Source organism: Oncorhynchus mykiss, chromosome 8 (genome assembly GCF_057628025.1).
Source record: "Oncorhynchus mykiss isolate SJ-2025 chromosome 8, ASM5762802v1, whole genome shotgun sequence".
Taxonomy (NCBI): domain Eukaryota; kingdom Metazoa; phylum Chordata; class Actinopteri; order Salmoniformes; family Salmonidae; genus Oncorhynchus; species Oncorhynchus mykiss.
The window spans coordinates 9749716-9821804 of record NC_143029.1 but is presented as its reverse complement, the minus strand read 5'-3'; the positions used below and the strand labels follow the sequence as shown (position 1 = coordinate 9821804).

The 72089-nt window shown below is 43.8% G+C and overlaps 1 protein-coding gene across 2 annotated transcripts; it reads right to left on the bottom strand.

The window, feature by feature from the left end:
- Positions 1-12625: 12625 nt before the first annotated feature.
- Positions 12626-39166, bottom strand: LOC110529330 (tumor necrosis factor alpha-induced protein 2). 2 transcript variants are annotated; one of them, XM_021611462.3, is made up of 12 exons: positions 38906-39166; positions 37700-37882; positions 29142-29829; positions 28285-28399; positions 27864-27986; positions 27371-27465; positions 24344-24436; positions 23616-23742; positions 17089-17214; positions 16821-16976; positions 15954-16075; positions 12626-13282 (listed from the first exon to the last, which is right to left on the bottom strand). In XM_021611462.3, exons 1-12 carry the CDS (start codon positions 38955-38957, stop codon positions 13111-13113), a joined length of 2052 nt encoding a protein of 683 aa, XP_021467137.3. In that variant the 5' UTR covers positions 38958-39166; the 3' UTR covers positions 12626-13110. The 2 variants fall into 2 exon arrangements, with proteins under 2 accessions (XP_021467137.3, XP_036840587.2); XM_036984692.2 differs by lacking the exon at positions 38906-39166 and adding an exon at positions 38313-38691.
- Between the last annotated feature and the right edge of the window lie 32923 nt (positions 39167-72089).

Sequence of the window (72089 nt, the reverse complement as noted above, 5' to 3'; positions counted from 1 at the left end):
CACAGGCCTCCTCTATTCAGTCCTTATCACCACAGTCCTGTTTTACACACCGCAGGCAGTGTAATGTGCTGCCTGTTTCCGCTCTAACAGGCCACGTCTAGGCTTGACAGTTCATGCAGCTTTAGGATTCTGATCATGGTATTCCGAACGCATCATGCATCTACACCGACATTTAGATGCGTCTACCGGGTCCACAGTGTGTCTGAATTCTCTTTTCCAGTGCTATATTCAAATGTCAGTATGCATTCTACAAATGGTGGAATAGGCCAAATATGATAGTAACACAACAACAACTGATGCCAGTAGCTAACTAGCTAACCTCTGTAACTAGCCAGCAAGCTAGCAAGCAATGCTAAATGAATTGCAAATGGGTTAGCATAACTCTAGCCAAACCAAAAAATAGTTTTTCTAAATACTAGCTAGCTTGCTAGCATTTATGAAGCCAGCAAACACGTTTATCACATGCTAGGAACATATTTCCTTCAACATTATAATGAAAATGTGCCTCCAGGTCTCAAAACACAGGTTTTCTGGAGACATGTGGGATTAGTGCTGATGATGTTGCCCACTGTATGCACTTTCGGTAGCCTGATTGCGTCCAGACTGAGGAGAAATGCGCACACAATGCATCCCTGATTGCCTTCTGAGGTGGTCAGGCATCTCCTGTCTTTTCAATGCCATCTTCGTAGGCTGATAGCAGAAGTCGCATGTAACATAGTCAGAATTTCCTCAAAACTGGACAAAATAAACGTTCAGGAAAATGCTATTTTAGCCAATACAAGGAATATTCTGGAAACCTAGGCTTGGTTATAGCTGGAGCCTTTCATAGTACTACCCTGTCACAGCAGATAAATCATTGCCATTTCCTGGTCCAGCTTTCTATTCAGACTCGAGAAGAAGGAATCCAGCTAGCACATAATGTTCCTTAGAACCATGGGTCATGTCCGAATACCCATACTAGCGTACTACAACTGCATACTATATACTCATCGTCACATACTATTAAGCACGTAACGGTTAGTAAAAAGTATGTAGTATGCCACGACTACAAAACAGTAGCAGCTTCTGTCAGGATGAGTAGGTGGGGCGGGGCTGAGCGTGGGTGGATTTTCCCAAATTCAACATCCCAAATACACATTAACCAGCCTGATAACAGCTCATTTAACATCCCAAATACACATTAACCAGCCTGATACCAGCCTGATACCAGCTCATTTTTCAATTAGATTAGTTTCTCTAAACTCTGAATAGAATAGGAATGGAGTGATAGGCCTACTCAGGCTGGTTATAGTCAGACTATCACATTCAACATATTGGAGTTATAGGCCTACTCAGGCTGGTTATAGTCAGACTATCACATTCAACCTAATGGAGTGATAGGCACATCCTCTGAGAGCAACTTCTCCCAACCATCCAGGAACAGTTTGATGACGATCAATGCCTTTTCCAGAATGATGGAGCACCTTGCCATAAGGCAAATGTGATAACTAAGTGGCTCCGGGAACAAAACATCAATATTTTGGGTCCATGGCCAGGAAACTCCCCAGACCTTAATCCTATTGAGAACTCCTCAAGAGGCGGGTGAACAAACAAAAACCCACAAATTCTGACTCCAAGCATTGATTATGCAAGAATAGGCTGCCATCAGTCAGGATGTGGCCCAGAAGTTAATTGACAGCATGCCAGGGCGGATTGCAGAGGTCTTGAAAAAGAAGGGTCAACACTGCAAATATTGACTCTTTGCATCAACTTCATGCAATTGTCAATAAAAGCCTTTGACACTTATGAAATGCTTGTAATTATACTTCAGTATTCCATAGTAACATCTGACAACATTATCTAAAGACACTGAGGCAGCAAACTTTGTGGAAATTAATATTTGTGTCATTCTCAAAACTTTTGGCCACGACTGTAGACGACTCTGAAGTAAAAGAAAAGAGCCATCGTGGCGCAAACTGATTGAGATTTACTCTGAGAATAAACATGTAATGGAATCAGAGGACGAGGGATGGCTGCTTCAACTGAAATCAAAGGAATATCGGAGGTTGCTGTGAAAAGTCTACCTACGTGTCCCAGCCACTCTGCGCCATTGTCGCAAGTGGACAGGGAACCCATAGGAGAGGCAGGAGCGGCGGCAGGACACAAAAAGAGGAGAGAGGGTCTCCTCAACCCAGCCGAGAGGTGGGCCCAGCTCCAGAAAGGCACGCACCACAGAGAGAGAGAGTGGAGTGAGTATGCCCAGCATGGACAGATCAAAATTAGAAAGATAAGCTTAGCTTCAGAATACCAAATTGAAAAAGGATACAGTGAATTAGACATCATAGAAGCAGTAAGCAGAGCTGTGAGCCCAGTAGTCCTGTGAAGTCAAATAGTTACTGCATGAGTGGTACAGGTTCCATGTCTCACCAGAGGGATTACCACAAAGGAAACATAAAAAAAGGACACAAGTTGTGGTACCAGGTCAGTACAGAACACTGATTTACAAGTACTGTCCTTACACACTGAAGTGGCCCGTCTACTGTAGGTACAGAATGAGTGATAAACTTGGCACGAGAAATATTTTATTGACAGCTTATGAATCATTACATTGAACACTTTTTGTAAGTGTGTCAAACAAAATAAACCTAGTGTGGTGACTACTGCACCTCCTTTCCAGATGATCTCAAATGACTGTGCATTTAAAGAAAAGCAGAGGGGGGCTATGAGTACATTCGAGTTATTTTAGGTCACTTTACAACATTTGCGCAAGCCTACCCCACCAGAGAAAAGTCAGGGGAAACTACAACAAAAAAAAGATTTGAGGACTTTTTCCCCAAAGTTTGGCTTTGTGTAAAAAATCCATCAACACGACCAGAACTTATGTCCTCGTTATGACACTAGTGAAACATTTGGGACAATATTTATTTATTGTGGGAAGGGTGTGAGGGGCTTAATACAGTGGTATTCCAGCTACTCAGGTGAAGCCCATTGGAAATAACAAAAATAAGTGTGTTTTAAGGATGAAAACTAACAAAAATGCTGTAAACCGCTGTTACATCGTTCTGACATGATTAAAAAGTAAAGCAAACAGCATCTTTCGTGTTGGAGTTTACATTATAAGCTCATAGGAAGGATAACATGGGGAACAATAAACTTGTGAGAAACAATACTTTTTATCTAGCATATAGTCAGTGGAGCAACGCACAATTGGCGACAGGCACAGTGCGCGCTAACCAAGCGCTAACCAGGTGCACAGTGTTTCCTCCGACACATTGTTGCGGCTGGCTTCCGGGTTGGATGGGCTTGGGTTGTGTCTCGGAGGACGCATGACTTTCCCGAGCCCGTACGGGAATTATAGCGATGAGACAAGATAGTAGCTACTAAAACAATTGGATACCACGAAATTGGGGAGAAAAAAATGGGTTACATTTAAAAAAAATAAATAAAAAAAAAACAGTCTTTTGGGTTTTAAAGGAATGATTGTTTTGGCAACTTATTCCATTGGGCTGCAATACGCTGGATCTTCAAGTCTTCAGGGACACCCCAAACCCTGGTCCTCTGAAGGAGACAGACCCTATGAAGCTGTGGTAGTAGAATACAGAGAGGGGACGTAATCAAAGGAAGTGTGCTGTTCCAATCCGTGTTAAGTTCTGGGTGTGAAAGCAGAGCCTTCACTGTGGTGAGCCACAGAGGACTGTATACAGTCCAGCTCTGTGACACCAGGAGTGTGAGCGTTTATTTTTGTAGCTATTTCGTACTGTAGGTCTGAACAAAAATGTAGTGAACTTCACACATTTGCTGATAACTACTTTATTGAGGCAAAATGCACTTGATATGTGGTTGTCTCACCCAACTATCTTAATAAGATGAATGCACTGTAAGTCACTGGATAAGACTGTCTGCTAAAATGACTGAAAGCTAAACAACATGTTGACAACATACAGTGGCTTAGCTGCAGAGTGGAACACAAAGACCGATGCAACACTGTCTATATCGATTCATAAAAGCCCCTCAAAACAATTTGATGACATTCGGATGTTATATCATTACAATAGATAGACATTTTTATCATAGTTCCAATAAATGCCAAAAGAACAACAGAAAATACATGACATGTTCACAATAGAATTGAAGGCTATTTGTAGTATAATTCTACAAGAAATGGGAAATTATTACATTAAAAATATATAATCTTACTCCTTTTCAAGTAATATCCATTAGGGGGCAGCATAGTTTCAAATATTACATTTATGAATGTATCTAGAAATGGTCTGCTCACCAAGGACACACTGGAACCAGGCAATGTAAATGAAACATAATTTGACATTTATTTTTCATGTAGTCATTTTTTACACATTTGTGTTTATAAGTGTCACAATCCATCGTCTGCTGTTGCTAAATCCATCTATCAAGAGAAAGCCTTTAACGAACATTTAGAGAAATACTAACTTGACATGTTGTTATTCATTAGGGTTAGTCTGGAAATGCTTGAGCTGAGGTAATGGAAATGTCAGCATTGTTCTACAAAATCAGGAAAATAATTCTGCCAGTCGTTTCTCCTCTATAAGCAATCATCACAGTCATAAGAACAGATTTCCCTCAACATCATCAACAACAAGAACACATTTCCTTTTTCACAATATGTTCATTTCCCCCCCCCCTCCCCCCTCCCCCCTCCTCCCCCCTCCCCCCAGAGTCTCATCTGAGAAACCATTCTGTTGAGTGAGTTCTCTTTATAGGGCTATTGTCATTTCTATTTCCTAGTTTTGATTAAATCAAATAAGTAGACGAATACTTTTTATCCCCAGAATTGACCAACAACTTCACAGAGGAAGGAGATTTCTTCTATTGGTCTGTACTGTGTTTCCCCTTATTCTAATGGTATGTATTGTATTGAAATATTGTGATACAAAGCCACTATGGCATTTTGACTTGACCACAAAACACCACCACCCTCTTCCTGAGGTGTGGCACAGTGAGAACAGATCATTGGCACCTATGTTTAGAGACCTATGGTCTCAATCTAATGTTAGTGTCACACCCTTATCAGTTTCCCCTGTCCTTGTTATTGTCTCTCCCCCCCCCCCCCCCCCCCCTCCAGGTGTCGCTTGTTATCCCTGGTGTATTTATCCCTGTGTTTCATGTCTCTCTGTGCCAGTTCGTCTTGTATGTTTCCAAGTCAACCAGCTGGGTTTTCCCATGCGCCTGCGTTTTCGATGATCTTTTACTAGTCCTCCCGGTTTGGACCCTGTTTTCTGGACTCTGTACCTGCCTGCCTGACCATTCTGCCTGCCCTGACCTTGACCCTGCCTGACCATTCTGCCTGCCCTGACCTTGACCCTGCCTGACCATTCTGCCTGCCCTGACCTTGACCCTGCCTGACCATTCTGCCTGCCCTGACCTTGACCCTGCCTGCCCTGACCTTGACCCTGCCTGACCATTCTGCCTGCCCTGACCTTGACCCTGCCTGACCACTCTGCCTGCCCTGACCTTGACCCTGCCTGACCATTCTGCCTGCCCTGACCTTGACCCTGCCTGACCATTCTGCCTGCCCTGACCTTGACCCTGCCTGACCATTCTGCCTGCCCTGACCTTGACCCTGCCTGACCATTCTGCCTGCCCTGACCTTGACCCTGCCTGACCATTCTGCCTGCCCTGACCTTGACCCTGCCTGACCACTCTGCCTGCCCTGACCTCGAGCCTGTCTGCCACACTCTATCTCCTGGACTCTGACTGGTTTTGACATTTGCCTGTCCACAACCATTCTCTTGCCTGCCCTGACCTCGAGCCTGTCTGCCACACTGTACCTCCTGGACTCTGATCTGGTTTTGACCTTTTGCCTGTCCACAACCATTCTCTTGCCTACCCCTTTTTGGATGTAATAAATATCAAAGACTGAAACCATCTGCCTCCCGTAACTGCATCTGGGTCTCGCCTTGTGCCGTCATAGTTAGATTATTATATAATGGTAATCACTCACGCTGGAGGGTAATGTAAGTATGATGAGTGCGAAAGGTTTATGGAATGTACTTTCAACACACTTTTTTTCAATTTCATCATAGCCTTGTCCGCTTGAAAACCTCTTTTGGCCATTTCTGGAAAGACTACAAATGTGTTAAGTAAGAATACAGACATAAATATTTTGGGCTGGTTTCACACACAGATTAATTCTAGTCCTGAACTAAAAATCATTCTAAAAGGACATTCTCCATTAAACATGTTTTTTAGTGCACGACTACATTGCCCTCCAACTAATATTCACACCTTTGGTAAATACGAGCAAAACGGGCTGTGAATTTTTTATTTGCTGTTTATCCTCTTGGTCCTTCATTCAAAAATATTCACATAAATCGAGCCTTTTAATAAAAAAAATTATGAAATATTTTTCTCCGAAACTTGTGTGCCACAATTATTGGCACCCCTAGAAATTCTTATGAGTAAAATCTAGCTGAAGTATGTTCCCATTCATATTTAATGTTTTAAGTTCACCCAAGTGATTAGCAACACTTAAGTGGTAAGCCATGGCTTCCTGTTTCACTGGGGTCTAAATGTGAGGAGACACACAGGCCAAGTTTCCTTAGTCATCCATCACTATGGGAAAGACCCGAGAATACAGTAATGATGTACAACAGAAGGTTGCTGAGCTTCACAAATCAGGAAATGTCTACAAGAAAATATCTCAACGGTTGAAAATTCCCATTTCCACGATCAGGGCAATAATTAAGAAGTTTAAAACAACTGGAGATGTTAACAATCAACATGGAAGAGGACGTGTGTCCTATTTTGAACCCCCCACGCACAGTATGGAGGATTGTGGTCAAAAAATCTCCAAGGATCACAGCTGGAGCATTGCAGATGTTAGTTGTGTCTTGATGTCAAAAAGTCTCCAGCACTATCAGATTGCCTTTGTCTGATACTACAGGCTAGTTATCTCAAAGCAACATTTGTCTCAGCACTCCTGTACCATAGAACGCTACTGTCATCGTATTTCCTGTGATACAAAATATCCCAGGAGACAGCAGTGGCTGTTACCCCCTACACCAGCATGGTTGGGTTGTTTGTGGCAGGTAGGACTGATGCTCCCATAGTCACTGTAATATCAAAACTGTTGTTGTGAGAGCACGTGCTTCTCTTGTTCTTTGGATCCAGACAGGGACAGGGTTCAAATCCACAGTTGAGCAGTTAAAGCCTGTACAATGGAATGTGGGTGATGACACATTTTCCACTCCGCACAATGGCTAGTAGTGACAATAAGGTGCATTTTCACTGAATTTGCACATAAACCAATACATCAAATAGGCATGAGTTTAGCAGGCAGACATGACCAGGCTCAAAACCAAATGACACAGTAATTTATGCGGAACAAAATTGCCTCGTTGGATTTGCAACATTAAAATGTGACTCAGAGAGACCAGCTGCTATTGCTCATAACAGATTACATTCATATGCAAATATTTTAGTCAGAGACAACATTCAGGAGAATAGACAACAATTCTACGATAGAAACTAGAATAAAAAAATGTTGCGGGATTAATCTGTTAATCAATTTTATGAATTCCAGTGGAACCATTTTTCCTGTTGCTCAATTGGTAGAGCATGGCGTTTGTGGGGTTATGGGTTTGATTCCCACTGGGGACTAGTATGAAAATGCACTCGATCTGGATAAGAGTGTCGAAATGCATGACGTAAACAGACATGTTCTCACTTCAGTTTGATGTAAATCAGTTTCATGCTTCTCTGAATTTTCTCGTTTCAGCAAAATGTTTATCTGGATCTCAATGTTTTCAGGGTGTAGTTTTGTTTGACAATCTTCTTCAGCAACAAAATAGCTCACTTGTACAATATATCCTGCAAACACACACACACACGTACGTACACACACACACACACACACACACACACACACACACACACACACACACACACACACACACACACACACACACACACACACACACACACACACACACACACACACACACACACACACACACACTTCAAACATCTGCAAGATACCAGTCCAGGAATCCACTCATTTCTGTAGCAGAACATTCCAAGCAACCTACTCGGATTCCTTTGCTACTCTTCCAGATTGAGTAACTTATAAAAATCTATCATATCATTGGTATGTGGATGACACCCAACCGCTCGATGTTGGCTGGACTCCCCACTTCTGCCATCAAACCACTGCAACGTATCCAGAACACCGCAGCCGCTCAACCTTCCCTTGTTCTCTCATGTTACCCCTCTCCTCCGCACACTCCACTGGCTTCCAGTCGAAGCTCGCATCCACTACAAGACCATGGTACTTGCCTACAGGGCAGCAACAGGAACAGTCCCTCCCAATCTTCAGGCTATGCTCAAACCCTACACACCAAGTACTCTGTTATGCCAACTCAGGTCTCTTGGCTCTCCCACCCCTACGGGAGGACAGTTCCTCTCAGCCCAGTCAAAACTCTTCTCTGTCCTGGCACCCCAATGGAGGAACCAGCTTCCCCCTGAAGCTAGGACAGTAGAGTCCCCGTCCATCTTCTGAAAACATCTGAAACCCCCTAACCTCTTCAAAATCCCACAGCCACCACCCCCTCTCCTTGTACCCCTCCCCCATCCAACATGTGTTTTGCCCTTTCATGAATTCACACTTGAGGGATATTCACCACGTCACTTACAGAACTGAGGGGAGGACAGAGAGTGGTTGTGTAACATGGGAGTCCATTAACAAAGTGCCTTTTGTAAGGGAGTATGGGAGGAAATCATATGGGTTGCATCTCAAATGGCCCACTATTATCTATTTAGTGCACTACATTTGACCAGGGCTCAAAGGGTCACAAGTAGTGCACTATGTAGGGAATAGGGTGCCATTTTGGGATGCAGATTTAGAGTAATAAAGAAGCATGGGGGAGTAGCTATTGTCAGTGCCCTGGTGACATATTCGCTGTTGATTGGCTGAGGCATCGATTAATGTGAGGGTTGTGTGAGGAGATACTTGTTGCTTCAGACAACAATAAGGTCATTTTGAGAAAGTGTCGTGGACAGGGTGCAACACATTCACACATACGTACTATGACAATGGCCCCTCTCATTTTACATGTCCAGGGGCTGACACTCTAAATTAAGAATATGTCATCAGGGTTTTTGTTGTTTCGTTTTACTAGAAAACATGTGAGTTATGAGTCAAACTGAGACAGACTGAGTCATCCATTGAAACAATTTAATTTATTCCACATTTGATATACAGTACCAGTCAATAGTTTGCAAACACCTACTCATTCCAGGGCTTGTATTTACAGTGGCTTGCGAAAGTATTCACCCCCTCTTGGCATTTTTCCTATTTTGTTGCCTTACTACCTGGAATTAAAATAGATTTTTTTGGGGGGGTTTGTATCATTTGATTTACACAATATGCCTACCACTCTGAAAATGCTAAATATGTTTTATTGTGAAACAAACAAGAAATAAGACAAAAAAACAGAAAAATTGAGCGTGCATAACTGTTCACCCCCCCCCCCCCCACCCCAAAGTCAATACTTTGGTAGAGCCACCAGTCTCTTGGGGTATGTCTCTATAAGCTTGGCACATCTAGCCACTGGGATTTTTGCCCATTCTTCAAGGCAAAACTGCTCCAGCTCCTTCAAGTTGGATGGGTTCCGCTGGTGTACAGCAATCTTTAAGTCATACCACAGATTTTCATTTGGATTAAGGTCTGGGCTTTGACTAAGCCATTCCAAGATATTTAAATGTTTCCCCTTAAACCACTCAAGTGTTGCTTTAGCAGTATGCTTAGGGTCATTGTCCTGCTGTTAGGTGAACCTCTGTCCCAGTCTAAAATCTATGGAAGACTGAAACAGCTTTCCCTCAAGAATTTCCTCATATTTAGAGCCATCCATCATTCCTTCCATTCTGACCAGTTTCCCAGTCCCTGCCGATGAAAAACATCCCCACAGCAAGATGCTGCCACCACCATGCATCACTGTGGGGATGGTGTTCTCAGGGTGATGAGAGGTGGTGGGTTCGCGCCAGACATCGGGTTTTCCTTGATGGCCAAAAATATCAATTTTAGTCTCATCTGACCAGAGTATCTTCTTCAATGTTTGGGGAGTCTCCCAGCTGCCTTTCGGTGAACACCAAATGTGTTTGCTAATTTTTTCTTTAAGAAATAGCTTTTTTCTGGCCACTCTTCCTTAAAGCCCAGCTCTGTGGAAAGTAAGGCTTAAAGTGGTCCTATGGACAGACACTCCAATTTCAGCTGTGGAGCTTTGCAGCTCCTTCAGGGTTATCTTGGGTCTCTTTTTTGCCTCTGATTTATGCCTACCTTGCCTGGTCCGTGAGTTTTGGTGGGCGGCCCTCTCTTGGCAGGTTTGTTGTGGTGCCATATTCTTTCAATTATTTTATGATGGATTTATTGGTGCCCCATGGGATGTTCAAAGTTTCTGATATTTCTTTATAACCCAACCCTAATCTGTACTTCTCTGACCTGTTTGGAGAGCTCCTTGGTCTTCATGGTGCCGCTTGCTTGGTGGTGCCCCTTGCTTAGTGGTGTTGCAGACCCTGGGGCCTTTCAGAACAGGCGAAAATATACTGAGATCATGTGATAGATCATGTGACACTTAGATTGCACACAGGTGGACTTTATTTAACTAATTATGTGACTTCTGAAGGTAAAGTGCCTTGCGAAAGTATTCGGACCCCCTTGAACTTTGCGACCTTTTGCCACATTTCAGGCTTCAAACATAAAGATATAAAACTGTATTTTTTTGAGAAGAATCAACAACAAGTGGGACACAATCATGAAGTGGAACGACATTTATTGGATATTTCAAACTTTTTTAACAAATCAAAAACTGAAAAATTGGGCGTGCAAAATTATTCAGCCCCCTTAAGTTAATACTTTGTAGCGCCATCTTTTGCTGCGATTACAGCTGTAAGTCGCTTGGGGTATGTCTCTATCAGTTTTGCACATCGAGAGACTGAAATGTTTTCCCATTCCTCCTTGCAAAACAGCTCGAGCTCAGTGAGGTTGGATGGAGAGCATTTGTGAACAGCAGTTTTCAGTTCTTTCCACAGATTCTCGATTGGATTCAGGTCTGGACTTTGACTTGGCCATTCTAACACCTGGATATGTTAATTATTGAACCATTCCATTGTAGATTTTGCTTTATGTTTTGGATCATTGTCTTGTTGGAAGACAAATCTCCGTCCCAGTCTCAGGTCTTTTGCAGACTCCATCAGGTTTTCTTCCAGAATGGTTCTGTATTTGGCTCCATCCATCTTCCCATCAATTTTAACCATCTTCCCTGTCCCTGCTGAAGAAAAGCAGGCCCAAACCATGATGCTGCCACCACCACAGTGGGGATGGTGTGTTCAGGGTGATGAGCTGTGTTGCTTTTACGCCAAACATAACGTTTTGCAATGTTGCCAAAAAGTTCAATTTTGGTTTCATCTGACCAGAGCACCTTCTTCCACATGTTTGGTGTGTCTCCCAGGTGGCTTGTGGCAAACTTTAAACAACACTTTTTAAGGATATCTTTAAGAAATGTCTTTCTTCTTGCCACTCTTCCATAAAGGCCAGATTTGTGCAACATACAACTGATTGTTGTCCTATGGACAGAGTCTCTTGGGAAATCTTTTTGTATCCAAATCCGGCTTTAAACTTCTTCACAACAGTATCTCGGACCTGCCTGGTGTGTTCCTTGTTCTTCATGATGCTCTCTGCGCTTTTGACGGACCTCTGAGACTATCACAGTGCAGGTGCATTTTTATGGAGACTTGATTACACACAGGTGGATTGTAGTTATCATCATTAGTCATTTAGGTCAACATTGGATCATTCAGAGATCCTCACTGAACTTCTGGAGAGAGTTTGCTGCACTGAAAGTAAAGGGGCTGAATAATTTTGCACGCCCAATTTTTCAGTTTTTGATTTGTTAAAAACGTTTGAAATATCCAATAAATGTCGTTCCACTTCATGATTGTGTCCCACTTGTTGTTGATTCTTCACAAAAAAATACAGTTTTATATCTTTATGTTTGAAGCCTGAAATGTGGCAAAAGGTTGCAAAGTTCAAGGGGGCCGAATACTTTTGCAAGGCACTGTAGTTGGTTGCACCAGCTCTTATTTAGGGGCTTCATATCAAAGGGGGTCAATACACATGCACGCACCACTTTTCTGTTGTTGTTTTTTTTTAAATATTTTGTTGTTGTTGAAACAAGTAATTTTTTTCATTCCACTTCACCAATTTGGACTATGTTGTGTATGTCCATTACATGAAATCCAAATAAAAATCCATTTAAATTACAGGTTGGAATGCAAAAAATATCAAGGGGGGTGAATACTTTTGCAAGGCACTGTATTTGTACTATTTTCTACATTATCGAATAATAGTGAAGACATCAAACCTATGAAATAACACATATGGAATCATGTAGTAACCAAAAATATGTTAAACAAATCAACATATTTTACATTTTAAATTCTTCAAAGTAGTGCCTTGATGACAGCTTTGCACACTCTTGGCATTCCATCAACCAGATTCACGAGGAATGCTTTTCTAACAGTCTTGAAGGAGTTCCCACATTTGCTGAGCACATCAATTTATGAAGCATTGGAAAGCAGCATAATCACAAATAAAACAAGTATTGGACCAATGTATTTCAAATCAAACTTTATTTGTTACATGCTTTATAAATGTCATGACCCATTCCCTTTAAGGTGAATCACCATTTTCTTAAACAATGTTAAATATGACATCTTTTATGAAAAGCAAAGGACATCTTTATAATCTGGTTAGATGATAAGATAACAACCAACATAACCAAAAAAGGACATCAGACTGTTAAATAGCCATCACTAGCCGGCTACCTTCTGGCTACTTAACCATGGACTGAAGAGGCTACTGCCCTACAGACTGCGAATCATTAGTCCCTTTAATAATGTTTACATGCTTTACTCATCTCATATATATATATATACTGTATTCTATTCTACTGTATTTTAGTCTTTGCTACACCTGCAATAACATCTGCTAAATATGTGTGTGACCAATACATTTGATTTGATAACAGAGACCAGTGAGTTGTAATCTGGATAGTCTTCTCAACCAGAAAAACAGTTTACAACAAGAAAATAACACAATTAAGATGGCATGTGCCAAAATTTGCCTGCTGGAACCTTGGAAAAGAATGGTGGGTTGGTATTGGAGGAGGTGACTGAAGGACGGTTCACTTCCAGGCTCTCTTTGATGCCGCGGACATCAGCAGTGGATAGGTTGGCTTTGAGGGAAAGTAGAGCCGAAATATGTCTCCAACTGAGAAAGGTGGAAGAGCAAAAAATAAAAGTTCATCAACAAAGTTCAAAACGGTCATTTTTTGTCCATTATATTAATCAACTGGGCTCCAAAGTGGCGCAGCGGTCTAAGGCACTGGATCTCAGTGCTAGAGACGTGACTACAGACCCTGGTTTGTTTCCAGGCTGTATCATAACCGGCCGTGATTGGGAGTCCCATAGGGCGGTGCACAATTAGCCCAGCATCGTCTGGGTTTGGTCTGGGGTAGGCCTTCATTGTAAATAAGAATGTGTTCTTAACTGATTTGCCTAGTTAAATAAAGGTTAAATATAATAAAACATGTATAATGTTGCATCAACATGTTTTGACCATGCCAGTTTTACAGTCCAAATAAAAATAAACAGTTCCAAATGTCTACATTAAGTCATGCTAAGCTAAGCTAAGGAGAGGCGGACCAAAACGCAGCGTGGTTATTGTGATACATCTTTAATAAAGATGAAAATAGAACAATATACAAAAACGTGAAAAACCGAAAACAGCCCTATCTGGTGTAACAAACACAAAGACAGGACGAATCACCCACAAAACCCAACACAAAACAGGCTACCTAAATATGGCTCTCAATCAGAGACAATGACTAACACCTGCCTCTGATTGAGAACCATATCAGGCCCAAACACAGAAACAGACAAACAAGACATCCAATGCCCATTCAGATCACACCCTGACCAAACAAAACATAGAACATACAAAGCAAACTATGGTCAGGGTGTGACAGCCAGTATAAACAGAATGTGCCAAATTTACAGTATAAACAGAAGGACATTTTCGTTTAAAAAAAAAAAGGAGCAGAATAGTGGTAGAAAAAGTAGCAAGACTACTGGACCTGCCCACTAGCAGAGGTAACATTACTGTTGACTGTAGTAGGACAGTACTACAGCAGTAGTAGTAACGGTAGCAATAGTAACGGTACCATCAGTGGCAGTAGTTGTGTTAGTTCAGTAATAGTGATAGAGGAAGAAGTACTACAAATAGTAAAGCAACATTTAGTAATAGTACTGCTTGGGTGTGTCTGGCATCTCTGCCTCAAAACACTATTAGAAAAGAAGGTGCTATCTAGAGCCTAAAAGGGTTCTTCAGCTGTCCCCATAGGATAACCCTTTTTGGTTCCAGGTAGAACCCTTTTTGGTTCCATGTAGAAACGTTTTGGTTCCATGTGGAACCATTTTGGTTCTACCTGGAACCAAAAAGGGGTAGACTAGTCTCAAACGGCACCCTATTCTCTACATCGTGCACTAATGTTGCACTATAATGGGAATAGGATGCCATTTGGGATGCTCTAGCCCTGGCCTGTATTTTTCCACTGCACAGTGCTGGGGATAGCAGGGATCGCTGGCCGGTTCTAGACATCAGACAGGAGTCATATTACACCCCTTCTCTGTGTATCTCCCTCCCTCCCTCCCTCCATCTCTGTACTAGTACATGACAGAAGAGATGCCTCATATTGTGTAGTCAGCCAGACACCTGAGATCTGCAGTGAAGGCCCTTGTTACCTAGGTTACCGCCTGGTGATACCTGACTTGCCCAGAGTTACCTCACTGCAACAACCCCCCCCCCCCAATAGGGTTTCATTTTAAGATATTGTGAGAGGATTAGAGAGAAGATAAAGAGATAATTGGATTCAAGGGACTCAAAATAACTAAGGATCAGCTATGGCTTGTATTTATAAATCAGCAAGGCATTCATTGTCAAATAGAAATCAAAAAGCCTTTGTTTCAATTTGGCTTATATTCACAAATATAAAGGTGTGGCTCAGCTACCAGGGAGTCATTATCTGTATTCTATTTCCATTCTCTGTATTCTATTTCCATTCTCTGTATTCTATTTCCATTCTCTGTGTTCTACTTCCATTCTGTCTTCTATTTCCATTCTGTCTTCTATTTCTATTTTCTGTCTTCTATTTCCATTCTCTGTCTTCTAGTTCCATTCTCTGTCTTCTACTTCCATTCTGTCTTCTATTTCCATTCTCTGTCTTCTACTTTCATTCTCTGTCTTCTACTTTCATTCTCTGTCTTCTAGTTTCATTATCTGTATTCTATTTCCATTCTCTGTATTCTATTTCCATTCTCTGTATTCTATTTCCATTCTCTGTGTTCTACTTCCATTCTGTCTTCTATTTCCATTCTGTCTTCTATTTCTATTTTCTGTCTTCTATTTCCATTCTCTGTCTTCTATTTCCATTCTCTGTCTTCTATTTCCATTCTCTGTCTTCTACTCCCATTCCCTGTCTTCTATTTCCATTCTCTGTCTTCTACTTCCATTCTCTGTCTTCTATTTCCATTCTCTGTCTTCTACTTTTATTCTCTGTCTTCTACTTTCATTCTCTGTGTTCTAGTTTCATTCTCTGTGTTCTAGTTTCATTCTATGTGTTCTATTTAAATCCTATGTGTTCTTTTGAGTGGGAACAACATCATGCAAGAACAAGTTTAGACAAAGAAAGTGCAAGCAGAGATGTTGAGATCAAATTTGGCCCAAACAGCTGTTCAGCAGGATTAAGGCCAAGTTCATCTTTGACCACACAACTTTTATAATGGCGTTGCTGCTTATGTGAAATATGAAAGATATACAGGCAGACATGCCTTTTCCATCTATGTCGTTAGCCTTGTGTGGAGGATCTGTCTGTCTGTCTCACCTAAGGTCTGGGAAGTCCCTAGCCAGGGTGACGATCTCCAGCTGGATGCTTCCTGGGTCCTGCAGTCTGACCACCTCCGCCATTTTAGGGAGGACCTCACTCAGCCAGCATATTTTGGACCCCTGTGGACAGTGGATAGGTCAAATCATGCATACTTTCATGTACAGTATTTAATGTCTTCCATGTACTGTGTTATGGCTACTTTACTCTATCGAGATGTTTACATTCACTTTAAATAAAGTTGGATTTGATTTGATACTAATATCTATTGAGTGTCTAAATAAATAGAAGTTTAGGGGAATCAGACCACAGCTGTTGTTTATGATACATGGGCGATTTTATTTAGAGACTCGGCCTGGAGTCTGCCAAGTCATAACATGACCCAGGTGGTGGTGGTTTTCAACATCTTTCCATGATGGGCTACAGAAAAGGCTCTCATGCATTCCAGTGGGCTTAGTCTAACTTGGGAGAACAACTTAACAACCAAAAGAACGCTATGTATAAAGTACCAGACAAAGGTTTGGACACACCTACTTATTCAAAGGTTGAAAAACCCTGGAATGAGTAGGTGTATCCAAACTCTTGACTGGTACTGTACATCTCTAGCTTAAATTGACATTTTGATGGGGATTTTTTTAAATTATGTTACTCTAGGGGGTTAATTTGTTGTTTAAATTCTTTATTTCTTTGTTATTCTTCATGCATCATAAACATTTAAAATAAAACAATTCTTAGGATAAATGTTTTGAAGTGTGTGTTTGAGTTGGTTTTGTGTGTATCATGCTATTACTTTCATGTGTTTGTGTACACACACGCTCAAGCTATATTAACTGCAATATGAGGTGTGTGTGCGTCTTCGGTGCGTACCGCTTCAGTAAAGTAGGTGCTCAGTTTGCTGCTGTCTTCAGCCAGTAATTTGGCTGCTGTCTCCTGCTGCTCCTTGTCCTTCAGCCTCATCTTCCTCTTCATCATCCTCTTCACATACTCCACCATCATCTCCATGTGGAGCCGGCCCAGCAGCTCCTACACACACACAGACACACAAATATCACTGTGTGTTTGTGTGTGTGTGTTTGTGTGTACACGTGTCTTTGTTTTCACACATCTGTTGGCGTGTGTGTGAGTGTAAACTTACCTCCACACAGATGGGTTTGAGGTCTGTGAATTGCTGCATGTGTCTGTCCAGTGTCCCCAGAACTTCATCCAGTACCATCTGACCCCCAGTAAACCAGGCCTGCGTCCACAGCCTATGGTACTGCACCTGAGGATACAGGAAGTCATGCAGAGGTCAATATCTGACCTTGAAGCAGTGGACACCAGTGGGTCAGAACATGATCGGTGACCCGGATGAGAAAACGTTGCAGTTGTACTGCCATAACAACTTCATAGTTCAAGTTAAAATCAATTCCCTCTCTATTCCACTAATTTGTAAATAATTATAATACAACAAATGTGTTTTATTACTAATATGCATCAACTGTTTCATCACATCTGAAGTGCAAAAGTAAAAACATTATGGAGAATAACATGGACAATCTGTAACCCACAAAGATGTGATGTGATTTGAGTGGTCACTTGGATGACCACATTGTACCATTGTAACCTACAGTCACACTTTGCACTTCAAACATTGTGGCCTTGATAATGTTGGTCGGAAACCAGTTAGGAGGGAATTCTCCTGAAGGCTTATATTCATTCAGAGAATTGTCCCGAAGCCACTCCTGCATTGTCTTGGCTGTGTGCTTAGGGTTGTTGTCCTGTTGGCTCCTGAATCGTCACCCCAGTTGGAGGTCCTGAGCACTCTGGAGCAGGTTTTCATCAAGGAGCTCATAGTACTTTGCACCGTTAATCTTTCCCTCGATTCTGACTAGTCTCCCAGTCCCTGCCACTGGAAAAACATCCCTACAACATGTTGCTGCCACCACCATGCTTCAGCGTAGGGATGGTGCCAGGTTTCCTCCAGACTTGACGCTTGGCATTCAGGCCAAAGAGCTCAACCTTGGTTTCATCAGACCAGAGAATCGTGTTTAGTCTTTAGGTGCCTTTTGGCAACTCCAAGAGGGCTGTCATATGCCTTTTACTGAGGAGTGGCTACCGTCTGGCCACTACCATAAAGGCCTGATTGGTGGAGTGCTGCAGAGATGGTTATCCTTCTGGAAGATTCTCCCATATCCACAGAGGAACTCTGGAGCTCTGTCAGAGTGACCATTCTGACATCTCTCTGACCAAGGCCCTTCTCCCCCGATTGCTCAGTTTGGCCGGGCGGCCAGCTCTAGGAAGATTCTTTGTGGTTCTAAACTTCTTCCATTTAAGAATTATGGAGGCCAATGTGTTCTCGGGGACCTTCAATGCTGCAGAAATGTTTTGGTACCCTTCCCCAGATCTGTGCCTCGACACAATCCTGTCTCGGAGCTCTACAGATCATTCCTTTGACCTCGTGGCTTGGTTTTTCGATTGTCAACTCTGGGACCTCATGTAGACATTTGTGTGCCTTTCCAAATCATGTCCAATCAATTGAATTTACCACAGGTGGACTCCAATCAAGTTGTTGAAACATCTCAAGGATGATCAATGAAAACAGGATGCACCTGAGCTCAATCTTGAGTCTCATAGCAAAGGTTCTGAAAATGTATGTCAATAAGGTATTTCTGTTTTTATAAGTTTGCACACATTTCTAAAAACCTCTTTTCACTTTTTCACAAAGGGGAATTGTGTGTAGATTGATGAGGGAAAAATGTAATTGAATCAATTTTAGAATAAGGCTGTAACGTAACAAAATGTGGAAAATGACTAGAGCTCTGGATACTTTCACATTTCACTGTACGTGTAACTGATAGATACATTCAAAAACATGAACATGTAGTGTGTGTATGTAAATTGTAAAGTATTTAGTCTACAATGTATTTTTCATTATATGTCGGACCCCAGTAAGACTAGCTGTCGCCGTTGGCGTCGGCTAATAGGGACCCTGATGAGTCAAAATCAAACCAATCAAAGGTAGTGGAAACATTCCAGTGATCAGACTAGAAATACCTGTTTTGTTGTTTTCCTCTTCGTAAACAGATGTTATAAAGGCAAATTCTATTTTCTTCCATTTTGTTTCAATGTTGTTGTATTTTTGGCAAGCTGTTGGTATTATAATATGTCCTTTAAAAATATATATATATAAAGTAAAACTGTGGTACAATTCTGCACATTCAATAACACCTCATTTAAACGCAACTTTATGATAAGGGAATATGACATACTTCTTCTTATTCTAAAATAAATTCATAAAGAAAAATCCTAATCAATCTACACACAATACCCCACAATGACAAAATGAAAATAGGTTTTAAACATTTTTGCAAATGTATTAAAAATGTAAAACTGAAATACCTTATTTACATAAGTATTGAGACCTTTTGCTAGGAGATTCGAAATTGAGCTCAGGTGCATCTTGTTCCCATTGATCATGCTTGAGCTGTATCTACAATTTGATTGGATGGCGCCGACAGATATGGCAACTCTGCTTCTAGCTCCTAAGCAACTTTGCAGTATTTCGTTTTTTTGTGTGATATTTATTACATTATTAACCCTGAATTGTTTTTGTGTTGCAGCCGTACCCTCCAGGGCAATTTAACTTATTCCAGAGGCAGCTCCGAAACACCACCGGCAGAGAAAAGGTAGTCAGTCAGACTCAGGAAGTGTGCACACCATCCACCGCTTCCGAGTATATTACTCGCTAATGTTCAGTTTCTGGCTAATATAGTAGATGAGCTCAGGGCGAGGATCTCCTTCCAGAGAGACATCAGGGATTGTAACATACTCTGTTTCACGTAGACATGGCTCTCACGGTATTCTATCTCAAGTCCTTTTATTCACCTGACCTAGAATACATCACAATCAAATGCCTACCGTATCAACTCCCAAGAGAATTATCTTTGGTTATAGTCACAGCCGTGTATATTCCCCCCTCAAGCCGATACCACAACGGCCCTCAAAGAAAAACACTGGACTTTATGCAAACTGGAAACCACACCCTGAGGCCACATTTATTGTCGCTGGGAATGATAACAAAGCAAATTTGAGGAAAACGCTACTGAAGTGCTAACAACACATTGACTGTAGTACTCGCTCTGGAAAAACATTGGACCACTGCTATTCAACTTTTTGAAATGCCTACAAGGCCTACAAATCTGATCACGACTATTTGGCTCCTCCCGTCCTATAAGCAGAAACTCAAACAGGAAGTACCCGTGCTAAGGTCAATTCAACGCTGGTCTGACCAATTGAAATCCATGCTTCAAAATTGTTTTGATCACACGGACTGGGATATGTTCCGGGTAGCCTCTGAGAATAACATCGATGAATACACATATACAGTGAGTGAGTTCATCAGGAAGTGTATAGGAGCTGTTGTACCCACTGTGACTATTAAAACCTGCCCAAACCAGAAACCCTGGATAGATAGCAGCATTCGTGCAAAACTGAAAGTGCAAACCACCAAATTTAACCATGGCAGGGTGACTGGGAATATGGCCGAAAACAAACAGTGTTATTCCCTCCGTAAGGCAAACAAACAGGCAAAACACCAGAACAGAGACAAAGTGCAGTCGCAATTCAACGGCTCAGACTACAGACAATCACGGACTACAAAGGGAAAACCAATCACATCGCGGACACTGATGTCTTGCTTCGGGACAAGCAAAACACCTTTCTCGCCTGCTTTGGGGACAACATAGTGCCACCGACACGACCCGCTACCAAGGACTGTGGGCTCTCCTTCTCCGTGGCCGACGTGAATAAGACATTTAAGCATGTTAACCCTCGCAAGGCTGCCAGCCCAGACGGCATCCCAAGCCGCATCCTCAGAGCATGCGCAGACCACCTGGCTGGAGTGTTTACAGTGTTTATTCAATCTCTTCCTATCCCAGTCTGCTGTCCCCACTTGTACCCAAGAAAGTCAAGGTAACTGAACTAAATGACTATTGTCCTGTAGCACTCACTTCTGTCATCATGAAGTGCTTTGAGAGGCTAGTTAATTAACCTCTCTGGGATAGGTGGGACGCAATCGTCCCACCCGGCCAATAGCCAGGGAAAATGCAGAGCACCAAAATAAAATAAATTACTATAAAAATCAATCTTTCATTAAATCACACATGTAAGATACCAAATTAAAGCTACACTCCTTGTGAATCCAGCCAACATGCCAGATTTTAAAAAATCTTATGCTTTCAGCGAAAGCATAAGATGCTATTATCTGATGATAGCACAACAGTAAACAAAGAGAGTAGCATATTTCAACCCTGCAGGCACGACACAAAATGCAGAAATAAAAATATAATTCATGCCTTACCTTTGACGAGCTTCTTCTGTTGGCACTCCAATATGTCCCATAAACATCACAAATGGTCCTTTTGTTCGATTAATTCCGTCAATATATATCCAAAATGTCCATTTATTTGGCGCGTTTGATCCAGAAAAACACAGCTTCCAACTTGCGCAACGTCACTACAAAATATCTAAAAAATTACCTGTAAACTTTGCCAAAACTTTTCAAACTACTTTCGTAATACAACTTTAGGTATTTTTTAAACGTTAATAATCGATCAAATTGAAGACGCGATGATCTGTGTTCAATACAGGAGGAAAACAAACTGACGCTACTTTTCTGGTTATGCCGTACTTCTTCATTACACAAAGGAACAACCTCAACCAATTTCTAAAGACTGGTGACATCCAGTGGAAGCGGTACTGCAAACAAGTCCCTTAGAAATCTGGTTTCCCAATGAAAACCCATTGAAAAGACAGTGACCTCAAAAATGCAAAAGTCTGAATGGTTTGTCCTCAGGGTTTTGCCTGCTACATAAGTTATGTTATACTCACAGACATGATTCAAACAGTTTTAGAAACGTCAGAGTGTTTTCTATCCAAATCTACTAATAATATGCATATCTTATATTCTGCAGATGAGTAGCAGGCAGTTGAATTTGGGCACGCTATTTATCCAAAAGTGAAAATGCTGCCCCTTATCCTGAAGAAGATTTAAGGATCATATCACCTCTACCTCTTGCTTATTGCCCCAATAGATCCACAGACAATGCAATCGCCATCGCACTGCACACTGCTCTATCCCATCTGGACAATAGGAATGCCTATGTAAGAATGATGTTCATTGACTATAGCTCCGTATTCAACACTATTGTACCCTTCAAGCACATCATTAAGCTCGGGGCCCTGGCTTTGAACCCAACCCCTTGCAACTGGGTCCTGACGGGCAACCCCCAGCTGGTGAAGGTAGGAAACAACATCTCTCCTTCGCTGATCCTCAACACAGTGCGTGATCAGCCCCCTCCTGTACTCCCTGTTCATTAATGACTGCATGGCCACGCGCGCCTCCAACTCAATCATCAAGTTTGCAGACGACAGAACAGTAGTAGGCCTGATTATCAACAATGATGAGACAGCCTACAGAGAGGAGGTAAGCGCCCTGGGAGAGTGGTGCCAGGAAAATAACCTCTCACTCAACAAAGCAAAGGAGCTGATCATGGACTTCAGGAAACAGCAGAGTTTGTTTTTTTGGGGTTTTATGCAAAGGTCAAAAGGAGCGCAGTTCAACGAACCACCTCTGCAACACACACACACCTCTGCAACACACACACACCTCTGCAACACACACACACCTCTGCAACACACACATGCTCTCTTATTGATTGTAGGATATGCTATCAGTTTGCCCACAGTGGAATCGGCCTTGATGTCAAAACAGAGTTTGTTTACGGTCAAAAGAGGATAGCGGATAAATAACCTGGCTTGATTGACGAGTCTAAAACCAAAAGGAAACTACATTGGAACTATTACACGTGCGGAAATAAGTCCGTGGAGCTTCGAGACAGAATTGTGTTGAGGCACAGATCTGGGGAAGGGTACCAAAACATTTCTGCAGCATTGAAGGCCCCCAGGAAAACACAATGACCTCCTTCATCTTAAATGGAGCAAGTTTGGAACCACCAAGAATCTTCCTAGAGCTGGCCGCCCGGCGAAACTGAGCAATCGGGGGAGAAGGGCCATGGTCAGAGAGCTGACCAGAACACGATAGTTACTCTGACAGAGCGCCAGAGTTGCTATGTGGAGTTTGGAGAATCTTCCAGAAGGATAACCGTCTCTGCAGCACTCCCACCGATCAGGCCTTCATGGTGGAGTGACCAGACGGAAGACAATTCTCAGTTAAAGGCACATGGCAGCCCTCTTGGAGTTTGCCAAAATGCACCTAAGGACTCAGACCATGAGAAGCAAGATTATCTGGTCTGATGAAACCAAGATTGAACTCTTTGGCCTGAATGCCAAGCATCACATCTGGAGGAAACCTGGCACCATCCCTACAGTGACGCATGATGGTGGCAGCAGCATCATGCCGTGGGGATGTTTTTCAGCGGCAGGGACTGGGAGACTAGTCAGGATCGAGGGAAAGATGAACAGAGCAAAGTACTTTGGTGGCTTCGGGACAAGTCTCTCAAGTAACTCCTGGGTAAGGAAAAATCATCTAATTTGAGAAAGGTTGTCTGGGATTTTGAACTAGATGCCAAAAGTCAACCAAATTAACAGTGCAGATGTAACGTTGTACATTGGAGTATTGCTAGAGTATTATGCTTGGTGTCTCTGCTGTCACATGTAGCCTACCCTGAGCTCCTCATGTATGGGGCCGGTGAAGTATCCGTAGCCACAGTCTCTCAGGTCTGCCAATGTGGACATACAGCTTGTCCTGATCTCTTCTGGGATTGACTCCTCTCTTCTCACTATGAAGTCTCTGTAAAGGAGGAACCAATGTCATGACATCAATGTTGGATTTATGAAGTCAAATAAGAGGTTGGGAGGATTGGAGGGATAGAATGACAATGGACAGTTCAAAGGTACTTTCAATCATCGAGCTGACAAGGTCAAAATCTGTCGTTCTGCCCCTGAGCAAGGCAGTTAACCCACTGTTCCCCCGGGTGCCAATGACGTGGATTTTGATTAAGGCAGCCCCTCGCAGCTCTCTGATTCAGAGGGGTTGGGTTAAATGAGGAAGACACATTTTCAATTGAATGCATTCAGTTCTACAACTGACCTTTCCCTTTCCTGGAGTGTCTACAAGTAGCTAGATAAGTAGAACAAATGATACAACTTCAGATTAAGAGACGACATGCATATAGATCAAAACTGTTTCATGAGATCGGGGATTAGTAGAAACAAAAAGCATTTATAAAATGCTTATTTAGTGCTTATGAATGCTTTATGTAGGGATTATACATGTGTTATGAAGCTCGTGTGTAGCTAGCTACCCTTCAAATACCAAGGAAATGAACACAGAAAATGTGATTTTTATGAAACAAATGACTTGGTGAAATGAACAACAGTTTTTGGCCTACCTGAATTGTTCAACGTTAACCAAGTTAGCTTTCACGACTGCCTGAGTGTTCTCCCGTCTTGCCTTCACAAATTCTTCAAGAGATCTCTTATAGCTGCAAATATACATTGTACAAAATGTCATCATGTTTCTCCAGGTTCTTTTTCATTATGTCAGTAAAATGTTGAATAGTAACACTGCAGTTCATATTCCTCATTTATGCAACGGCTGGGTCTAATCCTGAATGCTGATTGGTTAAAACTGCATTCAAGCCGGTGTCTATTCCACAAGTTAACACCGGCGAAATCTATGACGTTAAAATGCCTATTTACTCTGTTCCATCTGACTGCGCAATCCACTGTCTCATCAGCCCAGCCAAGCAACTATAAAAAGCAAACATTATGTCACATTTCTTTTAGACTAACATTTAGTTTTCAACAGCGGAGATTTGTATAAACCTTGCTGTCTGTCTCGCCGACATTTGCAATATTGTTTCGATATTCAAATTTGATCTTCAGCTGTCCCATAGTAATGAACGAGTCAGAACGAGACAGACAGGCAGGCAACGTTTCTTAGCCAGTCGAAAAATCATGTCAATTGAAAAAAAGGTAAAACGAAACGAAGTGCAGCTAGTTTGCAGTCTTTCCAGCTTCAGTTTGAAGTGATTGTGTTAGCTGTGTTGTTGGCTAGCTCCTCTGAACAACAGTGTCCTGACAAGTGAACACATTTTTTTATGCCAGCCGAAATCGCGCCTCATTAGCTAATTGTTATGGACGTATCCAAATAAATGTCACTAGAAAACAGCTTAAACAAATGCAAATATAGATACTTTGCTGTTATTCTGGCTTTTTGATGTGACTGTAAGTGAGCCGTAGTTGACTAGCTAGCAAGCAAGGGATAAGAACGTTGCCAGCAGGTATGGCAGTGGAACATTTAGAATGAGCAACTGGGTCGCGTCCATAGATACAGAACAAAAAGACTGAGCAACTGGGCCGCGTCCATAGATACAGAACAAAAAGACTGAACAACTGGGTCTCTGGCAACCAAACCGATTGAATGAACAACCAGCCGGCTTGGGTAGCAACCCTAGATTTGTTTTGGGACTATATCTTGTGGAAGGATGAAATGGTATGAATAGATTAATAAAAATAAAGTTATTTGAATATGTTGGTAACCCGTTGTATAAAAGTGATAATGCCTTCGAAAGCCGACATCTCAGGTCTAACAACACCCTTGTCAATATACCCTCCAAACACTGGCTTCTCATATGGAACGCCGTTTGGGTCTTTGCGTGTCAAAAACAAAACACGTCAAATAACACAATTCTATTATAGAATGTTGTGTGTGCTGAACTGTCACGTGCAAGCCAAGCTCCACCACTACGATCAGTAGCACTGTCAAAGCTGTACAAAAAAATAAGTCTGCAAACAAGGACACAGAGTGACATACCTGCCAAGAACGATGAGTTTACAATACCGTGTTGGTAATAAGGCATTCTTTTTTCAACCGAATGGGGAAAACGTCTGTGTGAGCATTTGAAATACGATCAGGATCAAATTGATCAGGATCAAACTGATTTTGCTAATATCTTTGACAACTTCTGTGGTAGCTAGCTTGACTGGTACAATGAATGTGGCTCAATTCAGTGGTTTCAGAGTCCCGCAATAAGAGCTACGATGCTAATGTTCTCTGGGTGTCACTGAGTAGTCTGATACCCCATGTCATTGATCCACAATGCACCGGTAAGGCTGTACAGTGAAATAAGTATGCCCCCGATGCAATTCTAAAGTATAATACATCCAGTGTGATTTCAACAGATTTGTCAAATTAACTAATTATTGTATTTTTTTGAATTTATATAACAACATTTAAACCTTGTTTAGCATGGTTTATTCAATTATGGAATAATTCTACTATCTGTATTCATTTGCATCACTGTCAATGACAGACTAGCGAACTGCTAATTCCACTATTGTGGCTAATCCTTATTGTGGCTAGCTTCATATAGGTGGGTCCGACCACCATTGATCAAATAAGACCTATATTTTGCAACAGCTAATGGGGATCATAATAAAATACCAAAATTATAAATGAGGGGTATTTTAGATGATGAAACCTAGCTAGACAGTTAGTCGGCTAACTATAGCTACTGAAACAGATTATGTAGTTTGCTATGTTTTTGGGGAAGAACTTTGTTGGCATCCATCAGCTAGCTAGCTCTTTTTATGACCAGCACTGTCCAGAGTTTGGGGAAGTGTGTCTGCGCTCGTGCAGCATTGGCGGGTGTGCGAGACAAAACTATACCAGCATCATAGCATACGTGTCGGTGAATCGTTATGACATATGAAATACGAGTGATAGTGTAATCAATGTGTAATAACTAGGTAAAAAATGTATGAACGTGTTAAATTATTATGTGATGTGCAGTCATATTCAGGTCCTGATTGGTCAACAAACTTATTTGACAAATACTGTTATTTGCAGTGTATCTTTTTGGACATGCAAAGACCCAAAACGGCGTTCCATATTCTCTGACATTATCACTTAATTGTAGCATACTAAACAAGGTCAAAGACCGTCTGCAACAAGACAGTGTAGATAGAACACCAAGGTTGAATTACCAACTTTCCCCAGGAAAAAAGGCCAAGTAGAATTACGCAATTTGTCTGTGTGGCTGTGAAACCAGAACATAGTAAGCTAATTGAAGGGCTTTGAGCATGATGCTGGATATCAACGTGCATGTTCATCAGTAAAATATTAGATTGGACAGCCCTAAGCCAAAGCATTCAAACTTAATGGAAAAATGTATTTGTTTTTCAAAAGAAACTTGTGATTAAGTTCAGATGAGCAATGGAAAAGTAAATGTTCAAATATGACAGGATGTGTTCATTAAGGCACATAACCAAAATGTTTTGCAATGGAAAAGGAAAATCAGTGTTACTTATTGGACAAGTCCAGGTAGTCTCTCTCTGTTTCAGTCTGTTTTATTCCATTTGGTGTGTAAGGAACACAACCCAGTGGCCGGAGCAATAAGAAATGGGTATACTACCTTATCAAGAATCTGTCCAGCTGACAAAGGATTCTTTGGGCTTTAGCCTCACTGCCCAGAATAGTCCTGGCCTCTCTCATGGCCCCATCAACAGCCTAGTAAACAGAACAACATACAGTATTAGCACATAAAACCTGACCCTGTACAGTCAAAATAGCTTAGAGCAGGGATGGGATTAATTCCATGTCAACTCAATTCAGTGTAGAAACGTATGAAATTCAGTGCATTTATTAAATATTTCTGATTTATGGTGCTCATTGTTTTGAAGTCTGAAAATATCAGACAAATTTGGGTTTTGAAGGGTAATGTCAGTTTAAATAGAATTATGTCAAGGTTGACATGTTAATATGAAGCTTATATAAAACCATGCGGGAGATAAAAGCTACATATATGTAGTATGAAAACGAAGAAGAACATGTTCAGGTCAAAGAAAGAGTAGGGCTGAACACAGACAAGTACTAGAAGAAGTAGTAGTAATCTAATAGGTTTCAACCTGTATGACGTCAATGGCCAGAGGACAGAAGCAGTACCCATCAATGAGTTCTGGACTCTTTCCACTGAGCCAACCCTCCTCCTCCTTACTGAGAGCCTTGGAGAACCAGGTCCTGACTCTACTCTGAAATCGACATAGCACAGGTCATCACAATTCTGTAAGCTTGACACTATAGTTCTGAAAGACATTGTATACAACATTATAAAATAATACATTATTTCCAATTCTAAAGCACTCTGAAAGTAGCCTGGTCCCAGATATGTTTGTACTATCTTGCCAAGCCCTATGGTCATTAACACACCATAGCAGTTGGCAAGACAGCACAAATAGATCTGGGACCAGGCTACTCTGAAAGGATGAGACGTATACACATGGATTTAGCCTGTTCATTAGATTTAGCTGTTTCTGGCATCCTGTTTACCTCTTTTTGTAGTAGATACTGCTCCTCCAATGTTGTGAGATCCTTCTCAGATAAAAGAGTTCCCAAAGACTCCATGTTGATGTGCCCCTCAAGGTCTTTGTGTTTTAAGATGTCACTGAAACAGATATAAACATGTTGTAAATGACATCATGTCATTGATAGAAACCATACGAGACATCTCAGAAACACTCAAAGACTGTACAAGGCAGGACGATTATGTAGGCAACCTTGAGCAATCAGCTATGCCAAATATGCAGAATTTTAGTTTGCAGACATTTAAAAAAAAGGGGGGAACTAGCCTTTTTTTCAGGATGTTCAGGATTTTAATTGAAATGTTCCCTCACCCTGAAAATAGTGAGCATCTTAGCATCTGCCACAAACAGTAGTGGCTTCCCACTGGACACAGACGTTAGTTAACATCTGGTTTTGATTTACATTCGGTTCAGTTGTCAACTACCGTCAATTCAATGTGAAATCAACCAAAAATGTCACTCTGTCATTGGATTTTGTATACATTTGGGTGAAAACAAAATTCCTTTAAGTTGAAGACTTTTTGGAAATCCAAATAGTTTTCCACGTTGATTCAACCAGTGTTTGCCCAGTGGGATGGTTCCAGCCACTACAAACTTCAGCTAACTTTAGCCACTGCTAGCTAACAATCAATGGAAATGATAGGCGAAAGCGTTCAATTTTCTAAATGTAATGGCCCAATCAACTCAAATCAACTACATATGCAGTTTGACATCACTTAAATGTGATTTGGACATTTTAAAAAGCAAATTGCCCATTTCACTTTCACTGATTGTTAACAAGCCCTTCAAGAATCCAGGGCAACTACCCTCCCATTTCCCACTTACTTTGGATAGTAATTGTTCACCCAGCAGAGGAGGTAGTTACAGTCATCCACATCGAGCCCAGAGCGGGCCAGTTCTGTTAACCTTGCTGAGAACTTCTGATGGTAAAGTCTCACATACAAGTTGCACACGTCAAAGTCTGGGGGGTAGCAGTCCCTTATGTCCCTGGCCACCCTGAGAACGTCCTCCTTCAGACGCTTGCCCATCCTACATACCTCCCTTTTCATGGACGTTGACAGGTTGTCCACACTGCTAACGCTAATATTGTCCTCCTCCACTGTTGCATTCCTAATTTGAGAATCCACCATTTTTTCAAGCAGGTTGTCGTGGGTGTGCCGGCACTGGTGTGGCCGCCACACGGGGGCCTCGCTGCTGCCCTCGGGCCGCCCTTCCCATTGCTGGTCCTTCTCTTCCAGCAGCGTTATGGTTTCCACCGCACTCCGAAGTATCTCTAGGTGTTCTCCCGAGGGTGTGGAACTAAAGGTGGTGTGAACTGCCATCCATAAGTGGAGCAGCAGGGTTTCATAATCTTTTTGGAGCGTGTCTTTATCATCCTCGTTGCAAACCTGAACCAACCCCTCTACCGTCATGGTTTCTTGGCCAAAGAGCTGATCCTCTCGCAAAAGCAACTGCTGGCAAGCCTCCACCAAGCGATTTTCCTTCAGGTTCTCCATAAAGTCCATAACCACCTCTGAAAAGAAACAAGTAGAATTCAGGTGAATGGTTACTACAAATCACACACCACAAAGTATTTGAATAGTTATTTTAGTGCAGTCTGTACGTGACAATGAACGGTGACATAAATATATTGTGGCAATCATTTCTCATGGTGAAGGAAAATATAATATGACTGATTTCTTTCATTTAGAGTTCCTCTTTAAGGATGATAAATCTGACAAATCAATATATTGAGGTAGTAGGCTAGTACTTCATACAGGCTACATCATAGCGCATGTATCGTATCCGGCTAAAGTTTGAACACACCTACTCATTCAAGGGTTTTTCTTTATTTTTTATTATTTTCAACATTGTAGAATAGTGAAGACATCAAAACTATGAAATAACACATATGTAATCATGTAGTTACCAAAAATGTTACAATTGTTCAACAAATCAAAATATATTTTAGATTTTTCAAAGTAGCCACCCTTTGCCTTGATGACAGCTTTGCACACTCTTGGCATTCTCTCAACCAGCTTCACCTGGAATGCTTTTCCAACAGTCTTGAAGGAGTTCTCACATATGCTGAGCACGTGTTGACTGCCTTTCCTTCACTCTGCGTTCCAACTCATCCCAACACCATCTCAGTTGGGTTGAGGTCAGGTGATTGTGTAGGCCAGGTCATCTGATGCAGCACTCCATCACTCTCCTTCTTGGTCAAATAGCCCTTACACAGCCTGAAGGTGTGTTAGGTCATTATCCTGTTGAAAAAGAAATGATAGTCCCACTAAGCGCAAACCAGATGGGATGGCATATTGCTGCAGAATGCTTTTGTAGTGTGCCTTGAATTCTAAATAAATCACTGACAGCAAAGCACCCCCACACGTCACACTTCCTCCTCCCTGCTTCACGGTGGGAACCACACATACAGAGGTCATCTGTTCACCTACACTGCGTCTCACAAAGACGTGCTGGTTGGAACCAAAAATCTAAAATTTGGACTCATCAGACCAAAGGAAACATTTCCACCAGTCTAATGTCCATTGCTCTTGTTTCTTGGCCCAGTTTCGTCTTATTATTGATGTCCTTTAGTAGTGGTTTCTTTGCAGTAATTTGACCATGAAAGCTTGATTCACGCAGTCTCCTCAGAACAGATGATGTTGAGATGTGTCTGTTACTTGAATTCTGTGAAGCATTTATTTGGGCTGCAATTTCTGAGGCTGGTAACTCTAATGAACTTATCCTCTGCAGTAGGTAACTCTGGGTCTTCCATTCCTATGGAGGTCCTCATGAGAGCCAGTTTCATCATAGCGCTTGATGGTTTTTGTGACTGCATTTGAAGAATCTTTCAAAGTTCTTGACATTTTCCGGATTGACTGACCTTCATGTCTTAAAGTAATGATTGTTGTTTCTCTTTGCTTATTTAAGCTGTTCTTGGCATAATATAGACTTTTACCAAATAGGGCTATCTTCTGTATACCATCCATATCTTGTCACAACACAACTGACTGTCTCAAATGCATTAAGATGATTGTGGACTTCAGGAAACAGCAGAGGGAGCACCCCCCTATCCACATCGACATCGACGGGACAGTAGTGGAGAGGGTAGTAAGTTTTAAGTTCCTCGGCGTACACATCACGGACAAACTGAATTGGTCCACCCACACAGACAGCGTTGTGAAGAAGGCGCAGCAGCGCCTCTTCAACCTCAGGAGGCTGAAGGAATTTGGCTTGTCACCAAACGCACTCACAAACTTCTACAGATGCACAATCGAGAGCATCCTGTCGGGCTGTATCACCGCCTGGTACGGCAACTGCTCCGCCCACAACCGTAAGGCTCTCCAGAGGGTAGTGAGGTGGCAAACTACCTGCCCTCCAGGACACCTACACCACCCGATGTCACAGGAAGGCCATAAAGATCATCAAGGACAACAACCTGTCATGTATTGTCATGTTGTGTCTTTCTGTCCTTTCCTTTCACCCTGTCTCCCTCTGCTGGTCGTATTAGGTTACCTTTTCTCCCCCGCTTTCCCCCAGCTGTTCCTTGTCTCCTCTTGACTACCTCGTCACCCCTTCTCCCACCTGTTCCCCTTTTCCCTCTGATTAGTCCCCTATATCTCTCTCTGTTTTTGTTCCTGTCCTTGTCGGATTCTTGTTTGTTGTGTTTCATGCCTGAGCCAGACTATCGTCATGTTTGCTGTAACCTTGTCCTGTCCTGTCGGAATCTGCCGGTCTATCTGAGCCTACCTTTGTTTGGTTATTAAAGAAGCTCTGTTTAAGTTAGTTCGCTTTTGGGTCCTCATTCACTCACCGTAACAGAAAAATCCGACCAAGAATGGACCCAGCGACTTCGGATCCTCTCCACTCAGCCGTCGAGATCCAGGGAGCGATGCTAGGCAGACACGAGCAGGAATTGTCTGCTGCTCGACATGCCGTTGAGACCCTGGCCACCCAAGTCTCCAACCTCACAGAACAGGTTCACCATCTCCGCCTCGATCCACCGGCCACTTCCAGGGCTCTCGAATCTCCGGAGCCCAGAATCAATAACCCGCCGTGTTACTCTGGGGAGCCCACTGAATGCCGCTCGTTCCTCACCCAGTGTGATATTGTGTTTTCTCTCCAGCCCAACACTTACTCCAGGAGCACTGCTCGTGTCGCCTACGTCATATCTCTCCTTATTGGACGGGCTCGTGAGTGGGGCACGGCAATCTGGGAGGCAAGGGCTGAGTGTACTAACCAGTATCAGGACTTTAAGGAGGAGATGATACGGGTTTTTGATCGATCTGTTTTTGGGGAGGAGGCTTCCAGGGCCCTGTCTTCCCTATGTCAAGGTAATCGATCCATAACAGACTACTCTATTGAGTTTCGCACTCTTGCTGCCTCCAGTGGCTGGAACGAGCCGGCTTTGCTCGCTCGTTTTCTGGAGGGTCTCCGAGCAGAGGTAAAGGATGAGATTCTCTCCCGGGAGGTCCCTTCCAGCGTGGATTCCCTGATTGAACTCGCTATTCGCATTGAGCGACGGGTTGATCTTCGTCACCGAGCTCGTGGAAAGGAGCTCGCGTTCTCCGTTGCCCCCCTCTCCGCATCACTACCATCTTCCTCTGCCGGCTCGGGAGCTGAACCTATGCAGCTGGGAGGTATCCGCATCTCGACTAAGGAGAGGGAACGGAGAATCACCAACCGCCTCTGTCTCTTTTGCGGTTCTGCTGGTCATTTTGTCACTTCATGTCCAGTAAAAGCCAGAGCTCATCAGTAAGCGGAGGGCTACTGGTGAGCGCTACTACTCTTGTCTCTCCTTCAAGATCCTGCACTACCTTGTCGGTCCATCTACGCTGGACCGGTTCGTCAGCTTCCTGCAGTGCCTTAATAGACTCTGGGGCGGAGGGCTGTTTTATGGACGAGACCTGGGCTCGGGAACATGACATTCCTCTCAGACAGTTAAGGGAGTCCACGGCCTTGTTCGTCCTGGATGGTAGTCCTCTCCCCAGGATTCAGCGTGAGACGCTACCTTTAACCCTCACTGTTTCTGGTAATCATAGCGAAACCATTTCTTTTTTGATTTTTCGTTCACCTTTTACACCTGTTGTTTTGGGCCATCCCTGGCTAGTTTGTCATAATCCTTCCATTAATTGGTCTAGTAATTCTATCCTCTCCTGGAACGTCTCTTGTCATGTGAAATGTTTAATGTCTGCTATCCCTCCTGTTTCCTCTGTCTCTTCTTCACAGGAGGAGCCTGGTGATTTGACAGGGGTGCCGGAGGAATATCACGATCTGCGCACGGTGTTCAGTCGGTCCAGGGCCACCTCTCTTCCTCCACACCGGTCGTATGATTGTAGTATTGATCTCCTTCCGGGAACCACTCCCCCCCGGGGTAGACTATACTCTCTGTCGGCTCCCGAACGTAAGGCTCTCGAGGATTATTTGTCTGTAGCTCTTGACGCCGGTACCATAGTCCCCTCCTCCTCTCCCGCCGGAGCGGGGGTTTTTTTTGTCAAGAAGAAGGACGGGTCTCTGCGCCCCTGCATAGATTATCGAGGGCTGAATGACATAACAGTTAAGAATCGTTATCCGCTTCCTCTTATGTCTTCAGCCTTCGAGATCCTGCAGGGAGCCAGGTTTTTCACTAAGTTGGACCTTCGTAACGCTTACCATCTCGTGCGCATCAGGGAGGGGGACGAGTGGAAGACGGCGTTTAACACTCCGTTAGGGCACTTTGAATACCGGGTTCTTCCTTTCGGCCTCGCTAACGCTCCAGCTGTCTTTCAGGCATTAGTCAATGATGTCCTGAGAGACATGCTGAACATCTTTGTTTTCGTTTACCTTGACGATATCCTGATTTTTTCACCGTCACTCCAGATTCATCTTCAGCACGTTCGACGTGTCCTCCAGCGCCTTTTAGAGAATTGTCTTTTTGTGAAGGCTGAGAAGTGCACTTTTCATGCCTCCTCCGTCACATTTCTCGGTTCTGTTATTTCCGCTGAAGGCATTAAGATGGATCCCGCTAAGGTCCAAGCTGTCATTGATTGGCCCGCCCCTAAGTCACGCGTCGAGCTGCAGCGCTTTCTCGGCTTCGCGAACTTCTATCGTCGTTTCATCCGTAATTTCGGTCAGGTGGCAGCTCCTCTCACAGCCCTTACTTCTGTCAAGACGTGCTTTAAGTGGTCCGTTTCCGCCCAGGGAGCTTTTGATCTCCTCAAGAATCGTTTTACATCCGCTCCTATCCTTGTTACACCTGACGTCTCTAGACAGTTCGTTGTCGAGGTTGACGCGTCAGAGGTGGGCGTGGGAGCCATTCTTTCTCAGCGCTCCCTCTCTGACGACAAGGTCCACCCATGCGCGTATTTTTCTCATCGCCTGTCGCCGTCGGAACGTAACTATGATGTGGGAAACCGCGAACTGCTCGCCATCCGGTTAGCCCTAGGCGAATGGCGACAGTGGTTGGAGGGGGCGACCGTTCCTTTTGTCGTTTGGACTGACCATAGGAACCTTGAGTACATCCGTTCTGCCAAACGACTTAATGCGCGTCAGGCGCGTTGGGCGCTGTTTTTCGCTCGTTTCGAGTTCGTGATTTCTTATCGTCCGGGCGCTAAGAACACCAAGCCTGATGCTTTATCTCGTCTCTTCAGTTCTTCAGTAGCCTCCACTGACCCCGAGGGGATTCTCCCTGAGGGGCGTGTTGTCGGGTTGACTGTCTGGGGAATTGAGAGGCAGGTAAAGCAAGCGCTCACTCACACTCCGTCGCCGCGCGCTTGTCCTAGGAACCTTCTTTTTGTTCCCGTTCCTACTCGTCTGGCCGTTCTTCAGTGGGCTCACTCTGCCAAGTTAGCCGGCCACCCTGGCGTTCGGGGTACGCTTGCTTCCATTCGCCAGCGTTTTTGGTGGCCCACCCGGGAGCATGACACGCGTCGTTTCGTGGCTGCTTGTTCGGTCTGCGCGCAGACTAAGTCCGGTAACTCCCCTCCTGCCGGCCGTCTCAGGCCGCTTCCCATTCCCTCTCGACCGTGGTCTCACATCGCCTTAGATTTTGTCACCGGACTGCCTTCGTCAGCGGGGAAGACTGTTATTCTTACGGTTGTCGATAGGTTCTCTAAGGCGGCTCATTTCATTCCCCTTGCTAAGCTTCCTTCTGCTAAAGAGACGGCACAAATCATCATCGAGAATGTTTTCAGAATTCATGGCCTTCCGTCAGACGTCGTTTCGGACAGAGGTCCGCAATTCACGTCTCAATTTTGGAGGGAGTTTTGCCGTTTGATTGGGGCTTCCGTCAGTCTCTCTTCCGGCTTTCACCCCCAGTCTAACGGTCAAGCAGAACGGGCCAATCAGACTATTGGTCGCATCTTACGCAGTTTTTCTTTTCGCAACCCTGCGTCTTGGTCAGAACAGCTCCCCTGGGCAGAATACGCCCACAACTCGCTTCCTTCGTCTGCGACCGGGCTATCTCCTTTTCAGAGTAGCCTCGGGTACCAGCCTCCGCTGTTCTCTTCTCAGTTCGCCGAGTCCAGCGTCCCCTCCGCTCAGGCTTTTGTCCAACGTTGCGAGCGCACCTGGAAGAGGGTCAGGTCTGCACTTTGCCGTTATAGGACGCAGACTGTGAGGGCTGCTAATAAGCGTAGAACTAAGAGTCCTAGATATTGTCGCGGTCAGAGAGTTTGGCTCTCTACTCATCTACTCAGAACCTTCCCCTTAAGACGGCTTCTCGCAAGTTGACCCCGCGGTTCATTGGTCCGTTCCGTATTTCTCGGGTCATTAATCCTGTCGCAGTTCGACTTCTTCTTCCGCGTTACCTTCGTCGCGTCCACCCGGTCTTCCATGTCTCCTGTATTAAGCCCGTTCTTCGCGCCCCCGCTCGTCTTCCCCCCCCCCCCCCCCCCCCATCCTTGTCGAGGGCGCACCCATCTACAGGGTCCGCAGGATTTTGGACATGCGTCCTCGGGGCCGTGGTCACCAGTACCTCGTTGATTGGGAGGGGTACGGTCCTGAGGAGAGGAGTTGGGTTCCCTCTCGGGACGTGCTGGACCGTGCGCTGATCGAGGATTTCCTCCGTTGCCGCCAGGTTTCCTCCTCGAGTGCGCCAGGAGGCGCTCGGTGAGTGGGGGGGTACTGTCATGTATTGTCATGTTGTGTCTTTCTGTCCTTTCCTTTCACCCTGTCTCCCTCTGCTGGTCGTATTAGGTTACCTTTTCTCCCCCGCTTTCCCCCAGCTGTTCCTTGTCTCCTCTTGACTACCTCGTCACCCCTTCTCCCACCTGTTCCCCTTTTCCCTCTGATTAGTCCCCTATATCTCTCTCTGTTTTTGTTCCTGTCCTTGTCGGATTCTTGTTTGTTGTGTTTCATGCCTGAGCCAGACTATCGTCATGTTTGCTGTAACCTTGTCCTGTCCTGTCGGAATCTGCCGGTCTATCTGAGCCTACCTTTGTTTGGTTATTAAAGAAGCTCTGTTTAAGTTAGTTCGCTTTTGGGTCCTCATTCACTCACCGTAACACAACCACCCGAGCCACTGCCTGTTCACCCCGCTATCATCCAGATGGCGAGGTCAGTACAGGTGCATCAAAGCAGGGACCGAGAGACTGAAAAACAGCTTCTATCTCAAGGCCATCAGACTGTTAAACAGCCACCACTAACATTGAGTGGCTGCTGCCAACATACTGACTCAACTCCAGCCACTTTCATAATGGAAATTGATGTAAAAAAATGTATCATTAGCCACTTTAAACTATGTCACTTAATATAATGTTTACATACCCTACATTACCCATCTCATATGTATATGTATATACTGTACTCTATATCATCTACTGCATCTTTATGTAATACATGTATCACTAGCCACTTTAAACTATGCCACTTTGTTTACATAACATACATTACTCATCTCATATGTATATACTGTACTCGATACCATCTAATGCATCTTGCCTATGCCGTTCTGTACCATCACTCATTCATATATCTTTATGTACATATTCTTTATCCCTTTACACTTGTATGTATAAGGCAGTAGTTGTGGAATTGTTAGGTTAGTTTACTCGTTGGTTATTACCGCATTGTCGGAACTAGAAGCACAAGCATTTCGCTACACTCGCATTAACATCTGCTAACCATGTGTATGTGACAAATACATTTTGATTTTATTTATATTTTGATTTGTTTAACCCTTTTTTGTTTACTACATGATTCCATATGTGTTATTTCATAGTTTTGATGTCTTCACTATTATTCCACAATGTAGAAAATAATAAAACATGAAGAAAAACCCTTGAATAAGTAGGTGTGTCCAAAACATCCAAAACATTGATTAACCTTAAAGTAGGATATAGCCTATATAAATTATGCACACATTCTAACACCAGAGAGAACGCCGAATACAACTTCTGACCACTTAATACTGTAGCTAAATATACCTGTTTGAGGTGGATTGCTCTCCACTATGGGTCTGGGGCTCCGTGGTCTTGGCACAAAGCCTAGTATTTGGGGCATCTTCAGTTTATGCCTAAACCTCCCATGTACTGTTTTGGCACTGCCCTCCATTACAGGTGATAGAACAGTCGCTGCCACCGGGTCGTGTCCGACCGCACCCATTTCCTCTGTGAAAAAAAATGTGACGTTAGACAGTCGTAAGTATTTTCTCTTCATAAAACCTATCATGGCATTGCAATTTTTTTTTATAGCACTTATTATCAAACCACACCTTACTTTTCATTGTGGCACGTGTAAAATCAGGCAAACAAACTGGATACGATGTTATAGGCTACAATAGTGGGTTCGCGTTATAGGCTACAATAGTGGGTTCGCGTTATAACATAGGCATAACTGAACTCACGGTTTCTATTAAAACAATTTCACCGCAGGCGCATTTTGCGCAAAATATCTTTGCCGTTCTCTCTATTCTAGCCGAAGTTGAGTGAAGCTTGCTTAGCCAAAATAAAACCACACAGGCAGACACATATTTTATGCTATTTAATATTTAATAACGTGCCCAAAAAGGTGCACAAAGACCAATAAAAATGTCCCTACCTTTCATGCTCTCAGAACATTCGGTACCTACTCGTAACCTAATAGTGACAGATAGACCTGTAGACTAGGCTTTGGTATAAACAATTGCTGGCCAGAGGGCGGAGACATTGGCGTAGATAGCCTACATTTGACAGACGACTGCTATTCATCATGAATACTTTACAAAACTTAATGTATCTTTAGGAAAACATACATTTGAATGTCATTCTTATGTTGACACTTGCAGGTAAAATTTAAATCATTATTAAAACTAACAACATTGTTGTTATTGTTCGGACTGTCCCTCCCACATAAGTTGCATCAAATATTGAAAAAAACACGTTTGATATTCCCCTCATCATTTCCCACTCCACTCTTCAATCTCATCTTCCAATGTGATGAAAGTCAACCTCTTACAAAATCACTGGACAAATGTCAAATGATCACATGCTGTATATTTCAACCATTAAAAATGAAATCCTATGATTTAGAATGTGCTGTATATCATAGTAGTAGTGGGCATCAACAAAAGGCTATTCATATCAATTGATACATTACAACCTTTGTATATTGTAGGCTATTTATATGTGTTATGCTATATGTATTTATCTTACCTTTGGTCTTCCTCGGTCTTCTGGGCAGCACGTGGAGAACAGAAAACTTCATTGTGAATAGCCGAATGAACAATGCTTGCAGCAGCTCTTCAATATCACACTCTACTCAAGACTGAAGAACTCCACTGTGTCAGCTGTTTATATTGATTGCCCACATATCTGAGCGTTTCTCTTTGTGCGCATGGTAGGGGGATACCATGGGTCTTTCTGGAGGAAGTCATTTCCCCCTTCAGTTTCTATTTATCTTAAATTCGCTTCCCTGCTTTCCACTCACTGCAATTGCCTCACCTTTTGCCAAAAGGAAAATAATGTATACCTTAAAGAGGCCATCTGGGATTCAAACAACCAGAAAGCGGCCACCCTGCCACTTTTTGGTAAACAGTTGGTGCTGGAGAAACGTTACCATTCTCAGATTCATTGACATAGCTCAACATGAGATCAAAATGATAGTTTTGAACCATGTTTTCAAGATACACAATGTTTGTTTACAGTTTACTAACATTGGAGTAAAAATCAAGCTTATATTTTGGGTTGTGAAAGAATAAGACTAAGTTGAACTAAGCTGGTGAGGCATTTATAAGTTATATCATTCAATAATCAATGGCTATATATCATTCATTAAAAAGTCCCAAAAAGGATGTACCAATCACATATGGCTTCATTATAAGTATAAATTAGAGCATGACAAATTCCAATAGATGCAGTGAGAACTCCACAACTGCATATGTTCTGTGTGGAGTGCTACAAAATATGGAGGACAGTTATGCCCCTAGCCGGTATTGAACCTGTAGCTAGGGCTAGGAATTGGCAGGGACCTTAGGGGTGAGTGTAACCGATGTGAAATGGCTAGCTAGTTAGCGGGGTGCTCGCTAATAGCGTGTCAATTGGTGACGTCACTCACTCTGATACTAAGGAGCCGATACGATATGTATTCTATATGCATCGTCATTCTACATGTACTGCGATACAATACTGCTTTTAAAAAAAAATGAAATTCGATGTTTCAAACGTATTGCTGACTATATTTGTCTGCTGCAGAGGGACAAGAGAGAGCCATGAGAAAAGTTTTAATCAGTCATGAAAATAAAAATGCTTAAAACATGTTAGCTCACTATTTTAAAAAGAAAATGGAGAACAACCTATAGAAAGAGAAATAGTTTTGGTGCAGGTACAGCTGACTAGTGCCAGCTAACGTTAATTACCTAGCAATTGATATTTGGTGTCATAGTATCGTTATAATATCATCATAAATAATATTGCAATACCGTACAACTGCATACATGTTTTCACCATCAATACCTGCGACCCATCCTGTCAAGGCTGTATATAGCCCCAGTGAAACTGTTCCAAGGGAAAATATAATTGTTAGAGGTGTAGTGTACTTAACCCTGTGAATGCTACAGTAGGAGTTCAGAGGGGGTAGTCTCTAGACTTTAGGGCGGAACTTGAGACCAATTAATACTGTAGCTAAATATGCCTGTTGGAGGAGGATTGGTCTCTACTCTGCAGGTGGTGCTGGGTTTGGGGCTCCGTTGACATCGCACAAAGCCTGGTATATTGGGTATTTTTAGTTACTACCTAAACCTCCCATGTACTGTTTTGGGACTTTCCAGCATTGCAGGCGATGAATTGACATCGCTTCTGTAACCGATGTGAAATGGCTAGCTAGTTAGCGGGGTGTGCACTAATAGCGTTTCAATTGGTGATGTCACTCGCTCTGAGACCTTGAAGTAGTTGTTCCCCTTGCTCTGCACGGGCCGCGACTTTTGTGGAGCAATGGGTAATGAATTGCTTCGAGGGTGGCTGTTGTCTATGTGTGCAAAGGGTCCCTGGTTCGAGGAGAGGAGAGGGACAGAAGCTATACTATTACACTGCCACCGGGTCATGTCCAACCGCACCCACTTCCTCTGTGAATTTGTATTTTATTTTTACATTCTTCAATATTTTACACGTATGATGATGTTCATATGATACCCTAGTGACTCAACAAAATCAATGGGGGCCCCCTGAGGGTCGAGGCCCCTGGGCACGCAATATAGCCATTATAACTACGAGATGTAGATAGCTGACTAGCCTAACTTATCTAACTAACATGGGCTAGTAGTAGATCAACTGGACATTTCTGACAGTTTATAAAGAGGAAAATTGCCCATGCACTACCAGCTTAAAAAAACTGCACCTTGTGCATTCTACTATCACAAATGCCAACAGCAGTAAGTACGAGGTCCATATTGACTCTGTTCTCGGTCTGGATCCAGACCGTGGTCCACATATTGACTATGGCTGCTCTAGGGACAGTGACCCTATTATACAGTGACCTATTGAAAATCTGCACACACCTTGCACAGCATTCACATTTTGCTGCCTTAAAGTGACGCTCCGGAACTTTTGTATAATTTCAGCCAGTAGTTTTGAAAACGGTGCTCACAAACCAAAACAGGTCCCGGTTTTTAGTGTACTACTACTGTATGTCATTCGGTTCTGTACTACATCATTCCTTTCGTATTATGATATTTTTTCCTGACCCTAAAATGTATGGGTGAGCAATTCGTATGATGCAGTATGTTACGAATCCAATTCGTACAACACGAATGTGTTGTGCTTAAAATCCCCGACTGCATTTTTAAAGTTGAATTAAAAAATGGATTCAAGTAGATCTTCAGAGCCTACTCATTTTCAAAGTGAAAGAAAATGATAGAAAATGTTACAAATTATAATTATTTTCAAGTATTGTGGTTGCAGCATTATGTTATGGGTATGCTTGTCATCGGCAGGGACTGAAGAGTTTGTCAGGATCAAAATAAATATGTGAGGAGCAAAGCCCAGCTAAAAAGTTAGTGGAAAACTCTCCTTAGTCTTCTGAAAACCTAACCCTAGGATAGAATTTTATTTTTCAGCGGGACAATTGCACACATTTTTATGACAAAGACACATCAGAATGTCTATCCAAGAGGCGGTGGGTGTTCCTGAATGGTCTAGTCTCAGTCCTGACTTAAATCTGCTTTAAAATCAAAGACAACGTTTGAATATTGCTGTCCATCAATGATACCCAACCAAATTTACTGAGCTTGAGCAATTCATTTTGGATATACTGTATGTTTCCCTAAGAGCTGTGCAAGGTTGGAAGAATCGTATTCAACATTTTTCACATCAGTAATAGCTGCCAAAGGCACTTAAACCAAGTATTAAATATGGGGTGTGAAGATATACACAATGAATACATCTTCAGTTCTATCCCTTGTTAGATTTAATTTCAAGACAGAATAATGTGAACACTGTTCCAGGGGTATGTAGACGTTCCACTAGGCACTGTATGTGGGACAGTCTAAATGTTACCCACATCACAAGGTCAGTTTTTGTTCATCCCTCTTTGTATAGAGAAGAGTAGAGTGGGTGCCAAGAATCCATGACTCACTCGACCAAGGCTTCCAGTGTCATCACCCAACAGTTTATCATCACACTCAGTGCTATAAAAATACTTTCCCTAAAGAGAATGATACATGGCGAGCTGTAAACTAAGGACCCTAGTTGAGTGGACACTACCGGACAGTATTCAGCAGTATGGATATGAGAGAGTGTGAACAACTGGTGACTGCATGTCCTAATGCAGCGTTTCGCAAAGGTTGGGTTTTCCCAATGGTAGGTCGGGACTCACTGATAACTTTTGGGTCCTACTGTGGTTCGAGATTTGTTTTTGCTTATTTTACTTTTGGTTTCGTGCACCAGCTTTTAACAGCTTAAACAACAATAATTTTGGTTATGGAAAAGATATTTCACAGCAGCTAAGGTGGTTAAATGATTCTCTACACTATGCTAGCTAATTTTGTCACAAACTGAAATTAGGCTAACTATTAGAGTTTTAGCAACAAGGAAATGCCAGAGCGATTTGTGTACTATAGTGCAACTTTAAAAATGTTGCAAGACTTTTAATAACACTGTTAGCTTGGATGAACTGTTTGGAACTCCAAGCACAGATAGGACAAACAGAAGCACTCATTAAGATCAGGTTGGCCAATTAGACAGGGGTAACATAACATTCTTAGAATGGTCTTTGAACATTCATGTTTTCTTGTGGTTTTTATGAAACTTTTCTTAATGTTCTGAGAACGTAACTTTCAATAGATCAAGGAGGAAACCTGAAGAAAACATGATTCTGAAGTACTGAAATTCTCTCAGAAGAACGTTGTTTCTTAACATTTTCTGAACGTTCGGAAAACATTACTTTAAATAGGAAACACGTAGGAAACGTTATGTTGAAGCATTTAGATTATCACAGAAGAACATTGTTTCTTAACACTTTCTGAACTATTTGAGAACATTCCTAATGTCAAACCAGTTGGAGATCTTTACTAGAACATTACCAAAAATGTAATTAAATGTAACCATGTTTGAACTTTTGTGAAACATTCTGTTAAAGTAATGAAATACCACGAAAATAACATTATTTTGTCAAGTTCCTTAAATGTGCTGAGAACGTTCCCAAAGCCAAGCAACTATCCTGCAACATTCCCAGAACGTTGTGGGAAGGTTGTATGCAAAATAACCATAGGACAACCACACTCTCACCATTCTCTAAGAAACATATGGTTCTCAGAACGTTATGTGCTCGCTGGGTGACTACGCAGATCCTCATTTCTTGAGAACATCTTCTATTGGATCACAACCCCTGAGGCTGTAAAGCTATGTGTACACATTGTGGTGACAACCCATTACTCAAGATCCTGATAAGCTGAAGGGCTCGGCTAGAACAAGAACCTGCACACCCCTTGGCTCTCTAGAACTATGGTTTGGACCTCTGTTGTAGATGCATGAAACATGCATGAGAGCATCAGCTGGTCCAGATGACTGTGATCACGCTCTCCGCAGCCTATGTGAGTAAGACCTTTAAAACAGGTCAACATTTACAAGGCCGCTGGGCCAGATGGATTACCAGGACGTGTACTCAGAGTATGCACTGACCAACTGGCAAGTGTCTTCACTGAAATGTTCAACATCCAAAACCTAGGAAGAAACCTAGAGAGGAACCAGGCTATGAGGGGTGGCCAGTCCTCTTCTGGCGGTGCCGGGTGGAGATTATAACAGAACATGGCCAAAAATGTTCAAATGTTCATAAATTACCAGCATGGTCAAATAATAGTAATCACAGTGAACAGGTCAGGGTTCCATAGCCGCAGGCAGAACAGTTGAAACTGGAGCAGCAGCACGACCAGGTGGACTGGGGACAACAAGGAGTCATCATGCCAGGTAGTCCAGAGGCATGGTCCTAGGACTCAGGTCCCCGAGAGAGAGAGAGAAAGAAAGAAAGAAAGATAGTGAGAAGGCAGGATATAACCCCACCCACTTTGCCAAAGCACAGCCCCCACACCACTAGAGGGACATCTTCAACCACCAACTTACCATCCTGAGACAAGGCTGAGTATAGCCCACAAAGATCTCCTCCATGGTACAACCCAAGGGGGGGGGGGGGGGGCACCAACCCAAACAGGAAGACCATTTTCAGTGATTCAACCCACTCAAGTGACGCACCCCTCCTAGGGACGGCATGGAAGAGCACCAGTAAGCCAGTGACTCAGACCCTGTAATAGGGTTAGAGGCAGAAAATCCCAGTGGAGAGAGGGGAACCGGCCAGGCAGAGACAGAGTAACAGAGTAGTTGCAGTAGCAGTACCCTTATCTGCATCAATATGAACAATATCATACAGTTATAAGGGAGACTCATGTAAGTGTATTCCACTTGGTTAATTGTACTAGATAGAGAACATGACAAACTTATTTATACACAGGGGAAATAATTGGGGCCTTTTCTATACATTTATATCTGATATTAGTTGTGATTGAATAGGGCCAGTAGTGTTATTATAAAAAGCAAATCAACAACATCCATTTTGTTTGTGAAAAGCAGCCTCAGTGGAAAAGTGCTTATAGTGTTGGACACTGTATAAATAATTACATTGAATATGTATTGTACTTACCTGCAGTGTAGTTTAATTGCTGTTCATGTGTGCATGGTTATTATTGGCATTGGCATTGACCGTGACCTTTCCCCTTTGATGAGGTCATCATCCAGAGTCAGATCTGTACAAGGCCACATGTTGAGTGGGCTGTATCGCTTTGCTGTATTTTGTACGGTTTGTACATTGGCTGTACACCTTTTATTTCCCAGGTTGAAAATAAAGGAAAGCCCAAAAGAAATGTGTGTGGGCATTCCTTGTCAAGTTACTGCACTCTCTAATGCCGTATCCAATGCAGTGGTTTCACTTCTCTTTTCTCTAAGGGGTCACACTGCCAAATAAAAGTAAATTATTTTTTTGATGTTCATGCATTCAATTGGGTGAGTCATTGCAGAACATTTGGAGGGCCTTTTGGTTTTCCTTGAAATAAGCCACATTTCAAAACATGTATAAGCACCAAGCTCTTAGAATTGCACAATATAAATGCTAACAGATTTACCGTTTATGCATTTCACAATTTCTCCTTTCTTGCTCGCATTGCATGCGAGAGTAAATGCTGTTAAAATAATGAGCAGGACACTAGGGATAAATGTCATAGAATATAACCAGTTTTAGTAAGAATACGAAGATAAATAACAATAAAGAAATCCTGTATGCACATCAACACAAAAGTATTAATTCACAATTCAAAAAACAATAAATGGCCTATTGGTTTCAATATAAAAATACCTTGAGCAAAATTCAATATTTGACCCAGGTCAATTAATAACCTACTAGTTATAAACAAGTACCATGTATATGTTAGAGCATCTTCCCACAAACTCAATATGACTGTACAGTTAGGAGGATCGGTTCACATGGATAGTCTTCACTTCACTAGTGAAAGAATATAATTATGGGCCTCCCGGGTGGCGCAGTGGTTAAGGGCGCTGTACTGCAGAGCCTGCTGAGAGCCAGGCTCTGTCGTAACCGGCTGCGACTGGGAGGTCCGTGGGGCGATGTTAGGGAGGGCTTGGTCGGTAGGGATGTCCTTGTCTCATCGCACACATTGGCTTCTGGGTTGGACCTGTTACAAAAGATGGAGTCAAGCATGATTCACCAAATTATATTCTTTCAAAATATAATTTGGTGAATCATGCTTGACTCCATCTTTTGTAACAGGTCCAACCCGGAAGCCAGCCCCACCAATGTGTCGGAGGCACCTGGCGCGATGAGACAAGGACATCCCTAAAGTACTTTAAGAATATGTTTTCATATCGGTTATTTGAAAACAAAATTGTCTCCAAAGTTATTTTTTAATCCACCTGAAAAGACAGAACAAATAATACAACAAATATTGTGGTTAATCTAAAATATACTATTTGATAAAAACCTTATTTTTTCGATATTTTTTTTAGAAAAAGTATAATTTTTGTAAATTATATCATTAATAGGACCGGTGAAGTTATGTCACACATGCAGCTAACACAGACATGTGGAAATGCATACACTTATGGAGTCATTTAAACTAGTTTTTCAACCACTCCACAAATGTCTTGTTAACAAACTATAGTTTTGGCAAGTCGGTTAGGACATCTACTTTGTGCATGACACAAGTAATTTTTCCAACAATTGTTTACAGACAGATTATTTCACTTATAATTCACTGTATCACAATTCCAGTGGGTCAGAAGTTTACGACACTAAATTGACTGCGCCTTTAAACAGCTTGAAAAATACCAGAAAATGATGTCATGGCTTTAGAAGCTTCTGAAAGGCTAATTGACATCATTTGAGTCAATTGGAGGTGTATCTGTGGATGTATTTCAAGGCCTACCTTCAAACTCAGTGCCTCTTTCCTTGACATCATGGAAAAATCAAAAGAAATCAGCCAAGACCTCAGAAAATAAATTGTAGACCTCCACAAGGTTCATCCTTGGGAGCAATTTCCAAATGCCTGAAGGTACCACATTCATCTGTACAAACAATAGTACGCAAGTGTAAACACCATGGGACCACGCAGCCGTCATACCGCTCAGGAAGGAGACGCGTTCTGTCTCCTAGAGATTAACTTACTTTGGTGCGAAAAGTGCAAATCAATCCCAGAACAACAGCAAATCACCTTGTGAAGATGCTGGGAAACAGGTACAAAAGTATCTATTTTCACAGTAAAACAAGTCCTATATCGATATAACCTGAAAGGCCTCTCAGCAAGGAAGAAGCCATTGCTCCAAAACGTCCATAAAAAAGCCAGACTACGGTTTACAACTGCACATGGGAACAAAGATCGTACTTTTTGGAAAAATGACCTCTGGTCTGATGAAACAAAAATAGAACTGTTTGTCCATAATGACCATCGTCATGTTTGGAGGAAAAATGGGGATTCTTGAAAGCCGAAGAACACCATCCCAACCGTGAAGCACGGGGTTGCAGCATCATATTGTGGGGGTGCTTTCCTGCAGGAGGGACTGGTGCACTTCACAAAATAGATGGCATTCATGAGGAGGAAAATTATGTGGATATATTGAAGAAACATCTCCAAACATCAGTCAAGAAGTTAAAGCTTGGTTGCAAATGGGTCTTCCAAATGGCCAATGACCCCAAGCATACTTCCAAAGTTGTGGCAAAATGGCTTAAGGACAACAAAGTCAAGGTATTGGAGTGTCCATCACAAAGCCCTGACCTCAGTCCTATAGAAAAGTTGTGGGCAGAACTGAAAAAGCTTGCGCAAGCAAGGAGGCCGACAAACCTGACTCAGTTACACCAGCTCTGTCAGGAGGAATGGGCCAACATTCACCTAACTTATTGTGGGAAGCTTGTGTAAGGCTACCCGAAACGTTTGACCCAAGTTAAACAATTTAAAGGCAATGCTACCAAATACTAATTGAATGTATGTAAACTTCTGATCCACTGGGAATGTGATTAAAGAAATGAAAGCTGAAATAAATAATTCTCTCTACTATTATTCTGACATTTCACATTCTTAAAACAAAGTAGTGATCCTAACTGACCTAAGACAGGGAATTTTTACTAGGATTAAATGTCAGGAATTGTGAAAAACTGAGTTTAATGTATTTGGCTAAAGTGTATGTAAACTTCCGACTTCAACTGTAAGTACCTTGGTACATACGGCCTAGTCAGATGGTAAAGTACCTTGGTGCAATGGGCCCAGTCAGATGGTAAAGTACCTTGGTGCATACAGCCTAGTCAGATGGTAAAGTACCTTGGTACATACGGCCCAGTCAGATGGTAAAGTACCTTGGTGCAATGGGCCCAGTCAGATGGTAAAGTACCTTGGAGCATAAGGCCTAGTCAGATGGTAAAGTACCTTGGTACATACGGCCTAGTCAGATGGTAAAGTACCTTGGTACATACGGCCCAGTTAGATGGTAAAGTACCTTGGTGCATAAGGCCTAGTCAGATGGTAAAGTACCTTGGTACATACGGCCCAGTCAGATGGTAAAGTACCTTGGTACATAAGGCCTAGTCAGATGGTAAAGTACCTTGGTACATACGGCCCAGTCAGATGGTAAAGTACCTTGGTGCAATGGGCCCAGTCAGATGGTAAAGTACCTTGGTGCATACGGTCTAGTCAGATGGTAAAGTACCTTGGTACATACGGCCTAGTCAGATGGTAAAGTACCTTGGTACATAAGGCCTAGTCAGATGGTAAAGTACCTTGGTACATACGGCCCAGTCAGATGGTAAAGTACCTTGGTACAATGGGCCCAGTCAGATGGTAAAGTACCTTGGTGCATACGGCCTAGTCAGATGGTAAAGTACCTTGGTACATACGGCCCAGTCAGATGGTAAAGTACCTTGGTACATATGGCCTAGACAGATGGTAAAGTACCTTGGTACATACGGCCCAGTCAGATGGTAAAGTACCTTGGTGCAATGGGCCCAGTCAGATGGTAAAGTACCTTGGTACATACGGCCTAGTCAGATGGTAAAGTACCTTGGTACATAAGGCCTAGTCAGATGGTAAAGTACCTTGGTGCATACAGCCCAGTCAGATGGTAAAGTACCTTGGTACATACGGCCCAGTCAGATGGTAAAGTACCTTGGTGCATACGGCCCAGTCAGATGGTAAAGTACCTTGGTGCATACGGCCCAGTCAGATGGTAAAGTACCTTGGTACATAAGGCCTAGTCAGATGGTAAAGTACCGTGGTGCATAAGGCCTAGTCAGATGGTAAAGTACCTTGGTACATACGGTCCAGTCAGATGGTAAAGTACCTTGGTGCATACGGCCCAGTCAAGTGGTAAGAATGGAGCATTGTTTTGTTTCTTTCATTACCTCTTTTGACTAAAAGTGTCCTTCTGCCTTTTGCAGCAGGGTGTCAGCTCTCAGGACCATGTAGTACTCCAGGCACGTTGACAGATGTTTTTTAATTAGTATTTTTTGCAATTAATTGTTATTTATGTAATACTATGCAACTTTTGAATTTTTATTCAGATATGCAAATAGAGTTGAAAAAACCTCAGAGAAAATTTGTAACTGTGAATTAGTGTACTTTGTCCACTAGTTAAATGTGAATGTGAAGTAGTGTACTTTGTCCACTCTAGTTAGCGGATTCATTGTATTCAATTCGTCTTTGTCTGTTTTTATCTCGACTGAAAAAATGTGTTTTTCTGATTCAGGGGCCCCATTGTAAAGTATGAAAACAATGTTCATTGTGCAACGTTCCCATTAGCCACAATGTACTCCAAAGGGAAACACTATTTTCACGCATGTGATGGAAAGCAACACTTATGAGGAAGTGTGGTGCAGTTAAGATTAATAATGTTTCCCCAGTTTGAGAAAATACATTTTGACGTTATTCCCCTTCTTCTTATCGCTTGGAGGGTAAATGGGCAGTCGGGGAAAACACTTGAAGTAATGTGTTTATTTCAACCCGTCAGTCTGCGTCACGGATGGCCTACTGCAGCAGACGAGAAGCGGCTCCAGGGGGCGCCAAATCACCAACCCATGACAATTGAGGAGTGGTAAACACCACCTGGTCCGATGAATCCCGTTTTCTGTTGTGTCATGCTGATGACAGAGTCAGGATTTGGTGGCAACAGCATGAGTCCATGGCCCCATCCTGCCTTGTGTAAAAGGTACAGGCTGGTGGAGGTCGTGTAATGGTGTGGGGAAGGTTTTCCTGGTTAGGTCCTTTGATACCAATTGAGCAATGTTTGAACATCACACCTTGTAGAATCTATGCCCCAAATAATTCAGGCTGTTCTGGAGGCAAAGGGGAGGTCTGACCCGGTACTAGATGGGTGTACCCAACCAACTGGCGACTGAGGGTACATTTATTTAGTGTACAAAACATTAGGAACACATGCTCGTTCCATGACATAGACCGACCAAGTGAATCCAGGTCAAATGATGATGTCATCTATTAAATCCACTTCAATCAGTGTCAATGAAAGGAAGGAGACAGGTAAAAACATTATCTTTAAGCCTTGAGACGATTGAGACATGGAATGTGTATGTGTGCCATTCAAAGGGTGAATGGGCAAGACAAATGGTTTAAGTGTGGGTGTGGTAGTAGGTGCCAGGCTCACCGGTTTAAGTGTGGGTGTGGTAGTATGTGCCAGGCTCACCGGTTTAAGTGTGGGTGTGGTAGTAGGTGCCAGGCTCACCGGTTTAAGTGTGGGTATGGTAGTAGGTGCCAGGCTCACCGGTTTAAGTGTGGGTATGGTAGTAGGTGCCAGGCTCACCGGTCTAAGTGTGGGTATGGTAGTAGGTGCCAGGCTCACCGGTTTAAGTGTGGGTATGGTAGTAGGTGCCAGGCTCACCGGTCTAAGTGTGGGTATGGTAGTAGGTGCCAGGCTTACCGGTTTAAGTGTGGGTGTGGTAGTAGGTGCCAGGCTCACCGGTTTGAGTGTGGGTGTGGTAGTAGGTGCCAGGCTCACCGGTTTGAGTGTGGGTGTGGTAGTAGGTGCCAGGCTCACCGGTTTGAGTGTGGGTGTGGTAGTAGGTGCCAGGCTCACCGGTTTGAGTGTGGGTGTGGTAGTAGGTGCCAGGCTCACCGGTTTAAGTGTGGGTGTGGTAGTAGGTGCCAGGCTCATCGGTTTGAGTGTGGGTGTGGTAGTAGGTGCCAGGCTCACCGGTTTAAGTGTGGGTGTGGTAGTAGGTGCCAGGCTCACCAGTTTGAGTGTGGGTATGGTAGTAGGTGCCAGGCTCACCGGTTTAAGTGTGGGTGTGGTAGTAGGTGCCAGGCTCACCGGTTTAAGTGTGGGTGTGGTAGTAGGTGCCAGGCTCACCGGTTTGAGTGTGGGTGTGGTAGTAGGTGCCAGGCTCACCAGTTTGAGTGTGGGTGTGGTAGTAGGTGCCAGGCTCACCGGTTTAAGTGTGGGTGTGGTAGTAGGTGCCAGGCTCACCGGTTTAAGTGTGGGTGTGGTAGTAGGTGCCAGGCTCACCGGTTTGAGTGTGGGTGTGGTAGTAGGTGCCAGGCTCACCGGTTTGAGTGTGGGTATGGTAGTAGGTGCCAGGCTCACCGGTTTGCGTGTGGGTGTGGTAGTAGGTGCCAGGCTCACCGGTTTAAGTGTGGGTATGGTAGTAGGTGCCAGGCTCACCGGTTTAAGTGTGGGTATGGTAGTAGGTGCCAGGCTCACCGGTTTAAGTGTGGGTATGGTAGTAGGTGCCAGGCTCACCGGTCTAAGTGTGGGTATGGTAGTAGGTGCCAGGCTTACCGGTTTAAGTGTGGGTGTGGTAGTAGGTGCCAGGCTCACCGGTTTGAGTGTGGGTGTGGTAGTAGGTGCCAGGCTCACCGGTTTAAGTGTGGGTATGGTAGTAGGTGCCAGGCTCACCGGTTTAAGTGTGGGTATGGTAGTAGGTGCCAGGCTCACCGGTCTAAGTGTGGGTATGGTAGTAGGTGCCAGGCTTACCGGTTTAAGTGTGGGTGTGGTAGTAGGTGCCAGGCTCACCGGTTTGAGTGTGGGTGTGGTAGTAGGTGCCAGGCTTACCGGTTTAAGTGTGGGTGTGGTAGTAGGTGCCAGGCTCACCGGTTTGAGTGTGGGTGTGGTAGTAGGTGCCAGGCTCACCGGTTTGAGTGTGGGTGTGGTAGTAGGTGCCAGGCTCACCGGTTTGAGTGTGGGTGTGGTAGTAGGTGCCAGGCTCACCGGTTTGAGTGTGGGTGTGGTAGTAGGTGCCAGGCTCACCGGTTTAAGTGTGGGTGTGGTAGTAGGTGCCAGGCTCATCGGTTTGAGTGTGGGTGTGGTAGTAGGTGCCAGGCTCACCGGTTTAAGTGTGGGTGTGGTAGTAGGTGCCAGGCTCACCAGTTTGAGTGTGGGTATGGTAGTAGGTGCCAGGCTCACCGGTTTAAGTGTGGGTGTGGTAGTAGGTGCCAGGCTCACCGGTTTAAGTGTGGGTGTGGTAGTAGGTGCCAGGCTCACCGGTTTGAGTGTGGGTGTGGTAGTAGGTGCCAGGCTCACCAGTTTGAGTGTGGGTGTGGTAGTAGGTGCCAGGCTCACCGGTTTAAGTGTGGGTGTGGTAGTAGGTGCCAGGCTCACCGGTTTAAGTGTGGGTGTGGTAGTAGGTGCCAGGCTCACCGGTTTGAGTGTGGGTGTGGTAGTAGGTGCCAGGCTCACCGGTTTGAGTGTGGGTATGGTAGTAGGTGCCAGGCTCACCGGTTTGCGTGTGGGTGTGGTAGTAGGTGCCAGGCTCACCGGTTTAAGTGTGGGTATGGTAGTAGGTGCCAGGCTCACCGGTTTAAGTGTGGGTGTGGTAGTAGGTGCCAGGCTTACGGGTTTGAGTGTGGGTATGGTAGTAGGTGCCAGGCTCACCGGCTTGAGTGTGGGTATGGTAGTAGGTGCCAGGCTCACCGGTTTGAGTGTGGGTGTGGTAGTAGGTGCCAGGCTCACCGGTTTAAGTGTGGGTGTGGTAGTAGGTGCCAGGCTCACCGGTTTAAGTGTGGGTGTGGTAGTAGGTGCCAGGCTCACCGGTTTAAGTGTGGGTGTGGTAGTAGGTGCCAGGCTCACCGGTTTGAGTGTGGGTGTGGTAGTAGGTGCCAGGCTCACCGGTTTGAGTGTGGGTGTGGTAGTAGGTGCCAGGCTCACCGGTTTGAGTGTGGGTGTGGTAGTAAGTGCCAGGCTCACCGGTTTAAGTGTGGGTGTGGTAGTAGGTGCCAGGCTCACCGGTTTGAGTGTAGGTGTGGTAGTAGGTGCCAGGCTCACCGGTTTAAGTGTGGTTGTGGTAGTAGGTGCCAGGCTCACCGGTTTAAGTGTGGGTGTGGTAGTAGGTGCCAGGCTCACCGGTTTGAGTGTGGGTGTGGTAGTAGGTGCCAGGCTCACCGGTTTAAGTGTGGGTGTGGTAGTAGGTGCCAGGCTCACCGGTTTAAGTGTGGGTGTGGTAGTAGGTGCCAGGCTCACCGGTTTGAGTGTGGGTGTGGTAGTAGGTGCCAGGCTCACCGGTTTAAGTGTGGGTGTAGTAGTAGGTGCCAGGCTCACCGGTTTAAGTGTGGGTGTGGTAGTAGGTGCCAGGCTCACCGGTTTAAGTGTGGGTGTGGTAGTAGGTGCCAGGCTCACCGGTTTAAGTGTGGGTGTGGTAGTAGGTGCCAGGCTCACCGGTTTGAGTGTGGGTGTGGTAGTAGGTGCCAGGCTCACCGGTTTAAGTGTGGGTGTGGTAGTAGGTGCCAGGCTCACCGGTTTAAGTGTGGGTGTGGTAGTAGGTGCCAGGCTCACCGGTTTAAGTGTGGGTGTGGTAGTAGGTGCCAGGCTCACCGGTTTGAGCGTGGGTATGGTAGTAGGTGCCAGGCTCACCGGTTTGAGTGTGGGTGTGGTAGTAGGTGCCAGGCTCACCGGTTTGAGTGTGGGTGTGGTAGTAGGTGCCAGGCTCACCGGTTTGAGTGTGGGTGTGGTAGTAGGTGCCAGGCTCACCGGTTTGAGTGTGGGTGTGGTAGTAGGTGCCAGGCTCATGGGTTTAAGTGTGGGTGTGGTAGTAGGTGCCAGGCTCACCGGTTTAAGTGTGGGTATGGTAGTAGGTGCCAGGCTCACCGGTTTAAGTGTGGGTGTGGTAGTAGGTGCCAGGCTCACCGGTTTAAGTGTGGGTGTGGTAGTAGGTGCCAGGCTCACCGGTTTAAGTGTGGGTGTGGTAGTAGGTGCCAGGCTCACCGGTTTAAGTGTGGGTGTGGTAGTAGGTGCCAGGCTCACCGGTTTAAGTGTGGGTGTGGTAGTAGGTGCCAGGCTCACCGGTTTGAGTGTGGGTGTGGTAGTAGGTGCCAGGCTCACCGGTTTGAGTGTGGGTGTGGTAGTAGGTGCCAGGCTCACCGGTTTGAGTGTGGGTGTGGTAGTAGGTGCCAGGCTCACCGGTTTAAGTGTGGGTGTGGTAGTAGGTGCCAGGCTCACCGGTTTAAGTGTGGGTGTGGTAGTAGGTGCCAGGCTCACCGGTTTGAGTGTGGGTGTGGTAGTAGGTGCCAGGCTCACCGGTTTAAGTGTGGGTGTGGTAGTAGGTGCCAGGCTCACCGGTTTGAGTGTGGGTGTGGTAGTAGGTGCCAGGCTCACCGGTTTGAGTGTGGGTGTGGTAGTAGGTGCCAGGCTCACCGGTTTAAGTGTGGGTGTGGTAGTAGGTGCCAGGCTCACCGGTTTAAGTGTGGGTGTGGTAGTAGGTGCCAGGCTCACCGGTTTGAGTGTGGGTGTGGTAGTAGGTGCCAGGCTCACCGGTTTGAGTGTGGGTGTGGTAGTAGGTGCCAGGCTCACCGGTTTAAGTGTGGGTGTGGTAGTAGGTGCCAGGCTCACCGGTTTAAGTGTGGGTGTGGTAGTAGGTGCCAGGCTCACCGGTTTGAGTGTGGGTGTGGTAGTAGGTGCCAGGCTCACCGGTTTAAGTGTGGGTGTGGTAGTAGGTGCCAGGCTCACCGGTTTGAGTGTGGGTGTGGTAGTAGGTGCCAGGCTCACCGGTTTGAGTGTGGGTGTGGTAGTAGGTGCCAGGCTCACCGGTTTAAGTGTGGGTGTGGTAGTAGGTGCCAGGCTCACCGGTTTAAGTGTGGGTGTGGTAGTAGGTGCCAGGCTCACCGGTTTGAGTGTGGGTGTGGTAGTAGGTGCCAGGCTCACCGGTTTGAGTGTGGGTGTGGTAGTAGGTGCCAGGCTCACCGGTTTAAGTGTGGGTGTGGTAGTAGGTGCCAGGCTCACCGGTTTAAGTGTGGGTGTGGTAGTAGGTGCCAGGCTCACCGGTTTGAGTGTGGGTGTGGTAGTAGGTGCCAGGCTCACCGGTTTAAGTGTGGGTGTGGTAGTATGTGCCAGGCTCACCGGTTTAAGTGTGGGTGTGGTAGTAGGTGCCAGGCTCACCGGTTTGAGTGTGGGTGTGGTAGTAGGTGCCAGGCTCACCGGTTTGAGTGTGGGTGTGGTAGTAGGTGCCAGGCTCACCGGTTTAAGTGTGGGTGTGGTAGTAGGTGCCAGGCTCACCGGTTTGAGTGTGGGTGTGGTAGTAGGTGCCAGGCTCACCGGTTTAAGTGTGGGTGTGGTAGTAGGTGCCAGGCTCACCGGTTTGAGTGTGGGTGTGGTAGTAGGTGCCAGGCTCACCGGTTTGAGTGTGGGTGTGGTAGTAGGTGCCAGGCTCACCGGTTTGAGTGTGGGTGTGGTAGTAGGTGCCAGGCTCACCGGTTTGAGTGTGGGTGTGGTAGTAGGTGCCAGGCTCACCGGTTTGAGTGTGGGTGTGGTAGTAGGTGCCAGGCTCACCGGTTTAAGTGTGGGTGTGGTAGTAGGTGCCAGGCTCACCGGTTTAAGTGTGGGTGTGGTAGTAGGTGCCAGGCTCACCGGTTTAAGTGTGGGTGTGGTAGTAGGTGCCAGGCTCACCGGTTTAAGTGTGGGTGTGGTAGTAGGTGCCAGGCTCACCGGTTTAAGTGTGGGTGTGGTAGTAGGTGCCAGGCTCACCGGTTTGAGTGTGGGTGTGGTAGTAGGTGCCAGGCTCACCGGTTTGAGTGTGGGTGTGGTAGTAGGTGCCAGGCTCACCGGTTTGAGTGTGGGTGTGGTAGTAGGTGCCAGGCTCACCGGTTTAAGTGTGGGTGTGGTAGTAGGTGCCAGGCTCACCGGTTTAAGTGTGGGTGTGGTAGTAGGTGCCAGGCTCACCGGTTTGAGTGTGGGTGTGGTAGTAGGTGCCAGGCTCACCGGTTTAAGTGTGGGTGTGGTAGTAGGTGCCAGGCTCACCGGTTTGAGTGTGGGTGTGGTAGTAGGTGCCAGGCTCACCGGTTTGAGTGTGGGTGTGGTAGTAGGTGCCAGGCTCACCGGTTTAAGTGTGGGTGTGGTAGTAAGTGCCAGGCTCACCGGTTTAAGTGTGGGTATGGTAGTAGGTGCCAGGCTCACCGGTTTGAGTGTGGGTGTGGTAGTAGGTGCCAGGCTCACCGGTTTGAGTGTGGGTGTGGTAGTAGGTGCCAGGCTCACCGGTTTAAGTGTGGGTGTGGTAGTAGGTGCCAGGCTCACCGGTTTAAGTGTGGGTATGGTAGTAGGTGCCAGGCTCACCGGTTTGAGTGTGGGTGTGGTAGTAGGTGCCAGGCTCACCGGTTTAAGTGTGGGTGTGGTAGTATGTGCCAGGCTCACCGGTTTAAGTGTGGGTGTGGTAGTAGGTGCCAGGCTCACCGGTTTGAGTGTGGGTGTGGTAGTAGGTGCCAGGCTCACCGGTTTGAGTGTGGGTGTGGTAGTAGGTGCCAGGCTCACCGGTTTAAGTGTGGGTGTGGTAGTAGGTGCCAGGCTCACCGGTTTGAGTGTGGGTGTGGTAGTAGGTGCCAGGCTCACCGGTTTAAGTGTGGGTGTGGTAGTAGGTGCCAGGCTCACCGGTTTGAGTGTGGGTGTGGTAGTAGGTGCCAGGCTCACCGGTTTGAGTGTGGGTGTGGTAGTAGGTGGCAGGCTCACCGGTTTGAGTGTGGGTGTGGTAGTAGGTGCCAGGCTCACCGGTTTGAGTGTGGGTGTGGTAGTAGGTGCCAGGCTCACCGGTTTGAGTGTGGGTGTGGTAGTAGGTGCCAGGCTCACCGGTTTGAGTGTGGGTGTGGTAGTAGGTGCCAGGCTCACCGGTTTGAGTGTGGGTGTGGTAGTAGGTGCCAGGCTCACCGGTTTAAGTGTGGGTGTGGTAGTAGGTGCCAGGCTCACCAGTTTGAGTGTGGGTGTGGTAGTAGGTGCCAGGCTCACCGGTTTGAGTGTGGGTGTGGTAGTAGGTGCCAGGCTCACCGGTTTGAGTGTGGGTGTGGTAGTAGGTGCCAGGCTCACCGGTTTAAGTGTGGGTATGGTAGTAGGTGCCAGGCTCACCGGTTTAAGTGTGGGTGTGGTAGTAGGTGCCAGGCTCACCGGTTTGAGTGTGGGTGTGGTAGTAGGTGCCAGGCTCACCGGTTTGAGTGTGGGTGTGGTAGTAGGTGCCAGGCTCACCGGTTTGAGTGTGGGTGTGGTAGTAGGTGCCAGGCTCACCGGTTTAAGTGTGGGTGTGGTAGTAGGTGCCAGGCTCACCGGTTTGAGTGTGGGTGTGGTAGTAGGTGCCAGGCTCACCGGTTTAAGTGTGGGTGTGGTAGTAGGTGCCAGGCTCACCGGTTTGAGTGTGGGTGTGGTAGTAGGTGCCAGGCTCACCGGTTTGAGTGTGTCAAGAACTGCACCGTTGCTGAGTTTTTCATTCTCCGTGTGTATCCAGAATGGTCGACCGCCCACAGGACATCCAGCCAACATGACACAACGATGGGAGGCATTGGAGTCAACAAGGGCCAGCATCCCTTTTGGAAAGCTGTTGTGGAAATTCAACACCAGGGACACCTGAAGTCAATCTTAAAATGAATCACTCTTTATTATCAGCAAGCTGGATAGGTTACAACAAACTCTGCACACCGTATAAGTCTATCAGAAGCTCCCTTCGGGCGGGCCCAGCAGTTGTCTTATGTACGGGTATACGCAGATGAGTTATATTTGCATGATTTAACATAATTAATTAATCACTACCGGTGGCTCGCACATGTGACTGACTAATACCTCACGAGGCTTTCTCTTCCTCCGAGTTGAGACCTTTAAACTGAGATACCGTGGTTGTTCCCATAGCAACATTCTGGACGATGATAGTGAGGATTCCTCCATGCACAATCAGTCAGTCACCTGCATGAACCTTCCCAATCAGTTATTAGAAAGTAGCATTGATTCGATACTTCGTAGCATTGATTCGATACTTCGTAGCATTGATTCGATACTTCGTAGCATTGATTCGATACTTCGTAGCATTGATTCGATACTTCGTAGCATTGATTTGATACATAAAACATAACATTTCCCTCACAATGCTTTCGACATAAATACATATACATATAAGAAACAGTATATACAGTATATATACAGTATATATACATATACTGTATATGTATTTATTTTCCAGTCTCTGACATTGCTTGTTCTGGAATTTCTACATTTGTTTTTTTTTTCTTCTTCTGAGTTGTGTGTGTATTGTTTTGTTGTTATATTGCGAGGTATTTTACTGCACTGTTGGAGCTAGAAACGCAAGCATTTCGCTGCACCTGCAATGACATCTTCAAATCGGTGTACGTGACCAATACATTTTTATTTGAAGAATAAGTACACGGTTATGAGACACAATGAGGCAACTACCAAGATTAGCATTTATCGCCGTCCAAAAATAAAATAAAAAACTGTGGTGGATTCCTTGCCATTGACGTCATGTTTTTCATATGTGTGTAGTGAAGCATGACTGAAGCCGAACTACAAGTAACTAGGACGTTTTTTGTTTGTCAACACCCTCCATTCGTGTTATGCATTGCATATCTTCTACAGGAACCAAACAGTGGCACTGGGTGTCAGTAGTCCCCCCCCCCCTCCCCCCAAAAAATTCTCAGATGTTTTAGATCTTTCAACGTCCCAGGACATCTGTTTTAAGGAGTCAGCTCTTTGCCACAATCCAAATTGAATGGAAAAGTTAATCGCTGTGTAATTTGTAGTGCTTGTCTTTTCCAATCACTTGGGGTTGAGACTTGTATGTATCTTTACAACCGATTGTGTTAGATGTGGACTTGTCTTTACATTAGACTGAAACCATACTAGAGAGCATCTACTAAATGTTAAATGTATTACCTGGCAGGTATTTTAATTGTATGTCATGTCTACATGTTAAAAGTTTCTTATGTCTTAACGTAAATTGTAATTGTTTGTAATGTATTTTTAGTTCTGTGTCATGGCGTCAGCAAATGGGGATCCCAACAAAAAATGTACCTTTAATTGAATTTCCAATACAACAATTGAAATTAGCTCTATATTTTCAATTAGTTGATTTTCCTTCTTTCATTTTTTTTTGTTCACTTCCTGAATTGAAACGCAATTGACCCCTATCTTGTGATGAAAAGCTGTGTCTGCCTTCTTTAAACACTAGATGGCGACTGAAGCACAGTTACAGTGAGCTGCTTACAAGAGAACATAGTTCCCAAAATGTCAATGATCCCTTTGCGTTTATATATATGCATTATGCTAATACAAAGGAATGTTTATTATTCAGAAATGTTCAAATGATTTCCAAGGAAATACCGACAATCAGGAATAGAAAAGCATTATTCATTATTTAGAATTCGCTAGGGAAGGCGTTCACAAACATTTTGTGATAGCAAATTCATCAGGGACCCCCCTCGAGTGAGATAAAAGATGGCATACAAGGAGTTTTACTATGACTTCTGCAGTGCATGAGCCAAGTATCGGGCCCTGGGAAGGAACATTTAAAAGTTCCACATCTTTGCATTGAAGAGAACATTTTGCAAGTTCATTTCCTGCAATTCTACACATTTTGCCACGAGGCAGAGAGAAAAATGTGCAGTTTTAAAGCCAAAAGCTAGAGTCCTTAATTGAAACAATAACAAAGCGTGAACTGTTTTGGTAAAAAGCTGAGGGATGGGCCTGGTAACCACTCTCAAAATCATAGACAGAGCTATGGATACAGGTACTGACCAGCCATGATATCAAAATGACTGTTTTACCAATGCTTTGAAGCTATACGGTGTTTGTTTACATATACATTCCATTACAAACATTGGAGTAAAACAAGTTATTTTGGGGCACGACAGTTGAACTAAGCTTAAGTTATATTTCTCATGAATCAATAGGTATATATATCATGAAATTCCATACCAAAAATGGATGTAGCAACTAAGGGTTTTTACTTTAAATTACAGTGCGTTTTGCACAATACAAGAACTCTATAGAAGAAGTAGGCTTACTCAGCTGAAAAATTGATAATTGGTGGAACACTGTGGATACCAATATCACTGTGAGTGTCCCAGGCCCATGTTGCCCAGGGTTAAGAACATAAACTGTAGATTAATACTATTACATTGTATTACATTGCACCCTCTAAACTTATTCCACGGATCCCTTGGCCAAAATTAATTTAATTTGTTTGAAATATTCATTCAAATGTACAATTAGGAAGAAAAAAATAAATTATATTTTGAGATCTCACCATGGACCACCGGAAGTACCTCCGCAGACCCCTGGAGACCCCACTTTGAGAACCCCTGCTCTATCTGGCATACCTGTAGACTTCCAGTCATTGTGCTAACACTAGTTAGCATTGGCTTGTTAACTAACCATCTTGGTCTCTGGAAAGGCTACCAACATTCTCAACTCCGGAGGATATAAAAAAAAAAAAAAAAAAAAAAAAACATGGGAAAGTGACTAGACATCCCCGCTTTTCAGGGACAGTCCACGATTTTGGTGGCCTGTCCCCGGCTAGATCTATCGCCGGAAATGTCCCTGACTTCCCCTCAGAACGTAAAAAAGGACTGTGGCTTGAGTGAATCGTTTTGAGCTGTTATTACCGGTATTGGCTTGCCATTCATGTTGTGCTTGTTTCGGCCAGCTGAGGGGGCCACTCGCTTTAGTACAGGGCTCTCCAACCCTGTTCCTGAAGAGCTACCCTCCTGTAGGTTTTCGCTCTAACCCCAGTTGAAACTAACCTGATTCAGCTTATCAACCAGCTAATTATTAGAATCAGGTGGGCTAGATTAGGGTTGGAGTGAAAACCTACTGGATGGTAGCTCTCCAGGAACAGGGATGGAGTTGAAAGCTACTGGATGGTAGCTCTCCAGGAACAGGGATTGAGTTGAAACCTACTGGATGGTAGCTCTCCAGGAACAGGGATTGAGTTGAAACCTACTGGATGGTAGCTCTCCAGGAACAGGGATTGAGTTGAAACCTACTGGATGGTAGCTCTCCAGGAACAGGGATGGAGTTGAAACCTACTGGATGGTAGCTCTCCAGGAACAGGGATGGAGTTGAAACTACTGGATGGTAGCTCTCCAGGAACAGGGATGGAGTTGAAACCTACTGGATGGTAGCTCTCCTGGAACAGGGATGGAGTTGAAACCTACTGGATGGTAGCTCTCCAGGAACAGGGATGGAGTTGAAACCTACTGGATGGTAGCTCTCCAGGAACAGGGATGGAGTTGAAACCTACTGGATGGTAGCTCTCCAGGAACAGGGATGGAGTTGAAACCTACTGGATGGTAGCTCTCCTGGAACAGGGATGGAGTTGAAACCTACTGGATGGTAGCTCTCCAGGAACAGGGATGGAGTTGAAACCTACTGGATGGTAGCTCTCCTGGAACAGGGATGGAGTTGAAACCTACTGGATGGTAGCTCTCCAGGAACAGGGCTGGAGTTGAAACCTACTGGATGGTAGCTCTCCTGGAACAGGGATGGAGTTGAAACCTACTGGATGGTAGCTCTCCAGGAACAGGGCTCCAGGAACAGTTTTGCTCTATTGATGGCACTCACTCTACAGTAGTTCTCAGGATAGCCTGCCTAGACTGTTGAGTGAGTGTGAGAGAGCCAAAAGGGAATTGAGAAGAAGCAATCCACCATATAAATTCAAGACCTGATGCCCTCTCAAATCAAATCAAATTGTATTTGTCACATACACATGGTTAGCAGATGTTAATGCGAGTGCAGCAAAATTATTGTGCTTCTAGTTCTGACACTGCAGTAATATCTAACAATAATATCTAAGAGTAATATCTAAGCAATCTAACAGTTCCCCAACAACTGCCTAATACACACAAGTCTAAAGGGGTGAAGGAGAATATGTGCATGTAAGTATGTGGATGAGCGATGGCGAAGGTGCAATAGATGGTATAAAATACAGTATATACATGTGATATGAGTAATGAAAGATATGTAAACATGATTAAAGTGGCATTATTTAGAGTGCATTGTATAAAGTGGCCAGTGATTGAATCTCAATGTAGGCAGCAGCCTGTGATATCACTGTGATAAAGGGGTTTTAAGTGTCTATTGCATGAAAGCATTTAGAGGTTTTTTCCTCAAAATGCTTTCATGCAATAGAAACATAAAACCCCTTTTAGCAATGGACTGCAATGTAGCCAGAGAAAGTCATTAAACCACTTCGCAGGGAAAGATTAAGCTTTGTTTGACAGCACTTGGGTCTCTATAAACCTGGGGTGTGGCTGATAAGGCTCTGTGCTGTGACTTCTGTCGTCTGTCAAATCCTTCGCTGTGAAAGCAGACTATGCATTTATCAGTACTGGCTTCAGAAATTGGAGTCATACCCACTGCCACTCAGTCACTGTGAGTGTGCATGAATGTAACTCTGTGGAGGCACAGTTATGAAGTGCTAGGGCAAGACAACTGGAGGAGAATAGCCACTGTCCAGGAAAAATAGTCAGTTCAGTTAAGTATTTAGCAACATTGGCAAGCCCTGAGATGTCATGAGGAAGAACATTTTTACTTTTATCAGAATTTAAAAGACAAAAACAGATGTCTTTGAAAAAGCCCCGCAAATATTACTTGAGCCCACAAATACAACCAACACTGAATCATACTGATGTTGTGTCTTTGGCTATGCCGGATTAAGTGATATGACATGCTATTCTATAAAATAATTTCTCCGTAATTAATATCACCTGATTGAGCTAATCATGTAAATGTAATTAACTAGAGAGTCAGGCACCACGAAATAATATTTATAGAGCTGTTATCTTCCGAATAAACTCTTAAAGACCTAGTAATATTTTACATCAATAGCAGTCAACATTAATCTTCATCTTACTTCAGTCACATTATCTGAAAGTTGTAAATTCTTGGTTATCTGCAAGAACCCTGGCTAACAATTTGAATCAGCAATACAAAATTGGGTTAAATTATTTATTTACTAAATACCTAACTAATCACACAGGATTCACATACACACAATTAATCATAACTTGATTACAAATTACGTCATAAAGGAAAACGTCCCTAGCGGGCAGAACAGATATGACAGCTTGTTACACAAAGAAAAGTGGCTGGGTTTGAGTGAAGGAGCGGGAAGACTGAGGAACAAAGGGAAGAAGCTGGGCTATCGTAAATACAGTATCTCATGCATTCTAAATTACCGCCCATTTGGAAAAGGAAAATGCAATAAATGTTTACTCTGAGCTGCGCTTCAGTAGGTTGGTGGTAGATGGAAGACCGTGTTGCCAAACCAAGTCCTCTGTCCTTTGAAGAATGTCTCTGGTGGTCACTTGGATAAGTTTTAGTAACGTTGTTGTGTATTTGTATCCCATTTGTAGATGGGATACTCTGTCTGTTCCTTCCTAACCTGCGTTTGCAGCTGCGGTCGCTAACTCAACGGCTAGGAGGTACAGTATCACTTCTGTCGTGAATAAGAGTTCAAAGTGCATACAATTCGCAACAAAAGCTCATGCTGATGTTGGCTTCGTTCTGTAGTTATTATCTGAACCATTCTGCCATAGGACCGTCATCCTACCTCAACGGAACAGGAAGTTATGTTGTCGTCAAAGTTTTATATAGGAAGGGAGAAAAGGGGTGTGTTTCATAGTTTACAACCTCTGTCTCTTCACGTGGGCGGGCCACTGAGTGAGCAGCAATATCTTATGAAAACCCACATCTCACATTTTAGAAGCTAAAATCACATTTCATCCCATCACAAATAATTTCATATTCAAACATTTAAATTGAACAACAATTCTATGTGAATCCGATAACTCTAATGTGTAGACTTTCCATTGTAGAGTTTATGTCATCTTATCATTGATGAGAATGTCTCAGATGACAACCGAACTGACATCATATTCATTGAGTTCCATCGCATCTGTTCAATTGTTCGGATTACCAGAATATAGTTCATTTCCCCCCACATTCTGACGTTCCCAGAATCTCTATGTTAACCAAGGGTTTTGCAACTGTAACCTCAGTAGGGTAGAGAGAGAGGAAAAAGGCGGGAAGAGATATTTATGACTGTCATAAACCTAACCCCCGGGCCAACGTCATGACACTGATTTAGAATGGTTGTGATGGCTTTGTTGTGTACCGTCTACCTGGTTGGACAGTGGTTTTATAGTGGTGTAAGGCATGTAAGCCATTATCCTCTTGGCTGCTGTAGATAATGGCTGCTCTATTAGCTGTACAATTAGCCGCTACACAGTAACTCAGCATCGGGTTTAAAAACTATAATTAAATACATTCTGAGGGATCTGATATCAGAAAAAGTATTTTATTAACATATGGTAAACAGATGTTATTTTTTTCTTTAGTTTTACCACAGATTTCCTGCAATTCTACACGGGCCCAGCCAGAGCCCGAACTTGAACACGATCGAACATCTCTGAAGAGACCTGAAAATAGCTGTGCAGCAATGCTCCCCGTAAAACCTGACAGAGTTTAAGAGGATCTGCAGAGAATAATCTGAGAAACTCCCCAAATACAGGTGTGCCAAGCTTGTTGCATTTTACCCAAGACTCAAGGCTGTAATGGCTGCCAAAGGTGCTTCAACAAAGTATTGAGTAAAGGGTCTGAATACTTATGTAAATGTGATAATTCCGTTTTTTGTCGTTATGGGGTATTGTGTGTAGATTGAAAGGGAAAAAAAACAATTTGATCCATTTTAGAATAAGGCTGTAACGTAACAAAATGTGGAAAAGGTCAAGGGTCAAGGGACTTCCAGACAGAGATTGGTGTTCCCCTATCCTTCCAACTTTCTCCTGTTTTGCCTCAATAACTGACTTGCCTAGTTAAATAAAAAGGTAAAAATTACACCTTGAAAATATGTGAGAGTGGAATTACCCTCTATTTATTTTTTCATGCAAAATTACTAAATTAAATTGTGGCTATAATTGGGCTACTCATTTTGAATCCACAGGTGGCACATTTTGTCACCATAAATGTCTTTGTGACTGAACACAGCTATAATCATTAGGTTGCAAAAGTTATGGGCCTGCCCTAAACAATGTGGGATTACGAAAACAATACACAGTGCCTTCAGAAAGTAGTCACGCTCCTCTGCATTTTACACATTTTGTTGTGTTACATCCTGCATTTATCACTGGCCTATCCCATAACGTTTTTAGAAATTAATAAAAAATTAAAAGCTGAAATGTCTTGAGTCAATAACAATTCAACCCATTTGTCATGGCTAGCCTACATTAGTTCAGGAGGAGTAAAAATGTGCTTAAGTTGCATGGACTCACTCTGTGTGCAATAATAGTGTTTAACATGATATTTGAAGGACTACCTCCTCTCTGTAACCCACAAATACAATTATCTGTAAGGTCCCTGAGTCGAGCAGTGAATTTCAAACACAGATTCAACCACACAGACCAGGGATGTTTTCCAATGCCTCACAAAGAAGGGCACCTATTGGTAGATGGGTAAAACATACACATAAAATTGACATTGAATATCCTTTTGAGCATGGTGAAGTTATTAACTACACTTTGGATGGTTTATCAATACACCCAGTCACAACAAAGATACAGGCGTCCTTCTTAACTCAGTTGCCGGAGAGGAAGGAAACCACTCAGGGATTACACTACGAGGCCAATGGTGACTTTAAAACAATTACAGTTTAATGGCTGTGACGGGAGAAAACTGAGGATGAATCAACAACATTGTAGTTACTCCACAATACTAACCTACTAATACTAATTGACAGAGTGAAAAGAAGGAAGCCTGCACAGAATACAAACATTCCAAAACATGCATACTGTTTGCAACAAGGAACTAAGGAAATATTGCAAAAAATGTGGCAAAACAAAGTGTTATGTTTGGGGAAAATCCAATACAACCCATTACTGAGTACCACTCTTCAGATTTTCAAGTATAATGGTGGCTGCATCATATAGACATAATTTATAAACTAAGCATGTGTGTTTAATGAGTCAGCCAGATCAGAGGCAGTAGATGATCAGGGATACTCCGTTGATAAGTGTGTGAATTGGACCATTGTCCTGTCCTGCTAAGCAGTCACAATGTAACAAGTAATTTGGGGTGTCAGGGGAAATGTATGGAGTAACAAGTAGAATAATTTATTTAGGAATGTAGTGAAGTAAAAGCTGTTAAAAATATAAATAGTAAAGTAAAGTACAGATACCCCAAAAAACAACTTAAAGTAGAACTTTCAAGTATTTTTACTTAAGTACTTTACACCACTGGTTTTCAGGATAAAAATAAATGAATAATGTATGCACGGGCTAAATTCTAGAGGAAAACCTAGTTCACTCTGCTTTCCACCAGACACTGGGAGATGAATTCACCTTTCAGCAGGACCGTAACCTAAAACACCAAATCTACACTGGAATTGCTTACCAAGAAGACAGTGAATGTTCTGAGTGGCTGAGTTACAGTTTTGACTTAAACCTACTTAAACCTATGGCAAGACCTGAAAATGGTTGTCTAGCAATGATCAACAACCAATGAAAGCGCAGAACATACTGCTCTACATACTTATTTTTAGCATAAAATTAAGAAAATCGGTGCACAATTGTAGTAAACCCTCCCTGTGCTGCTGTGTGGAGGAGGTTGAGCGCAAGCGGCAGCCCAGGTAGGTTCGGTGGGTGGACAGGCCTGAACATCAGGCTGGACATCTGGCACTTCATGCAGCATATGGCAGAAGGGTGCACCACAGACTCCCATCCCCTGTACTCTACCTTCTACCCTACTGTCACCCTTCCTCCACCCTACCTTCATACTCTACTGTCACCTGACAGTACCTTCTACCCTACTGTCACCATACCTTCATACCCCACTGTCACCCTACCTTCATGCCCAACTGTCACCCTACCTTCATAACCAACTGTCACCCTTCCTTCTACCCTACTGTCACCCTACCTTCCACCCTACTGTCACCCCACCTTCATGCCCAACTGTCACCCTACCTTCAAGCCCAACTGTCATCCTACCTTCATAACCAACTGTCACCCTTCCTTCATACCCCACTGTCACCCGTCCTTGTACCCTACTGTTACCCTACCTTCATACCCTACTGTTACCCTGCCTTCATACCCTACCATCATTCTACAGTACCTTCTACCCTACAGTCACCCTACCTTCATACGCTACTGTCACCCTACCTACATACCCTACTGTCACCCTACCTTCATACCCTACTGTCACCCTACCTTCATACGCTACTGTCACCCTACCTACATACCCTACAGTCACCCTACCTTCATACCCTACTGTCACCCTACCTTCTACCCTACCTTCATACCCTACTGTCACCCTACCTCCATACCCTACTGTCACCCTACCTTCATACCCTACTGTCACCCTACCTTGTACCCTACTGTCACCCTGCTGTCACCCTGCTGTCATCCTACCTTCCACCCTACTGACACCCTAATGTCACCCTTCCTTCTACCCTATTGTTACCCTACAGTACCTTCTACCCTACTGTCACCCTACCTCCATACCCTACTGTCACCCTACCTTCATACCTACTGTCACCCTACCTTCATACCTACTGTCACCCTACCTTGTACCCTACTGTCACCCTACCTTGTACCCTACTGTCACCCTGCTATCACCCTACCTTGTACCCTACTGTAACCCTTCCTTCTGCCCTACTGTCACCCTACCTTGTACCCTATTGTCACGCTACCTTCATACCTACTGTCACCCTTCCTTCATACCTACTGTCACCCTACCTTCATACCCTACTGTCGCCCTACCTTCATACCCTACTGCCACCCTACTGTCACCCTACCTTCATACCCTACTGTCACCCTACCTTCTACCCTACCTTTACACCCTACTGTCACCCTTCCTTCGTACCCTACTGTCACCCTTCCTTCTACCCTACTGCCACCCTACCTTCTACCCTATCTGCATACCCTACTGTCACCCTACCTTCATACCCTACTGTCATCCTACCTTCATGGGCAGTCTGTCAGGGTGCATCTTCAAGCAACAGATGTCAAATCAAATCAATCAAATTATTTGGAAATATACACATGGTTAACAGATGTTAATGCAAGTGTAGCGAAATGTTTGTGCTTCTAGTTCCGACCGTGCAGTAATATCTAACAAGTCATCTAACAATTTCACAACAACTACTACTTTACACACAAGTGTAAAGGAATGGATAAGAATATGTACATATAAATATATGGATGAGCGATGGCCATGCAGCATAGGCAAAGTGCAGTAGATGGTATAGAGTACAGTATAGAGTATGTTGCCCTGCTGCGCCGAGCGAAGAGGGAGTAGTCCCTTTATACTAGACAGAGGAATCCACCATCCGGTGCATCGAACACCTGTTGAAGGAGGTGATGTTGGAGAAGGGTAAAGACTTTCTCGCCGTTCCCCTGTTGGACAGGGTTAGGCTGGAGAACATCTGTCCAGAGGCGGCATGTGAAGTGCATCCAGTAGGCTTGGGCTGCATACTGTATACCGGGGTATTTGGAAATAGCCACGGGATGGTTTTTCAACCGTCAATACTTTGTAATAATTTGTAGCTATTCTTTAAGTAAATACCAGCAGTAACTTGTGCAATGCGTTAGGAGATAAAGCAGATTGCGCTCTTAATTTCACCGGTCACATTATTTTACATTATGAAGCTCACCGTAGTTCTCCAGAACAGTTGAGCCAGTCACATTATTTTACATTATGAAGCTCACCGTAGTTCTCCAGAACAGTTGAGCCAGTCACATTATTTTACATTATGAAGCTCACCGTAGTTCTCCAGAACAGTTGAGTAAGTCACATTATTTGACATTATGAAGCTCACTGTAGTTCTCCAGAACAGTTGAGCCAGTCACATTATTTGACATTATGAAGCTCACTGTAGTTCTCCAGAACAGTTGAGCCAGTCACATTATTTGACATTATGAAGCTCACTGTAGTTCTCCAGAACAGTTGAGTCAGTCACATTATTTTACATTATGAAGCTCACCGTAGTTCTCCAGAACAGTTGAGCCAGTCACATTATTTGACATTATGAAGCTCACTGTAGTTCTCCAGAACAGTTGAGCCAGTCACATTATTTTACATTATGAAGCTCACCGTAGTTCTCCAGAACAGTTGAGTAAGTCACATTATTTGACATTATGAAGCTCACTGTAGTTCTCCAGAACAGTTGAGTCAGTCACATTATTTTACATTATGAAGCTCACCGTAGTTCTCCAGAACAGTTGAGTCAGTCACATTATTTGACATTATGAAGCTCACTGTAGTTCTCCAGAACAGTTGAGCCAGTCACATTATTTTACATTATGAAGCTCACCGTAGTTCTCCAGAACAGTTGAGTAAGTCACATTATTTGACATTATGAAGCTCACTGTAGTTCTCCAGAACAGTTGAGCCAGTCACATTATTTTACATTATGAAGCTCACCGTAGTTCTCCAGAACAGTTGAGTAAGTCACATTATTTGACATTATGAAGCTTACCGTAGTTCTCCAGAACAGTTGAGTCAGTCACATTATTTGACATTATGAAGCTTACCGTAGTTCTCCAGAACAGTTGAGTCAGTCACATTATTTTACATTATGAAGCTCACCGTAGTTCTCCAGAACAGTTGAGCCAGTCACATTATTTTACATTATGAAGCTCACCGTAGTTCTCCAGAACAGTTGAGTAAGTCACATTATTTGACATTATGAAGCTCACTGTAGTTCTCCAGAACAGTTGAGTCAGTCACATTATTTGACATTATGAAGCTCACCGTAGTTCTCCAGAACAGTTGAGTAAGTCACATGTTTGTTTGTCAACATCACAACAGGAGAAAGCCGGAGCAGGTGAGTCCAGCTGTGTATTGACAGAGGTCGTGTTTTATATTGATTATTCTAATGTTTATCATCGTATAAATAACGTAGCTAGCTACATTTCCTAATATTTATCTTAAAGTTAATCTTGCAATTTACTGGAGAAAAATAGGCTGGCTACACTGAGGAACGTACCAGACAAAAGTAGCTACACATCAGTCAAAGTGATGTCGTCTCATCCAAGTTTACATGTGTAACTGAAGCACAAAATTGCTCTGATCCCAAGCGGAAATGACAACAAGAAGCATTTTAGATCTGCGTTCACAAAACGCAGCAAGATATTTTGTGTGTGTTATATATATTTTTTCTGCGTGAAAAACATAGAATTCTGCTTTAACATGACCCCTAAGTTTAACTTGCTATCTAAGTAAGTGGCTGAATTAATAAGGTGATGGAGCATCATATTGTGTAAGCTTTCTGACGTATTTGTGAAGTCAAAGCCCTTTGGATGAGTTATTTGTACATCTGACTATCTTGACTTTTCTCTCGGTACTCTGCCCGTCTGCCCCCGGCCATTATTCCTCCTCCACCAAACTTTGCAGTTGGCACTATGCATTGGGGCAGACAGCTTTCCTCCTGGCATCCGCTAAACCCAAATTCGTCCGTCGGACTGCCAGATGGCGAAGCGTGATTCATCATTCCAGAGAACGCGTTTTCACTGCTCTAGAGTCCAATGGTGGTGAGCTTTACACCTCTCCAGCCGACGCTTGGCATTGCGCATGGTGATCTTAGGCTTGTGTGCTCCTTCTCGGCCATGGAAACCCATTTCATGGAAACCCATTCCACAAACAGTTATTGTGGTGACGTTGCTTCCAGAGGCAGTATTTAACTCGGTAGTGAGTGTTGCAACGCTTCAGCACTCATGGTCTCGTTCTGTGATCTTGTGTAACCTACCACTTCGCGGCTGAGCCGTTGTTGCTCCTAGATGTTTCCACTTTGGAGTAACAGCAATTACAGTTGACTGGGGCTGCTCTAGCAGCATCCTATGACAGTGCCACGTTGAAAGTCACTGAGCTCTTCAGTAAGGCCATTCTACTGCCAATGTTTGTCTATGGAGATTGCATGGTTGTTTGCTCAATTTTATACACTTGTCAGCAATCGGTGTGGCTGAAATAGCCGAATCCACTATTTTGAAGGAGTGTCCACAAACGCCATTTCCTAAATACGTATATACAAAAATAAGTGTCTGTTTCACCTGCCTTCTGCTTGTCTCTACCCCCTCCAGGTGTCGCCCATTTCCCCCCGTTATCCCCTGTGCATTTATACCTGTGTTTCTGTTTGTCTGTTGCCAGTTCATCTTGTTAAGCCTACCAGCATTTTTCCCTCTAGTCCCTGTTTTCTAGTTTTGCCGGTTTTGACCATTCTGCCTGCCGTTCTGTACCCTGTGACACTGCCCTGAATTACTGAACTCTGCCTGACCTGACCCTGCCTGCCTGCCGTTCTGTACCTTTCAGACTCTGCCCTGGATTACTGACCTCTGCCTGCCCTTGACCTGTCATTTGCCTGCCCCGTTTTTGTAATACACTTTTGTTACTTCGAACTGATAGTAAGAGAGAAAAATAATAGTTCAGGTGCAAACTGTAGGGAATGATGGATAATTAGAACGGTCTGTTATAGCAACCCACAATCTGAAAATATTATAGAGAACCTGACTGAATATCTACATATATTCATTGTAACAGAAGTAGATAACGTTAGTGTTTACAACCGGACAGGGAGGGCTAGCTAGCTAGTTAGCTGACAGCTACTAGGAGAGCTAAACAACTTTCTGAAGCATTATTAAATGTGGTCAGAGATATTTCACGTTGTGATTATTATTAGCCAGAGACAGCTAGTTACTCCTACAGAGAACACATTCACGTTACCTGTAATGAAGTACTGCAAATGTTCAAAGTGTTTTAATATGCCTAAATACCTCCCTGCACGTTCTCATTCTCACTCTCACTCACTCAAAGCTGCAGATTAGGAGCAACGTCCAAAGGGGTGGGTGTGTATGTGTCCTCAACATGCAGCAGGCAGCCAAGTTTGCTGTCACTCAGTCAGAATGCGCATTAGCGTTTCACCTTTTTTTTCCTACCCTTGCCACACGTGTTAGATATTATGCACATTGATAGCATTTATCATAGTAGCAATCTAAATGATCAAACTGAAAAGATGCGAGGAAAAGAGGCTATTTGTCAACTATAGCGGTCAACAATACGCACGGCCACGCATCAGGTAGTGGTCAGGGGCCAATAGTCAACAATTTTA

What these genes read in the sequence shown, in the direction of transcription:
- LOC110529330 (XM_021611462.3), bottom strand. Translation starts at nt 38,957, where the DNA reads ATGAAGTTTTCTGTTCTCCACGTGCTGCCCAGAAGACCGAGGAAGACC. An exon ending in AGTATCTACTACAAAAAGAG is followed by an intron (nt 27,987 to 28,284) that starts GTAAACAGGATG and finishes TGTCGATTTCAG; the next exon opens with AGTAGAGTCAGGACCTGGTT. An exon ending in GTTAACGTTGAACAATTCAG is followed by an intron (nt 23,743 to 24,343) that starts GTAGGCCAAAAA and finishes CCTCCTTTACAG; the next exon opens with AGACTTCATAGTGAGAAGAG.